The sequence below is a fragment of the Cetorhinus maximus genome, chromosome 3 (genome assembly GCF_964194155.1).
Source record: "Cetorhinus maximus chromosome 3, sCetMax3.hap1.1, whole genome shotgun sequence".
NCBI classification, from domain to species: domain Eukaryota; kingdom Metazoa; phylum Chordata; class Chondrichthyes; order Lamniformes; family Cetorhinidae; genus Cetorhinus; species Cetorhinus maximus.
Window position 1 is genome coordinate 65,553,398 of NC_135881.1, and position 51,117 is coordinate 65,604,514.

The 51,117-nt window shown below is 41.8% G+C and overlaps 1 protein-coding gene across 1 annotated transcript; it reads left to right on the forward strand.

Annotated features, from left to right (window-relative positions):
* The first annotated feature begins 2,726 nt into the window (after positions 1–2,726).
* gpd1c (glycerol-3-phosphate dehydrogenase 1c) lies at positions 2,727–41,602 on the forward strand. The gene is made up of 8 exons (XM_078538493.1): positions 2,727–2,866; positions 15,788–15,965; positions 16,639–16,779; positions 22,448–22,586; positions 28,400–28,512; positions 32,484–32,717; positions 34,810–34,916; positions 39,289–41,602. Exons 1-8 carry the CDS (start codon positions 2,823–2,825, stop codon positions 39,383–39,385), a joined length of 1,053 nt encoding a protein of 350 aa, XP_078394619.1. The 5' UTR covers positions 2,727–2,822; the 3' UTR covers positions 39,386–41,602.
* Positions 41,603–51,117: the final 9,515 nt, after the last annotated feature.

Consider the following 51,117-nt stretch of genomic DNA (forward strand, 5'->3'; position numbering starts at 1 on the left):
TCAAACATTCAAAACTGGCATGAAGAAATTAACAGAAGTCTCCATAGCGACCAGACTAGCACATTTTCATTTCCATTACAGGACCACATCCTCATTCGACAGCAGGTATCACACCTGCGGAATTGTTGATGAAATGCCATCTTAGAATGAGATTAAGCTTAATAATGCCAAATTTAGGGGTGAAGGTAGAAAGGAGTCAGGGAAATCAGAAAGTTGGACATGACTGGCATAGTTGTGACAAAAAATTTATGGTAGGAGAGATGGTATGGATGTGAAAAATTTTGGAGAAGGACACAAATGGTTATCAGGTGAAGTAAGTGCAGTAACTGGACCTCTTTCTTACCACGTGAAAGTGGAAGACCGAGTCATGCAGAGACATATAGATCATATAAGGAGGAGAGAAACAAAGTATCAGGAAATCACAGCTGCGTCAACATCTCCTGTTGAAAGAACTCAATTGAGTTCAGATGTGAACCAGAAAAGGAGGTTCCTGGCAAAACATCTGAACCTGTAGAGCTGAGACATTCTACACGCATAAGGAAACCCCCAGAAAGACTAAATTTGTAAATTACTTATCTGTGTGAATAATTTGATATTTTGAAAAAAATTGTAATTGTAACTGTAAAAAGTATTTCTGAGCAAGGGGGAGGAACGGGGAAATCTGATGTGTAATATACGTTTAAGAGGAATGTATAATGAAAGATCACATGATCTTATTATCCAATAGTAGAGTAGCGTGGGCTACCTTAGTTGTCAGTAGTCAATAGTGAGTAGGAGAAGTCTAGGGTTAGAGTCTGTCATGTAGAGACAGAGTTTGAGTTGTAAGCGCACAAGTGTAACTGCTGAGTTCCTTTGTAAGTAAATAGAATGTGTTCTACATAAGAACCATCTACTGATCTACTCTGTCTATGGTACCAACTCAGTCATCCCAAAACAAGCATGCAATCTGGATCCATTAGTCCAACTAAACTAATGACCAGGATCCAACAGTACCAAACCTATTTTTTTGTGTAAAAAGTCAGCACTGAAAATGCAAAGCTGATGAAATATCACATTCTGTAAATTAACATAATGGAGTAATTCACTCCAGTCAGTGGTTTCTCTCCAGACTGTGATCCTCTTTTCAGTACAACAACTGCAGTGGCAGCAACAACAGCTAATATAAAGTTCCAAAGCATTCCATAGAAGCATATTCTAAAAGATGAGCTTGAGTCATAGAATAAGGGGAGGCAGTCACCAAAACTTTTTTTAAAGAGATGGTGTTTGAAGGAATGACAAGAGGTGGAGAAGTATAATTTTTTAAATTAATTCATGGGATGTGGGCGTCACTAGACAGGCAAATTGACGGATAGAATTCCAGGGTTTACTAGGTAGGTAGCTGAAGGCAGCTCGATTGTGGGGTGAAGGGAGGGGGATGCACAAGAGGGTAGAGGTTGTGGAAAGAGGGTTGTAGTGCTGTTCCAACCCACAGTGCCATGACCTCCATCATGGATAAGGCAAAGAGGCAAGACCCAATTTTAGCCCAGCTGGAATGGGGGTCGAATCCTGTGTTGTTGCCATGTTGCTGTCCAGTCAACTGGCCCCCCAGGGAATCCGGGTTGCTGTGACAACATGCACTTTTACATGCATGTTGTTGTCTGGACCTATGAATAGTGATGGTAAAAGCTCCAACTTTTTTTCCATTTCATGGCTGACCGTTCTCACCCCCTGACATTGGTGTATGTTGAAAGGATTTTCAGGTTGATACTCAAACTGTTTGGCCATGTTATGATGCTCTGAAGAAGGTCATACAGACTCGAAATGTTAACTCTGTTTCTCTCTCCACAGTCGCTGCCACACCTGCTGAGTTTATCCAGCATTTCCTGTTTTTATTTCAGATTTCCAGCATCCGCAGTATTTTCCTTTTATATTATGATGCATCTTCCTTGGCCCGGAGTTCTGGCTCTCGGACAGCGACACTACTCAATGCACAAGATACTCCTTGAAGAAGGCTAGAAGTAGTAAGAGGTGTGACCATGAAGGAATTTAAATGCCAGCATGAGAATTTTAAATTTGAAGCTTTAGGCGCCCTAGAGCCAATGTAGATGAGCAGAGACAAGGATGATGGGTGAGCGGAAAGGCATGCGATAGAATACAGGTAGCAGAGATTTCAATGAGCTGATGGCCAGGAAAGCATTAGTATAGTTGCGCTGGAGGTTAACAAAGATACGAATGGGGTGTCACGCAGCAGATGTACTGGGATAATGATGGGAGATGGAATTAGATAATGGGGAAAATATGGTGTCAGGGTCAAATGAGAGGCTGAGGTCACCAGTGGGCTGCTCCACCAGGATATGATGCAGATGTTGTTAACAGCTTCATTATTCAGGTGGATACAATGCTTGTATTTTAACATTTTACCAATACCTCTGTGCTGGAGATACCCCTCTAGCTCCATCCCCCGCCCCAGCTCCATTCCCATATCCCATTCCTAACTCCATCTCCATTCCCAGCTGCAACTCCAGCTCCAGCCCTAGCCCAACAGACCTTTGCAGCCCAGCTCAATCCCCATTCCTAGCTCCAGTCCCATTCCTTACTCTGTCCTCAATCCCAGCCCTATTTCCAGCCCAGCTTCAACTCCATTCCCAGCCCAACTTAATCCTCAGCTCCATTCCCAGCCCAGTTCCAGCCTTCACTCTGCAGAGGAGGAGCATGTCCACGTGACATGAAGGAATTAGCGCATGCTCAGTGCCGGCTGCCGGTGCCTCTAGATTGACGCTCTGCCGAGCTTCCCCACAGCTGCTGTCAAGCAAAGTCAATAGCAAATCCAGCGCTGTTCACAAATGGCCGCACCCTTGAAAGTGTGCATTATTGGCTCTGGAAATTGGTGAGTACGGTGAGGAGTTGTTGTTGTGAGCTGCTATTTACCTGTGACTGGGCGCCGGGGACTGTCAGCAGACGGTAACACTTCTAGGCAACCCAGGGCGAAGGTTACAATTGTTGCATCGTTTGAATTCAGTTTATTTGGGAATGTATCGACTTTTTCCAGTATAGACTGCTGGTGTTTTTTTAAAACACACATTATGTGGAATAATCTGTGATCTTTGTCTTGTCACTTAACTGCATTAAGTCCTATTTTTGCGAGTTTCCCTGTTGCATGCCATATATAGGGATAAGATATTTTAATGTACTTGCCAACTTTGTCCTGACATTTTGACATTTCAAGTGCAGGATCGCCCTTTCACTCAGGGTAATATTAGCAGAGGTTGATATTTAAATGAAGTCCTAATTCACCACGTCAGGGTTATCTGAGAAGATCTTCTCAATCAGTATGTAACATTTAAATTACATGGTGTAAGGATGGATTTATTTTCTCTAAGCCCATTTACAGTTATACATTCTATTATTACTATTATATCTTCATCAGTTCTTCCAGAATTTAACGTTCTGTGGCTTAGGTGGCATTAGAGAGTCTGGGTTAATTTCCCCATTTAGTTGGGGCGGGCCTGGTCTTGCAGTGATTGGGTTCTCCACACTATGAATTATGAGTGTGAACCTGTATTTCATCCTGTTCCTGTTAGCTAATCAAATCATTCTGACAAGGCAATACTAAATTGTCAAAGTTCTTGATAATCCAGCAGTTAAAAAAACAATTTGCATAATTTATATTGCAGAGTAATTTATCTAGTTTGAAACCTATTGATGGTTAAAATCCACATTTCTATTGGTGGGATCTGTGATATGTAGGTAGAAGAGCTGGATTTAACAGTGCAAATGTTGGAGCTCACTCATGGCTACTAGCTTTCTGGAATTGATCTAAAATGGTGCCAATATAAAAACAACCTAACGTTAATATAGTATTTGTATTAACAGAATACGTTACATTTCCACAATTCTGCTAGCCACAAATACAATCATTTGGTCTGTCTGACACTGGTTAATATGAATGCCTGGGAATTCAGATTTTTAAAAAATTGCCAAAGACATTATGAATGTACTTGATAATATGGTATTGGATTCCAAACTACCAGATGCTCAATCATTAAATCTGCATTTCACTATTTTTTGTTATTCCTCCTGCTTTTTAAACTAGCTGTCCCAGTGAATATGTATTTTACAGCTCAGCAGACTGGCACAATACCCAATAGAATCATAAATCTATCATTGAAGCAAGTGCGCCAGACAGATTTAGCAGTACAGTGTGAAGCTTGAGAGCTGGTCAGAAATGCTGGACTTCCAGAAACTGAACTAAAGTAAAGGTGATTTAAAAGCAGCTTTATTTCCAGCCATTCCTGATACAGTTTTCCATCAATTCAGACTGTCTAATTTTTTGGCTTTTTTTCCCCAGTATTGTTTTTGTTATTCATTGGAATTAAATAATTTTAATCAATAAATCATTGAAATCAGAAGCGTTGGCAGCATTACTAAAGAGGGAAAATGCCAATGCACATTGGTTAAGCCCAATAACATATTTAGTACTGTAATTTCCATATAATATTTTGTTCTGAAAGTAATGCAACAATATTATTTACCATGTGAAATGTTCATGGAATAAACAAACTGCTTAGATGTCTGTTTGTCACATCAATGAAAAATGTTTGATAGACACAGTGTTACATTATAACCCTTACTATGCTTACCAGCATGTTAAACCAGTTCAGTGAATTCTGTTCCAGGGTTCAAATCAAGTTAACAGATGTCATGAAAGGTCTGGAGTCAACCAAGTTAATTCAAACATTGCTCACCACACTATTGACATACAAAGTGCAAGTTTTTAAGGGTAATGCTAGCCAGTCAATAATAGACTCAGTTCACCCTGCATATTAGGCATAGTACTGGAATAACGGTTTTATTGCCTTTTAATAGTTTCTCTTAACAAATAGTGATGCATTTGAGAACTGAGAATTACATAAAGTTTCAATTTATTTCAGACATGTTGCAATGAATTTGCACTATGACATATATTGCCAATTTGAATAAACCAGGCCTGACAATTATAAAGCTTTAAACGTTCTGCCAAATACCTCAATCTAATTGTCTGTTCATTTGACAATGTGCTTAACAAAGTGTGGCAAAGCAGGACAAAGTGGTTTATATTTTTAGGTTCTCTAGATAAGGATTCCGATGTTATCCAAGTCTGATTCCAAAAATCCTTAGTTATATCCCTTTCCACAACCTCAACAGAAAGCTAGTGTCTACGCTGTGTTTGAATCAGGTAGAGCAAAAGAGATAGCTGTGTGTATATTTAAAAAAAAATGTATGTCCCAGTGTTGACTTCATAGTGCTGTCTTAGCAAAAGGAGTCACTTGGCAAGTGGTTGGAATTGCCAATCTGCAGTTCTGGCATTCTGTTTGGATTTTTTTGTGCGGGGTATAAATAAGTAACTTAATAACAATTCAAATATCAAAGTCCTGGTTAAGGTGAAGTTTTTTTTTTAAGATATTTGATTACATTGGCCTCCATATTGAGGCAGTGGCGAGAAAGCTGCCCACAAAGATCTAGCAACCTCTGTGATGTGGTTTTCCCCTTTTCCAAAGGCAGTTTAAATCTAACACCAAGTCAAGGGGTTGCCTCAGCGTACTGCAGAGACGTTGTCAGTAAGCGACCAATCACACTGAAGTATTCACATACAGGAGAACAGGAAGTTAAAAACGCTATGGCCAGAATTTTTCCCTCATCGGGCGGGCTTGGCAGGAGCAGTCGGGAAGTCACCCAACACCCACGATCGGTTCCGCTCTGCAATTTCATGCAGGCAGGCCAATTAAGGCCTGCCCTGCGTGGATCGCGAGTGGCAGTGCTCAGCCCTACCAGTGTGGGAGGGGGGAGAGTGGGCCTGGCGTGCAAGTCGCGCATGCACGCAAAAGAATGCTTCAATCTCTCTGAGGCACAAAGCTGCCTTGGGGAGATTGAAGTGCTTTTTTAAAGAAATTAATAAAGATAATAAAAATTTTTTAAAAACATGTCCCCTCACGTGACTCTCACATGAGCTGGGACATGTTTTTAATTCAAAAATAAAGTTTTCTTAGCTGATGTTTATTTGCTTTAGGAAACCTCATCCTGCTCGTGGATGAGATTTCCTAAAAAATGTAAAGGCTGCATGGCCTTTTCACCTGCCCACCAACCATAAGGTTGGATGGGCAGCGTTAATTTGATTTCAACTAGCTTGTTGATAGCCTTAATGGTGGTTAAGGCGTTAGTGGTGATCTTTCAGGAAGCTGAGAGTCAGGGAGGGTCCCAGAGGACTGGAAAATCGCTAATGTAACCCCCCTGTTTAAGAAGGGAGTGAGGCAAAAGACGGGAAATTACAGGCCGATTAGCCGGACCTCGGTCGTTGGTAAGATTTTAGAGTCCATTATTAAGGATGAGATTTCAGAATACTTGGAAGTGCATAGTAAAATAGGGCAAAGTCAGCATGGTTTCATCAAGGGGAGGTCATGCCTGACAAATCTGTCAGAATTCCTTTGAGGAGGTAATGAGTAGGTTAGACAAAGGAGAGTCAATGGATGTTATCTACTTGGACTTCCAGAAGGCCTTTGACAAGGTGCCGCACAGGACGTTGCTCAGTAAGATAAGAGCCCATGGTGTTAGAGGTAAGGTACTAGCATGGATAGAAGATTGACTGTCTGGCAGGAGGCAGAGAGTGGGGATAAGGGGGTCCTTCTCAGGATGGTGGCCGGTGACTAGTGGAGTTCCGCAGGGGTCAGTGTTGGGACCACAACTTTTCACTTTATACATTAATGATCTAGATGAAGGAACTGAGGGCATCCTGGCTAAGTTTGCAGATGATACAAAGATAGGTGGAGGGATGGGTAGTATTGAGGAGGCGGGGAGGCTGCAGAAGGATTTGGCCAGGTTAGGAGAATGGGCAAAGAAGTGGCAGATGGAATACAACGTGGGGAAGTGTGAGGTCATGCACTTTGGTAGGAAGAATAGAGGCATAGACTATTTTCTAAATGTGGAGAGAATTCAGAAATCTGGAGTGCAAAGGGAGTTGGGACTCCTAGTCCAGGATTCTCTTAAGGTTAACTTGCAGGTTGTGTCGGCAGTTAGGAAGGCAAATGCAATGTTGGCATTTATTTCGAGAGGACTAGAATATAAAAGCAGGGATGTGCTGCTGAGGCTTTATAAGGCTCTGGTCAGACCATATTTAGAATATTGTGAGCAATTTTGGGCCCCGTATCTCAGGAAGGATGTTCTGGCCCTGGAGAGGGTCCAGAGGAGGTTCACGAGAATGATCCCAGGAATGAAAGGCTTAACATATGAGGAATGTTTGAGGACTCTGGGTCTATACTCGATGGAGTTTAGAAGGATGAGGGGGGGATCTGATTGAAACTTACAGAATACTGAAAGGCCTGGATAGAGTGGACGTGGGGAAGATGTTTCCATTAGTAGGAGAGACTTGGACCCGAAGGCACAGCCTCAGAGTAAAGGGAAGACCTTTTGGAACAGAGATGAGGAGAAAATTCTGGTCTATATTTTTACCTTTAATTTAAAATTTCAGGTGGTGAAATGAATTAAATGTTTGGATTAAGATAAATTATAAGGAAAGACTTTTTAAAACTGGAATTTTTTTACCATTTATGGCATTATACACATATAAAATTAGCAGTGAGGGTTTTTAGCAATAACTATGAAGTTAGTAAAAACAAACAAAGGATTTTTACACTGAGGCTAACGGTTGAAGATGTTACAATCCTGGTAGAAACTGGTAACTTTTAAAAAGAGATTTGAATTCCCAGTAATGGACTTAAAGGAACCATAAGACAAAATTTCAAATTTTAAGATTTTTACTGTAACAATCTAAAATCAACATTGCCTAAGCATTACTTAGTAGGCAACTAATATATTAAACTACAGAAAAGACACCCCTTAATAGTTTCTTAGCATGACTGATAATGCCATGTTTATACAATATACTGCACTGTCAGCAGACGTGTAATCTTGTTTTTAAAGTACCGATTCCCTCCTGGTGTTTACACAGGCTCTCTTCTCCCTGTTGCACTGGTGCAAGTCGTCCAGAGTTGTTTTTAAAAGGCCCTTCACTCGATCCTCCTTGAGCACAATTGAATTAACTTCCAGCAGCAAAGCACCATCTGGCAGCTTCTCGGTTTCTAAATTTCCACAAGATCCATAACTTCAAATGGGGAGTCTGTTCTCGCTAGCATTCTGATCTCACAGCTATAGCTCCACCTTTTTTCTCACACAGCAGCTACTTGCGTGCTCGCTTGCACCTCAGGGTCTCTGAATCTGAATGCCTGATAGTCTGTAAGTCAACCCATGGCAAAGCCAGCTCATGTTCAGGTGTTAAACTGGCACCTCATTTCAATAAGGACTCCCCCCTGCCATTGTCCTCATAGCAACCAGGCCCCACACACTTCTCATTAGACAGAACAAGTAACAGCTCCTATGCTCCACTTCATCTTGAATTAAAAGCGACAGTTTAAAACATAACCATCTTATATGACCTCACACTCATAGCAAAGCGTGGAAGTTTCTGTCAATTCAATCAATTTTCATTGATTGCAGTCTTTGAGAACCTCTACAGTGCACTCTGAGAAGGAGCATAGACTTACTGATAACTTCTGGATTCCCATGCTATTCTGTATATGTGGGGCCTCGGGAAGTTGCTGTCAATTTCAGTGGAGTAATGAGGGCAAACGCTGACAGTTTCATCATTATTACCATGATAAAATCCTGGCCAATCTTCCCCAAATCTAGATTTTGCTTGCACCTTCTTAGTCCATGGACTGGATTTTACAGTTTCTGGCAGGTTTTTTGATTCATTCATGGGATGTGGACGTCGCTGGCTAGGCCAGCATTTATTGCCCATCCTTAATTGCCCTTGAGAAGGTCGTGGTGAGCTGCTGCCTTGAACCACTGCAGTCCATGTGGTGTAGGTACACCCACAGTGCTGTTAGGGAGGGAGTTCCAGAATTTCGACCCAGCAACAGGGAAGGAATGGCAATATATTTCCAAGTTAGGATGGTGTGTGGCTTGGAGGGGAACTTCCAGATGGTAGTGTTCCCATATGTCTGCTGCCCTTGTCCTTCCAGGTGGTAATGGTCATGGGTTTGGAAGGTGCTGCTTAAGGAGCCTCGGTGAGTTCCTGCAGTGCATCTTGTAGATGGTACACACTGCTGCCACTGTGTGTTGGTGGTGGAGGGAGTGAATGTTTGTGGATGAGGTGCCAATTAAGAAGGCTGCTTTGTCCTGAATGGTGTCAAGCTTCTTGTGTTATTGGAGTTGCACTCATCCAGGCAAGTAGAGAGTATTGCATCACACTCCTGATTTGTGCCTTGTAGTAGGCTTTGGGGAGTCAGGAGGTGAGTTACTTGCTGCCTGATTCCTAGCCCCTGACCTGCTCTTGTAGCCACAGTATTCATATAGCTAGTCTAGTTCACTTTCTGGTCAATGGTAAACCACCCCCCCTGCCCCCCGCCAGGATGTTGATAGTGGGGGATTCAGTGATGGTAATCCCATTGAATGTCAAGGAGCAATGGTTATCTTCTCTGTTGTTGGAGATGGTCATTGCCTGGCCCTTGTGTGGCACGAATGTTACTTGCCATTTGTCAACCCAAGCCTGAATATTGTCCAAGTTTTGCTGTATTTGAACATGGACTGCTTCAGTATCTGGGGAGTTGTGAATGGTGCTGAACATTGTGCAATCATCAGCTAACATCCCAGTTCTGACCTTATGATGGAAGGAAGGTCATTGATGAAGCAGCTGAAGATGGTTGGGCCTAGGATACTACATTGAAGAACTCCTGAGTAATGTCCTGGAACTGAGATGATTGACCTCCAACAATCACAACCATCTTTTGTGCTCGGTCTGACTCCAACCAACAGTGTTTTCCCCTGATTCCTGTTGACTCCAGTTTTTCTAGGGTTCCATGATGCCACACTTGGTCAACTGCTGCACTGATGTCAAGGGCAGTCACTCTCGCCTCACCTCTGGAGTTCAACTGTTTTGTCCATGTTTGAACCAAGTCTATGATGTCAGGAGCTGAGTGACCCTGACGGAACCCAATCTGGGTGTCAGTGAGCAGGTTATTGCTAAGTAAGTCTCGCTCGATAACACTACATATGGCCCCTACCATTACTTTACTGAAGTTGGAGAGTAGACTGATGGGGTGGTAATTGGCCAAGTTGGATTTGTCCTGCTTTTTGTGTACAGGCCATACCTGGGCAATTTTCCACATTGCTGGGTAGATGCTAATGTCATAGCTGTACTGGAACAACTTGGCTAGAGGCGCAACCATTTCTGGAGCACAAGTCTTCAGCAGTATTGCCAGAATGTTGTCAGGGCCCATAGCCTTTTCAGTATCCAGTACCTGTAGCCGTTTCTTAATATCACAGTGTATTGAATTGGCAAATTAAGTGTTGAGCAGCCAATTAGCGGCTGCCTAGTGTGATGGTGGACAATTAGCATTGGATGCGGAGCCCCATCCTTCCCAATCAGCTGTCTAGTGTGGGACATTAGGCAGGTGAGGGGTTAGGTCGTGAACAGGAATTCAGTCACAGCCACCAATTTAAAGGCCCCCTGTCCTCTCATTTTCTCTTTATGTCAGCTCCAAAAAAGTGAAGAAATGAAATCTTCTGACGTCCAAATGTTGGTACCTTCAGCAGACTCTGCTACTACATGCAGCTATGGTCGCTTTGCAGGTCTTTTTATCTGCCCCTGCATCGTAAATCTGGTGTAAATCACTCCCAATGTTCTTCCAGTGCAACTCTAGAAAAATGGACTGGGCAATGAAAAATTCCAGTCATTCGATTCTAGGCTTGTTAATTGTTTATTTCAAAATGGTGGGCAGGATTCCAATTTGACACCAGCTCACCTTCTGTAAAGTCAGAGACTGACATGATGACATTGCGTGATGACATTGGGTTAGCAATCCAATGTTTTGCATAAGCATGGGATCTGATTTGCAGTCGTAAATTTCAGCCCCAAGTCACAGGTTTTCAGAAGGAAAATGCAGTATGTGACATAGACTTTATTTTGCAAAAGATTGTCACCACTGTTGTATGTATGATTTTTGTTTAAATTAGGGCTTTTAACTCTTTTTTTTAAAATACAGGAAATTCACAACACATAAATGAACATACAAGTTAGGAGCAGGAGTAAGTCACTCGGTCCTTCGAGCCTGCTCCACCATTCAATGCGATCGTGGCTGATCTGGCTGTAACCTCCCGCCTAACCACCAACCCCCCCCCACCCTCCGATAACCTTTCACCCTCTTGTTTATCAAGAATCTATCCACCTCTGCCTTGAAAATATTCAAAGACTCTGCTTCCACTGCTCTTTGAAAGAAAAAAATTCTTCTCATCTGTCTTAAATGGGCGACCCTTATTTTTAAACAGTGACCCCCTCGTTCTAGATTTTCCCACAAGAGGAAATATCCTTTCTGGATCGTATGTTTCAAACAAGTTTCCTCTTATTCTTCTAAATTCCAGGGGATACAAGCCTAGCCTGTCCAATTTTCCTCCATAAGACAACCCTCCCATTCCTGGTATTAGTTTAATAAAACTTCAATCTATTAGCATCCGAAAAGTGGTAAATATCTCAAGTACGGAATCATCATTGGAACATATAAAGATTCTATAGTTGAAACCTGACTTCTTTTTGCAGATGGATCTGCTATTTTATTTCCAGCATACAGGAAGTTCTCGCTTAATGCTGTTAGTTGGTTCCAGGGAAGCAAGACGTTATGCGAAAGGATGTTATTGCAAAACAAGGTTATGCAAAACGGTCTGTCTGAGGCTCATAACCCCCTCTAAGATCCAAGCAAGCTTGTCTGCTTCCCACCTTACCCGAGATCCAGCGCTCTCAGGTTCAACATGGGACTTGCATGGGAACGCCCAGGCGACATTATATTGCTACTGTTTCATGATAATGTAAATGCAGGGTTCTAACTGGAGAGCGATGTTAACACAAATCGACATGGTACCAGATGACATTAAGTGAGGACTTCCTGTTTTGGTTCATTTTTTCAGATTTCTACCATTTCCAGTTCCTTTTAATCTTTTAACTGAGTTTTTTTTTAACGGATTTGGAGAATTCTTTTTATCCCAGCCATTCCAATGATCATTGCAAACTGGGAGCTCTGTGATGAGAGATAATGTTAAAGGGATGAGATTTGTTGAACTGAATGGTTTTTCTTATGTTTAGCTGCAAGTTTATAGTCACTTAGTACATGTTGGCCAGCCAATATGGAAAACCATGGTGTAATTAGTCTAAATATTCTCTATTTATCTACTTGCACAGTTATAAAACCACGTTTTAACTATTTTTAACTAAATCATCCCACAACATTGTATCTCCCACTTCTTTGAAACATTTCTGGCACCTTGGGCTCAACACACCATTCCCTAATTTGAGACATGTAATTGTAGGAAAACAAAAACAAAGGCCAAGTATTTTGAACGGAGAAAAGGCAGGAAAAATCAGTTAGGAGCAACCCAAGCTACCTTTATGAGATCCAGGGTACTTTTAGAAGGGTTTACAAATATGTTTTCAATGTCTGGATCCAGAAACCTAAATTAATTACAAGAACAAAGGTAATGGTGTTCGTCTGAGAGCAGCTTTCTTTAAAAGGCATTTGTGGTTAAGTATTTTGGATATGAATTTTTCTCTTGATGTGAATGAATTAAATGATTGCAAAAGTTATGATGTGCTGACTCAATCATTCTGCATTTGCCATTCAGCACAGATAGCCACGTATATGAGTGGAATCAAGGGTAACTTGCCCTCCTGTTGACTGCAATGCCACCCTAAAAAAATTAGCATGAATTGACCACCAGTGTAATTTGGAATTTACCATAATTCCACCTTTAAACCAAAAATAGTTTCTCCTGGGAGAGTTCTCGATACTTAAAATATGAAATTAGAAATAGTTATAGGAGGTGCAATCGAATTTTATTGGGTAAAATGAATAGGTTAACATCTTTAGTTAAAATAAAAAATAGAAGAATGTAAAATGAAGAATGTTAATATGTTAAGTGTTTTTATGTTATCACTGACAGTAATTTCCAGCTCATGGTGTTCTTGATCCTGCTGAAATATGTTTTCTATTGAAAAAGAAATGTAATTATGCTACAAAATCAGTAGTTGCTTTTTCTAAAAGAAATCGTTGATTACATAACAAAAATGTAGTTTGCAGGAGCTGGTAACGAGAGCAGAATTTTGTGCTCTCAGCTGGACTTGATCCATATCTAATCTGGTGTTTGTGTCTTATTAACTTATTGCTGTCACTCCTCATGTTTCCTGATAGCTGTTGGCTGCTACAGTAGGGACAGTGTGGAGCTCGTCCCCAGTAACGAAAGGTCACCTGTGCATTAGCAACTGAAAACTGATCAGTTGCAGAACCTAATTTGGCACTGACTCACTCACAAATGAGCTACAAGTTTGCAATACACTATAAATGAACACCCCCCCCCCCCCCCCAACTCCCCTGCCTTATAAGTTTTATTTAATTTACAAAAATTATCACCATTTATACTGCACTCTTTATTTTCAATTCTACAAATGCTTGGATAAAATTGTTCACTAAAACAGTGAACAATTTCACGCTAGGGAACAACATCCTTACCTCAAAAGGAGCTACAGCTAATCTCGCAGAAACTTAAAAATTCACCAAAACAACAGCTCTTCATGCTCCAGAAAGTTCCTTTTGAGGAAAATAAAAAAAGTTTATAAATCTATATTTTATTACACTATTTGTTCCATCGAATTTTACAATACAGAAATAGGCTGTTTGGCCTGACAGCGCGATTTTTGGCGTTTATGGCCCATATGATATACAACTTCCTTGGGTACCAACACTAAATAAAAGCTCTTGTAACTGTAAGTCCTTAATACCATCTTCAACCTTTTCTGCACAACGAATTATGGAAAAAATTAGTTCTAATAATCCTCAGTTTTGGCTACAGTTAATGTGATCCAATTGGTTTCTCGCGGTGCTTTCTAACTGACCTGATTGGTTCATTATAACAAACTTCAATTGCAGTGAAAAAGCAGATTTTTTTGTGAAATGCTGAAAAACTTGCAGCTAGCTTGCATGTAATTTGATACCTTCCAAGTAGCAAAGATCCTCGTCTCAAAGCAGCACAGCTAAAATAAGCTGGTACAGGGAGGGTGGGATTTTAAGCCCAAAAAACAGGTGGGTTAGGGTTGGGTGATGGGGTGGGAATTAGTGTTTTAAGTCTAAATCCCGATACCAACCTGCCTTCAAGTTTCCTACTTTCAATTTTAATGAAGGCTGGACTGGGGACAAGTGACCAACCTACTCCAAGGAGGTGGGTTGGCACTTTAGAATATTCTAATGAGGCTTTATACCTCATGTTTATTCATCATTTGAAATTTAACCCTGCCCTGAGTCTTGGGAAACTCGCCAATTAAACCAAGGCAGGATCTGCTGGATTAGGAGCTAATTGCCATTCCATCTACATGCTGAGATTCAGCGTGTCTGGCCAACCTACTGTGATTGGACAACCCCCAACCATTCCAATTTCGTCCATGATGCCTCTTGTTTCCACTTCTGGCCCTCAGGAAACCAATCTCCCCCCCCCCCCCGCCCCCCCCCCCATCACATTTGGGGTGCAAACGTACTTGTGGAGTTAGGATACATCCAACAGTGGGCAGGGGAACCCCAACTTCAGGTTATCCATAATCTACTGGTCCCTTTGCTCCCACTCCCGTTGGGTCAGGTAAACAGAGGATCGAGCACCTCAGTCCATTCTAGAAATATATCTGAGGCAACTTCTGATTTTGGATTTTGATAGTTTTATAGTTGACAGTAAATATAGTGACATGAGTAGCTAGTACATGGTAGAAGATAGTGTACACATATTTAGGGTCAGTTAATCTTCGTTAGTATTCCATTCTATAATTGTTACATGATGCCATGTTTAATATCCTCTCTTTTCTATACACATCTTCAATCCCTCAGTCTCAAAAATGCATTAACAAGTAAATATGATTGAAGTATGATGAAAAGAGAAGGCTGTTTGCAATGTGTGTACTGTGGAAATATAGGGAATAGATATTGGTTACTATGTTCCTGCTAGACTCAGTTAAAAAGTTCTATGAGCTTAACTGTTCCATGACTTTCTTTTTTCCCTTTTCCACTTTTCCTGTTGGTTTTTCTCCCTTTACCCCATTTCTCTTGAAGGCAATGAATCATTCTGCAGTACAGTTCTACATATGGCAGCAGCTCTTCTTGCCGAAATGGCAATTCATCGTGCGAGACTGGACAGTGAGTATTGCCGGACCATTTGACTGTGAGGATCATGGCAGTCAGGCTCCTTCTCGCCCAACGTCCACACAATAGCAGTCAGGAGTAAGAACCTGAGCTAGTTCTGTTTTCTCTTTTTTTTTGTCTCCCACTCTCCCTGCACTCCTAGCATTTTTGGACACTAAAGCCAGTTGTAGCTCCTCACTGTCAACCTAACCTATCAGTGCCACAGTAAACTGGAACCTTTCTAGTGTGTATCACTCAGTACTGCAACATGATACATTACTATATTGAGCTAGGTGGGTATTTGGATGGGGGAGTGGAGAACTTTTGTACATCACTAAAAATAATTAATTAAAATCCAGAATATAAATTGTTCAGTGTATTTACATTACTGTGCTCACATGCCCTCTCATTTATTTTTTTGCACTATTTTTCATGTACATTTGTATAACCTGTAACATTGTTCAAATGTCTCTAATTTCATTGAAGATATATTTAAAAAAAGTGTACTACCGCATCAAGTTGAAAAATGGGTCATGAGCATTTCCCTTTACACACTTTAAATGTTTCCTCAGGGGCTCTGCAATTGCAAAAATAATTGGAAAAAATGTACAGAAGATTCAGAAATTTGCCACCACGGTCAATATGTGGGTCTTTGAGGAGCTGGTTAATGGCAGGAAGCTAACTGAAATTATAAACCAAGAACATGAGAATGTTAAATATCTGCCTGGATACAAGCTGCCTGAAAATGTGGTAAGGTGGTAGTCAGAAAAAATGTAGTTGAACTAATTGTCTTTTGAAGTAGAAATTACTTTTTTTTACTGACTAAGCTTGCAATATTTTTGTTAATTTTTAAGATTAAAATATTAGGTTGTGACAGTGCTTGAGGCTTTAGTTTTTCCTTCATTTAAGGTAGAATTTTTTTGCCATTGCTGCCATGTGATCTACTGTGTCTCAAGGAGTGAAAGCTTGGGAGGAGGGAGGAAAAAAGAATGACATTGGATTATGATTTAATTGTTGTTATAAATCTATTGCTAATATGAGAGAGATGTTAGTTTTTGCATAGAATAAGTATATGATATTTAAATATATCTGTTCGCTTGCTGTAAAACACTTTGGGACATCCAGAGGTCACAAAAAGTACTATATAAATGCAAGTCTTTCCTTCAGTTTATTGACATCTCAGGGGAACCATTATTTTTACCCTACTAACTCCATGACCTGTAACAGTTCTTTTAGACATTGGAGTAATGGGTCTAATTGTCTCTGTGAGCTGCCGAAAGCAAATGTATACTACTGATAGGCAGATGCAGTTAGGATGTGATGAACACATCTTCAAAAGATTGAATGTAAAAGTCCTACTTGCAAATGAACACCATCTGCTTCCTGTATGATTGCTTTCTAAATCTATTGTGATTTATTATAGGTTGCAATTCCAGATGTGAAGGATGCTGTACGTGGTGCAGATCTGTTAGTGTTTGTTGTACCACATCAATTTATCCGTAAACTTTGCGATGAGATAGTCGATCATGTGCCACAGAAAGCTCTTGCCATAAGCCTTATAAAGGTACTTGTACATTCATGAATGACTCTCTTGCCTCTGGTTGCCATAACAATGGGGAGGAACAAGTAGGATCCTTACTAGGTTAGAATCTTAGATTGGGTTCAGTCAGCCTGCAGTGTTTATAAAACCCCAGCTGATGACTTCTGTTGTTGGTCAAGTGTTCAGTTCCTGACTCATTCTCCTCCAAGCTTCCAACATAATAGATGTATGCTAACTCTTAGAACCTATAATTTGAGGTAAAATTAGTGAGCATTTAGAAATGCGTGGACTAATCGAGGGCAGCCAGTGTTGATTTGTTAATCTTTTAAGGGAAAATTGGAAAATTATTTATGTAAGAGGCGCACAGTCACAGAGGGGAGACTTCAGCCTGAGTGAGACAGACTGAATGAGAATATTTGGGAATTTGGTTCAAAGTGGGCATTTGATGCATGGGGGAAAGAGGTGCTTTAGCTAAGGTTTACTGCAAGAAGTAAAGTGTGCTGAATTGGGAGTTTGGTGAAGGGTGGGGAGGAGGTAATTTTTTTTACACTCTTTCAGGTTCCAGTACTTGATTTCCACTTTGCAACAGAGGGAGCAGGTAAGTCAGTAACTGGTTTTATCAGTATTGTAAGTACTGTATTGTTTTATCAGTATTGTAAAGTTTACTGGCAGTGCCAAAACCTATTGGGAAGTGTAAGCTTAATTAATTAATTAATTGCTAATTAATTATAATTAACACATATTGGAGATAGCAGGGCAGGTTATGTGCTGCAATTGCAGGATGTGAGAGCTTCTGGAAACTGGTGTGATCCGGGGCAAACACATTTGCAATAAGTGTTTGCGGCTGCAGGAACTTCGGCTCTGAATGTTATTGAGCTGGAGGCTGAGCTGCAAACACTACGGCATATCAGGGAGGAGGAAAGTTACCTGGATACTTTATTCCAGGAGGCAGTCAAACTCCATAGGATGGAGTCTTCTGATTTGGTCAGGGGCTGGGGGGTGTGACTGGAAGTGAGGCAGGTAAGGGGACCTACAGGACAGGAGTGCAGGAGCCTCGGCACTTGCAATTGTCCAACAGGTTTGTGGTTTTTCTTTTTCAGCTTGTTTGGATGAGAGTCGGGCTTCAGGGTGGATGGGCTAACTGGCCATGGCACCGTGGTACAGGAAGCCATTCAAGTGGTGGGAGGGGGGAGTTAATAAGAATGCAGTGGTAGTAGGGAACAGTATAGTCAAAGGGATTGACACTGTTCTGTGCAGCAAAGAGTATGAATCCAGACGGCAGTGTTGCCTTCCCGGTGCCAGGGTCCAGGACAGCTGCTCAGGGCTGGAGGGGGAGGACCCAGTTGTCATGGTCCATATTGGTACAAATGATGTAGGCAGGACAAAGAATGAGATTTTGCATAGTCAGTATGAGGAGCTTGGCACCAAATTAAGAAGCAGAACTTCAAAGGTTATAATCTCTGGATTATTACCTGAGCCACATGCAAATTATCATGGGACAAATCAGATTAGAGAGATGAATACATGGCTCAAAGCCTGGTGTGGGAGAGGTGGGTTCCGGTTTGTGGGACATTGGCACCAGTACTGGGGAAAGTGGGTTCTGGGACAGTATATACCTGGACCATGCTGGGACCAATGTTCTTGTGAGCCGCATAACTAAGGAAGTAGAGAGGGTTTTAAACTAAGAAGTGGGGGCAAGGGTACAAATTTGGGAAGATGATGTGGTAAATTGAAGAGTGGAGGCAAGGCAAAAGATAGAAGTATTATTACAGGAAATGAAAAACAGACCGTGACAGGAAGGGATAGAGAGTACAAATGTAACAGTAAATGAAAAGATAGTGATTATAAAGAGAATAAAAGGATAAAACTAAAGGCCCTGCATCTGAATGCACAAAGCATTCGAAACAAAACAGATGAACTGAGAGCGTACATAGAAATAAATAAGTACGATTTGATAGCCATTACAGAGACATGGCTGCAAGAGGACATGGATTGGGACCTGAATATTAAAGGGTACAGGACATTTAGGAAGGACAGGAAGCAAGGAAAAGATGGAGGAGTGGCTCTGTTAGTTAATGATGGTATTAGCACAGTAGAGAGGGATGACCTAAGTTCAGGAAACCAGGATGTGGAAACAGTTTGGGTACAGATGAGAAATGGTAAAGGCAAGAAGTCACTTGTGGGAGTCAAGTACGGGCCCCCTAACAGTAACTACATGGTAGAATGGAGCATAAAGGAAGAAAAAAAGTGTCAGAAAGGCACAATGATAATCTTGGGAGATTTCAATCTACATAATAGGACAGGATATTTCAGTCGGTGTGCGGGGGTGGGTCTGACACGCCAACGCGTAAAATGACACGCGATGACATTGGGCGTGCGTCCTGACGTCATTGCGCTGTCTCGTGATGTTTTGTTCAGCGGGTGTGCACCTGCCAATATGTAAACGGTCTATTAAGAACATTAAGGAAGTGATTAAGGTAATTGCTAACGTGCCCGTCCAACCTTAAGGTTGGCAAGCAGGCGAAAAGGCCAATTAAGAAACCTCATCCATGAGCAGGATGCAGTTTCCTAAAGTTTTTTTATTAATTAAATAAAATTTTCCTAAATATAAAAACATGTTCCATCTCATGTGACACATGAGGGTACATGTTTAAATAAGTTTGTAAACCATTTATTCATTAATTACAATAGCGATTCAATCTTCCTGAGGCAGCTCTGTCTGAAATGCATTTGTTTCAATGCAAGAAGTATAACAGGCAAGGCAGATGAGCTTAGAGCTTGGATTAGTACTTGGGACTATGATATTGCTATTACAGAGACTTGGTTGAAAGATGGACAGGATTGGCAGATAAACGTTCCAGGATTTAGATGTTTCAGGCAGGATAGAGAGGGATGTAGAAGAGGTGGGGGAGTTGCACTGCTGGTTAAGGGGAATATCACAGCTGTACGACAGGAGGACACCTCATGCAGCGAGGCAATATGGGTAGAGCTCCGGAATAGGAAGGGTGCAGTCACAATGTTGGGGGTTTACTATAGGCCTCTCCATTGCCGGCGGGAGATTGAGGAACAGTAATGTAGGCAGATTTTGGAAAGATGTAAAAGCAATAGGGTTGTTGTGGTGGGTGATTTTAACTTTCCCTACATTGACTGGGAAACACTTAGTGCTAGGGGTTTGGATGGTGCAGAATTTGTAAGGTGCATCCAGGAGGGCTTCCTGAGACAATATGTGGATAGTCCAACTAGGGAAGGGGCAATACTGGACCTGGTATTAGGGAATTAACCCGGTCAGGTGGTCGAAGTTTCAGTAGGGGAGCATTTCCGGAAATGTGACCATAATTCAGTAAGTTTCAAGGTACTGGTGGATAAGGATAACAGGAGTCCTCGGGTTAAGGTGCTTAATTGGGGGAAGGCTAATTATAACAATATTAGGCAGGAACTGAGGAATCTAGACTGCAGGCGGATGTTTGAGGGCAAATCAACAACTGACATGTGGGGGGGCTTTCAAACGTCAGTTGATAAGAATTCAGGACCGGCATGTTCCTGCTAGGATGAAGGATAAGCATGGCAAGTTTCAGGAACCTTGGATAACGAAGGATATTGTGAGATTAGTCAAAAAGAAAAGGGAAGCATTCGTAAGGGCCAGAAGGCTGGGAACAGATGAAGCCCATGGAGAATATAAAGAAAGTAGGAAGAAACTTAAGCAAGGAGTCAGGAGGGCTAAAAGGGGTCATGAAAAGTCACTGGCAACCAGGATTAAGGAAAATCCCAAGGCCTTTTATACATATGTAAAAAGCAAGAGGGTAGCCAGGGAAAGGGTAGGCCCACTCAGGGACAGAGGTGGGAATCTGTGTGTGGAGCCAGAAGAAATGGGAAAGATACTAAATGAATACTTCTCATCAGTATTCACCAAAGAGAAGGACTTAGCGGTCGATCTCTCTAGGGAAGAGTGTGTAGATAGCCTGGATCATGTTGAGATCAAAAAAGAGGAAGTGTTGGGCGTCTTGAAGAATATTAAGGTGGATAAGTCCCCAGGGCCAGATGGGATCTACCCCAGAGTGCTGAGGGAGGCAAGGAAAGAGATTGCTGGGGCCTTGACAGAAATCTTTCTATCCTCACTGGCTACGGGTGAGGTCCCAGAGGACTGGAGAATGGCCAATGTTGTTCCATTGTTTAAGAAGAGTAGCAGGGATAATCCAGAAAATTACAGGTCGGTGAGCCTTACATCAGTGGTGGGGAAATTATTGGAGAAGATTCTTCATGACAGGATTTACTACCATTTGGAAGCAAATGGGCGTATTAGTGAGAGGCAGCATGGTTTTGTGAAGGGGAGGTCTTGTCTCACTAACTTGATCGAGTTTTTCGAGGAAGTGAAAAAGATGATCGACAATGGAAGGGCAGTGGATGTTATATACATGGATTTCAGTAAGGCCTTTGACAAGGTCCCTCATGGCAGACTGGTACAGGAGGTAAAGTCGCACGGGATCAGAGGTGAGCTGGCAAGATAGATACAGAATTGGCTTGGTCATAGAAGACAGAGGGTAGCAGTGGAAGGGTGCTCTTCTGGATGGAGAGCTGTGACTAGTGGAGTTCCGCAGGGATCAGTGCTGGGACCCTTGCTGTTTGTAGTATACATAAATGATTTGGAGGAAAATGTAACTGGGCTAATTAGTAAGTTTGCAGACAACACTAAGGTTGGATGAGTTGCAGATAGTGAAGAGGATTGTCAAAGGATACAACGGGATATAGATCAGTTGGAGACTTGGGCAGAGAAATGGCAGATGGAGTTTAATCTGGACAAATGCGAGGTAATGCATTTTGGAAGGTCTAATACAGGCAGGAATTACACAGTAAATGGCAGAACCCTTAAGTGCATTGACGGGCAGAGGGATCTGGCTGTACAGGTCCACAGGTCACTGAAAGTGGCAACGCAGGTGGATAAGGTAGTCAGGAAGGCATATGGCATGCTTGCCTTCATTGGCAGGGGTATTGAGTATAAAAGCTGGGAAGTCATGCTGCAGCTGTATAGAACCTTGGTTAGGCCACACTTGGAATATTGCATGCAATTCTGGTCGCCACATTACCAGAAGGATATGGAGGCGTTGGAGAGGATGCTGCCTGGTCTGGAGGTTATTAGCTATGAGGAGAGGTTGGAGAAACTCGGGTTGTTCTGACTAGAGCGACAGAGATTGAGGGGCGACTTGATAGAAGTTTACAAAATTATGAGTGGCATGGACAGAGTAGATAGTCAGAAGCTTTTTCCCAGGGTGGAAGAGTCAATTACTAGGGGACATAGATTTAAGGTGAGAGGAGAAAACTATAGAGGAGATGTGCGGGGCAAGTTTTTTACGCAGAGGGTAGTGAGTGTCTGGAATTTGCTGCCAGAGGATGTGGTGGAAGCAGGTACGATAGTGGTGTTTAAGAGGCAGCTTGACAAATACATGAATAGGATGGGAATAGAGGCATATGGACCCCGGAAGTGCAAAATGTTTTAGTTGACGGGCAATATGATCGGCGCAGGCTTGGAGGGCTGAAGGGCCTGTTCCTTTGCTGTACTTTTCTTTGTTCTTTGTTCTTTGTTCATAGAAATGGCAAATACTGCAATTCTGTTGTCAAATGTTTAAATGAATTGTTTTCAATCACTGTATATTTTTCCCTTAATTTCTCTATTTTCTTCATTTATGTTTGATTCCAGGGAATTGATGAAGGGCCCGAAGGATTAAAATTTATTTCTGATATAATCAGGGAGAAAATGAAAATTGACGTTAGTGTATTAATGGGGGCCAATATAGCCAATGAAGTTGCAGCGGATAAATTCTGTGAAACTACAATAGGTAAATCTGTTTGCTATTCAACAGCTATTTTTTAAAAATTTTTTAATGCAAACTTAAATCCCAACTCTGTATGCTATGAATTGTGGTACAGTGTGTTAACCCTCCAGTTGAGGATTTGACATGAGCTATGTGACAATGCAATAATTCTTCAGTTAAGGATGTGCTATGAATTGTGCTGCAATGTATTAAATCTCCACTTAATAATGTTGTTTAAAATTTACATGTTTTGCTTGTAACAGTGTTCTAGTCTCTTAATGATATTCATTCTCCTCCAGGCAGTTAAGGGTCTAAGTAATGTATAGTTTTGTGGAGGAGTTGTAATCACCCCTTAATCTTTTTATTTGAAAGGCTAGTTGAAGGAGGACTGGCAGAACCTTTTTGTAAAAAGTAAATCATCTGCATAGCACAAACCATGCAGATTAAAAGGTTAATGGTTTGTGCTGAGTTAGCTGATCTGAGCTGGTGTGATTGTAGTAGTGCTTTATTTGGCTTTATCCCTCTGAACTAGAGAGGGGAAAAAATAATCAGGGTTTTCACTCATGATCATTATTCAGTGACCCCTGCAGGAAAATTGTACACATGTAGCTGCTGAATCAAAATAACTGGCTAATGCTTTCAGTCAAAGCTCAGACACAAGAGATGATTAGGGCCTATTGAACCTTGCCCCATCAGGAGTCATTGCCTTCATAAGAAATGGACTGTCACTTGAAAGAGAAAGCAATAAGTAAACAAGAAAGAGAATTGTGAATGTTGCTCAATGTTATACTAGAAATATAAAATCACCTCTAACATATAAGGGAATGTCAATATTCTAAAAATACAAGGAAACAAATAAGGACATGTTATTCTGTACACTATTGTGAGCACCACAGTAACAAAAAATTTTTTTTGACTGAAAAATTCTTAAACATAAATTGTGAGCAAACAGGCATTGAAGTAATGCATGAAATTCATAAATATCTGGTTCATGATTTACTGGTATGTGCAATAGTGCTGGTTGACTTATGGAAAGACATAAAACTTTCAACATGGAGGCTATTTGGCATTACAAGTCCATATCTGTGTTTACCCACCCCACCCCCAATATGAGCAAATAGTTCTAATGACAATTATTCACCAGGTGCAGTTCAGTATGATTTGTATTGCTCCGATTTGATGTTAGGCTTTTGCCACTTTTTACCTGAAGCCTAGTTACAGTTTTGTGATGGAATTGTTCTCTTAATGATTCTAGTTACTAGCACAGAAGCATATCTTTCCCATGGCAACAGCTCCAACAATTTGCAGAAAAGCCAAATCAGTTGCTGTTTTTGTTTCCCTACCTTGTTGAAAGTGTTATCTCCTTCCTGTTTATGATTCTACAGACCAGACTACATTTTCTGTCAGAATTAGCACTTACAGACACTCTTGTATGCAGACTTTAGGTTTCCTGCAACCTGTGGCCCATAAAGCCCAATATTCAGTTACACAATTGCAGAATCTGGGAGCTGTAACAATAAGACCCCTCTTTGTGTGCACTGGCTACTGAGATTTCATTTGTGTTTCTCATATTATTTGGAAAAGGTACAAGTCAGCACTGCAGTGAAGACAATTGTAAACTTGAATGAATAGAATGACACATGCACAGAGTTTTTTTTGTTATATTCTTATTGCAACTAGTAATGCAACAAATTGCAGAAACACCGCCTTTGATAATGGCTTACCTTACTTTGCAAGTCCGTATTGCTGGCTGGCACTGTATTTTGCTAATAAAGTTTACATCTATTCATGCCCCAACCTAGAATGTTTCACAACTTTCCTCTGGCTAGAGATCATCCTGCCTCTCTCATTGTTCCAAACTCATTGACTGTAAACAAAGGAAAAGCCAAAAGTTTAACTTGCCCTTTCTCCCTGTAGAGTGGCTTGTCAAAATGTTTTTTTTAAAAACTATAATTTTGTTCCTCTACCTATTCCTCTTGATATCAGAGTTACCTAGGTTGCCTGTCTTCCTTGGACTCCTAAACAAAAACAAAAATACCTGGAAAAACTCAGCAGGTCTGGCAGCATCTGCGGAGAGGAGCACAGTTAACGTTTCGAGTCCGAGTGAAACGTTCGGACTCGAAACGTTAACTGTGCTCCTCTCCGCAGATGCTGCCAGACCTGCTGAGTTTTTCCAGGTATTTTTGTTTTTGTTTTGGATTTCCAGCATCCGCAGTTTTTTGCTTTTATTTTTGCTTGGACTCCTGCTGTGCTCAGTGAATAGAAGCCATTCTAAAATTGTGCAAATATCTCTAGCAGATGGTAGGCAGCTCCCACTTATAAAGAAATAAAGATTTGTGTTTATAAAAAAAAACCTTTCACAACCACCATAAATCCCAAAGCACTTTATAGCCAATTAAATACCTTTTGAAGTGTATCACTGTCAGACTGTAGGAAAAGCAGCTGCCAGTTTGCACACAGGAAGTTCCCACAAACAACAAAGTGATGATGACCAGATAATCACCTGTGATGTTGGTTTGAGGGAAAAGTATTGGCTAGGATACCAGGGATAACTTCCTACTCTTCAAAATAGTGCCATAGGCTCTTTTACATCTACCTGAGGGCAGGTGGGGCTTCTGTTTAATGGCTCATCTGAAAGACAGCACCTCTAGCAGTGCAGCATTTGATCTGCTGCACTGGAGTCTCAACCTTGATTTTTGTGCTCCAAGTCCTGTGTTGTGAGAGAAACTATTCTGTTAACTATTTTGTATGCTACCCTAGTACAGGACCTAATCTACATAATGAAGATCATGTGTGATCCTGGGACATAAACCCACATAACCTAGTTTTAGTCTTGCAGCAACATCATGGGCCGAATCTTCTGAGCAGATTGGATTGTCGCTGCAATCATAAATTCCCCTGCCTCGCGCTGCTGCGCATTTCTTCCTGGGTCTTCTGATCCCAGCTTTCACAGAAATGCGCAGCGCAGCATCCTTCTGGGAACTGTGCAAGAGTGGAGTAGTGTCAGGGGGAAAAAAGCATATGGCACTAGCTGCCATATGGTAAGTTTTTAAAGGGCCAGTCTTTGAGTGTTAATGTGAGTGAGGTGTAGTAAGGAGGCTACAAAGGGATATAGAGAGGTTAAGTGAATGGGCAAAGATCTGGCAAATGGAGTATAATGTGGGAAAATGTGAAATTGTCCATTTTGGCAGGAAGAATGAAAAAGAAGCATATTATCTAAATAGTGAGAAATTACAGAGCTCTGAGCTGCAGAGGGATCTGGGTGTCCTAGTGAATGAATTACAAAAGGTTACTATGCAGGTACAGAAAGTAATTAGGAAAGCTATGAGAATGTGAGAATGTTATCGTTTTATTGGGAACGGAATTGAATACAAAGGTCGGAGGGTTATGCTTCAGTTATACAGAACATTGAGACCACATCTGGAGTACTGTACACCTTATTTAAGGAAGGATGTAAATGCGTTAGAAGCAGTTCAGAGATGGTTTACTAAACTAATACCTGGAATAGGTGGGTTGTCATATGAGGAAAGGTTGGAGAGGTGAGGCTTGTATCCACTGGAGTTTAGAAGAGTAAGAGGCGACTTTTGAAACATATAAGGTCCTAAGGGATCTTGATAAGGTGGATGTGAATTCTTGATGAGCAAGGGACTGAAAAGTTATTGAACGTAGGCAGGAATGTGGAGTTGAGGTTACAATCAGATCAGCCCATTGACTTACTGCTGCTCCTAATTCATATGTTCGTATGTTTGTGAGTGGATGAATGGGTGAGTAGGCAGGTTGGTAAATGGGTAAGGTGGGTAGGTGGGCAAGTGGTTAGCTGGGTGAGTCGGATAAGTGGGTAGTTGGGTTAGGGGGATGGTCGGGTTGGGGGTTTGGGTAGTCGGGTGGTTGGGGGTGTCAGTTGTGTAGTTATCCAGGTGTTAGACTAGGTTTTTATCTGTCTAACATTTCTTGAGTAACTATTCTGGTAAGTTCCACGGCACTATCCAAAGTCTCTGACTCTTAACTCAGAGTTAGAGACATCTGGGGAGGGTCCAGGACAGCAAGGGAATTGCCCATCGAAAGTTTAACCTTCCCAAGCAATTCCCAGGTTGATCTGCTTGTGGGACTTCCGCGGGATCCCGACACGCATCTTCGTTGTACATCCGGACTCCGACGATCCAGCAACTGGAAAAACTTATAAAATAACTCCAAGATCTCTTCTAGACCAACTGGATGTTAATGTCAAAATATGAGAACAGGAAATCGATCCTTATCAGTCTATGTACTCAGCTCTTTGCTGGATTAACTAACTGAAGCATTAGGGAATGCGTTTTTTATTTGTTTGGAACATGAGACTCTGAGTAGACCGTTAAGCACTTTGAGCATGTTATGCCATTCAGTTAGATCATGGCTGATCATTATCTTAACTCAATTTTCCCACCTTGGTTCCATATGGCTTAATACTGTAACCTAAGAGGAAGCTATCAATCTCAGTTTTTAAATTTTCAATAGACCTAGCTGGCCACAAACATTTTAGGGAGGGGAAAACCTATAAGCGATTTTTATTTGAAAAGTAAAGTGATAATTTCTCATGGATCCTGGTTTTAGTATCAAAAACCTACAAATATGAGCTCTGTAGTGATGTATGGGATTTTTATACAAGAAATAATGCAATACATTCTCTTCGGCCTGGTTTTGGTGTCAAAACTCTATGGGTTCTGTGGTGACTTTTTTATTCGTTCATGGGATGTGGCCAGCATTTATTGCCCACCCTTAATTGTCCTTGAGATGGCGGTGGTGAACTGCCTTCTTGAACTGCTGCAGTCCATGTGGTGTAGGTACACCCATAGTGCTGTTAAGGAGGGAGTTCCAGGATATTGACCCAGCGACAGTGAAGGAACGCAATATATTTCCAAGTCAGAATGGTGAGTGGCTTGGAGGGGATCTTCCAGGTGGTGTTGTTCCCATGTGTCTGCTGCCCTTGTCCTTCTAGATGGGGGGGGGGGGAGAGAGAGGGTGGGGAGAGGGGAAGGAGGGGGGTGGGGAGAGGGGGAGGAAGTGCAGGAGCGGGCGCAGGCATGTGTGCCTCCGATCAGCGCCCCCGATTGGGGGTGCACTGCCATTTTACGTGGGCGGGACAGTTAAGGCCCGCTCAGCTCAGCATGCACGCGAAAGAGCACACTGATCTCCCTGAAGCTAAGTGCTGCCTCAGGGAGATCAGCTCCAAATTTAATACTGTTTTTAAAAAAAAAAATGATAGCAAGATTTGCCTGACATGTCCCCTCATGTGACACTATTACGAGTTGGGACATGTCCATCACTTTTATTGAAACCTTTAATTAAATATTTTAAAACCCTCTTCAAACCTCATCCCGCCCATGGATGAGGTTTCATGCTTTTTCTTAAGCCCGCTAGGGCTTCCGGCCTGCCCGCCAACCCTAAGATTGGATGGGCAGATCCATTAATGATGACTGCTTTCTAAACGGCCTCAGTTGGCCGTTGACAGGTCGGTGGGCACACAGCTGATTCGGCTGCACCCCTGCCGACCTAAAAATGGAAATGACGCAGGGTGACATTGGGTGGAACTCCTGACATCATCCCGCGTCATTTTACACATGAGCGGGCCCTGCCCCTGCTTGCCAACCAGATGATCTTACCCTAGGTCACGCATTGTTGCGAAAAACTGGAAAGTAGCATTGAATTTGTTTATTGCAAGAGAATTCTGTGAGCTGATTAAATGTTCAGTACTTACAGTGGTGTTTTTGCTTTTCATGGTCAGTTGTGTGACTTTTACAGTGGCAGTAAATTTTAAATTCAGTTAATTAGATTAACTAAATAAGTCATTTTTTAACCAGGCAGCAAAAATGTGCAAAATGGAAACATTTTCAAAGAGCTCTTGCAGACATCCAATTTTCGGATAAGTGTAGTGAAGGATGTGAATACTGTGGAACTATGTGGAGCACTAAAGGTAAGAAAATATATTGAAGTTTGGAACCTTTAGGAAGAATTTTAATCCTCCTCCTAGCATTGGCCCATTTATGTGTGGGTGGCCAAATGTTCTGGCCTTGGGTCTCACCAGTGCTACTCATTATCAAACCACTAAGAGGTACATGATAGTGACATAGCTATTTTTCATTTCTGTACAAATTACAATGGGCAACTTGGTGATATGGAGATCAAATCTATGCCATCCTTCCCTGCCACCATTTTGCAGTGTTCCACCATAAGCCTTCAGTGATTAGCCATCTCTGAGGGGCGAAGGAGATAAACTGGGTCTCGCATTTGAACTGACTTCCAGTATACAGGCCTGGTGCTGGATGTTTGGAACTAAGTCCACCCTCAGTGGCACACTCAATAATCTAATATTTAAACCAGGCAAGTCTGAAATATCCCAGGGCACTGTTGTTGATTAAGGAAATAGATTTCTGGATTCTAAAGGTATCAAGGGTATGGGGAGAGAGACAGGTGTATGGGGAGGATAGACAGGTATGATGTTGAGATAAAGGATCAGCCATGATCATGTCATATATCATATATCTGCTTAGTGGTGGAGCAGGCTTGAAGGGCCGACTGGTCTACTCCTCCTATTTTCTATGCTTCTATGAGTTAGTTTGTGGTATTAATGGAATCTGGAGGAAGAGGTTTTTCTCACTTGGCTCCAGATAACCCTGCAAAACAATATCCTAATGAGTTGAGTGGTGTTAGTTGGATGTACAATGGGAAGCTTACTATGTTTTGTATCTAAGCTTCCTACACTTGCATAAGCTGGATGTAAATGCACTCTTTTATAGGGGAAACAGAAACTATAAAAATGTAGATAGGAGCAGGAGTGGACTTTTTAGCCCTTTGAGCCTGTTCTGCCATTCAGTGAAATCATGGCTGATCTGCATCCTACCTCAAAAATATCCTGTCTTTGCTCTACATCTCTTAATACCTTTGGATAACAAAAATACATCAATCTCAGATTTAAATTTAACAATTGATTTAGCATCAATTGCTATTTGTGGAAGAGAGTTCCAAACGTCTACCGCCCTTTACGTGTGGAAGTGTTCCCTAATTGCACACCTGAAAGGTCTGGTTCTAATTTTTAGACTATGCCACCTAGTCCTTGACTCCCCAACTGGTCAAAATTGAGTAGATAGAGAGAAAATAACTGTTTCTCTTAGTATCTTAAACTTGGATTAAGTCACCCCTTAACCTTCTAAATTCCAGGGAATACAACCCTAGTTTGTATAATCTCTCCAAGCAGCTTAACCCTTGGAGTCCACGTACCTTTCTGGTGAACCTATACTGCACTCCCTTCAAGGCCAATCTATCTCTCCTAAGGTCTGGCACCTACAATTGTACACAGTATTCCAGGCGTGGTCTAGTGCTTTGTATAGCTGAAACTTGACTTGTACCCCCGTGTACTCTCTTCCCCTAGATATAAAGGGCAGCATTCCATTAACCCTTTTGATTATTTTTGTAGCTACTCATGACTGGGTCTCCAAGTCTCTTTGGACTCCCAGTCTTTGTAGCTTTTCATCATTTAGAAAAGGATAAACTTTTCTATCCTTTTTTAAAATCCAAGTGCATGACCTCACATTACCTACATTTAAATCAATTTGCCTCAGTTTTGCCCATTCATTTAACCTATCAATATCTTTTTGTAATGTTACATCTCCCTCAATATTGCTCATAACACTACCTAATTTTGTGCCATCAGCAAATTTGGATATTGGCTTTCTATCCCATCATTTAAGCTGTTAAACCCCAACAGAGATCCTTTTAAGGACACCATTAGGCACGTCCTGTCAATTACAGTACCAGAGTATTATTCCTGCATTCTGTTTCCTACTGCTCAGCTAATTTCCTAATCACACTTCAACTTCAGCTAACAGTCTGTTATGAGACACTTTATCAAATGCCTTCTGGAAGTCCATATAAATGACACCCCTTCTTTAGTCATCTCCTATGGCTTGGTTTTGAGACTCTTGAACGTGGCAATGGGTTTGCAAACATGCCACATGCCTGACTGGTCAAACATAGGACTTGGGGTAAAACAGTTTTTTAAAATTAAATTACTATATTGAAAAATAATTTGCACTGCAATGCAAATTGCAATACTTACAGCAATAGTCCTGACTATCTCTGCTTTTACAAAAATTAGATCCAAAATCTGATGTTGTACAGATATTTTTAAAAGTTTGATTGCAGGAGATGCTCCATCAGCATCCAAAAAGCCATTGAGTATATTTTGCATGTAGACATTGACCTCTACCCAAAATATTAACTTAGTGAGTCTAACAGCGTCTTAAAGATAAATTAAAGTTGTGATTAAATGCTTTCTAGAATTGGATATACTTGTGAAACATAACCTGTCTTTTCTCCTTTCAGATGGAGACTGATCTGCTGTGTATTTCGAGCATTTTCTGTTGCCTGGTGTTTGATTTTGATATAAATACAAAAAATGCTGCAAATACTCAACAGGCCTGACAGCATCTGTGGAGAGAGAAACAAGAGTTAATGCTTCAGGGTGGTGAACTATCTTCAGAACAGGGAATGGACCAGCATGATGCCACCACCAAACACATCTTCCCTTCACCCCCACCCGGCGGCATTCCGTAGGGATCGTTCCCTCCAGGACATCCTGGTCCACTCCTCTATCACCCCCTACAACTCAACCCCCTCCCACGGCACCTTCCCATGCAACCGCAGAAGGTGCAACACCTGCCCCTTTACTTCCCCTCTCCTCACTGTCCAAGGGCCCAAACACTCATTTCAAGTGAAGCAGCATTTCACTTGCGCTTTCCTCAATTTAGTCTACTGCATTCATTGCTCCCAATGCAGTTTCCTCTACATTGGAGAGACCAAACGCAGACTGGGTGACCGCTTTGCAGAACACCTTCGGTCTGTCCGCAAGCATTACCCAGACCTCCCTGTCGCTTGCCATTTCAACACTCCACCTTGCTCTCATGCCCACATGTCCGTCCTTGGCCTGCTGCATTGTTCCAGTGAAGCTCAACGCAAACTGGAGGAGCAGCACCTCATCTTCCAACTGGGCACTTTACAGCCTTCCAGACTGAATATTGAGTTCAACAATTTTAGATCATGAACTCTCTCGTCCATCCCCACCCCCTTTCCGATTCCCCCCCCGCCTCACTTTTTTTCCCAATAATTTAAATGAATTTTTCTTTTCCCACCTATTTCCATTATTTTTAAGTGTATTTCCATCCATCGTTTTATCTCTACCTTTTAGCCTTTTTCGATTCCTTCACCCTGCTCCACCCCCACTAGGGCTATCTGTACCTTGCTTGTCCTGCTTTCTACCCTTAATTAGCACATTCCTTAGATAATATCACCACAATCAACGCCTCTTTGTCCTTTTGTCTGTGACATCTTTTGGTTATCTCCACCTATCACTGGCCCTCTATCCAGCTCTACTTGTCCCACCCCTCCTTAAACCAGTTTATATTTCACCTCTCTTCTATTTTTACTTCGTTCTGTTAAGGGTCTTTCGGACTCGAAACGTTAACTGTGTTCCTCTCCGCAGATGCTGCCAGACCTGCTGAGTTTTTCCAGGGATTTTTGTTTTTGTTCCACAGGGTGTCACCTGCTCTGCTGACCTACACCAAATCATGTTAATCCACCTTTCATGCCCTTGCTGATCCACATTGGCTCCCCATGTCCCAAAATCTCACATAAAATTGTCGCCTTTATGTTTGAACTTCTCATTGGCCTTACTCCTCCCTATCTTTGTAACCTTCAACTGACCCCTGATGAGAGCAGTTTTTCTTTGAATTGTGATTGTTCTTTGAAGGAATCAACATTGGGTGTGAGACTATTTGCTATGCATAAATGTGCCACCTTAATAATAGTTAATAAAAACTTGTATAACATTGTTATCTTGAATGTGAAGCTGCATCATCTTCATAGAATGACACTGACACTCTTTGACAGAATATTGTTGCTGTTGGTGCCGGCTTCTGTGATGGCCTGCTCTGTGGAGATAACACTAAAGCTGCAGTGATTCGCCTGGGTTTGATGGAAATGATTGCATTTGCAAAACTCTTTTGCAAAGGAACAGTGTCTGAGACAACCTTCCTGGAAAGCTGCGGCGTTGCAGATGTTATTACAACTTGCTACGGTGGACGAAATCGCAAAATTGCAGAAGCTTTCGTAAAAACAGGAAAGGTTATTAATTTATTGTGTACTCTATTAAAACATTTTTTTTTAAAAGAAATACATGCAGATTCCAGATAACTAAATGCAGCATGTAAATGGACCATATAGAACAGAAGATTCCCAATCTTTGAGCTGGCTGCTCTCTGTTGGAGTGGCAGTAAGGGTGTGGTATTAGCCCTTAGGCTAAGGAGGGGAATTACATTTTGATCAGGATTCCTTCCAGTTGTTATACACTGACTCCTGTGTGAAGTGTGTGCATGTGGATGTTTGAATGTGGATAGGGGCTTGCCAATAGAGTTCCTTCCCATAGTCAAATAGCCTGTCAGTGTTCAACCATCTAGGCAAATGTAAAGAATGGCTAATTAAGCAAGATACCAGTGCCAGTAGAATGGCATGCCAGTCAAAATTGACACCTTCAGAAGGAAAGGCTTGTGAAAGAAAACATGAGAGACAGCTTTAAACATTTGCAGCTTAATTTATATACAAGTACTGCTTTTATAGTATATTTCACAACCACCAGATGTCCCAAAGCTCTTGCAACCAGTAAAGTACTCTTGAAGTGGAGCCACTATTATAACATAGGAACGCAGCATACAACTTATGTACAGAAAACTCCCACAAATAGCAATGTGATAATGATCAGATAATCTGTTTTTCTAATGTTGGTTGAGGAACAAATATTCACCAGGATACCAGGGATAACTTGAAATAGCTCCATCAGATCTGAGAAGGCATCAGTTTCATGTCTCATCCGAAATATGTTACCTCTTGGCAATGCAGCACTCTCACAGTATTGCACTGGATTGATTACCTTGATTTTTGTTCTCAAGTCCAGGAGTAGAATTTGGTTCTACAGAGTAGAAACGTTCATGGGACAGTAAAATAATTTGTATTCCATATATATTATATAAAGTATATCTTTTTAATGAAAAAGAGGTGTGTCGGTGAAGATACATCAGTCTGCAATAATATTCATTTAAATAAAAGCAAAATACTGCAGATGCTGGAAATCTGAAACAAAAACAAAAATTGCTGGAAAAACTCAGCAGGTCTGACAGCATCTGTGGAGAGAAAGACAGAGTTAACGTTTCGAGTCCGTATGACTCTTCAGAACTAAAGAGAAGTAAAAATGTGGTGAAATATATACTTCTGTTCTGTTGAAGAGTCATACGGACTCGAAACATTAACTGTGTTCCTCTCCGCAGATGCTGTCAGACCTGCTGAGTTTTTCCAGGTATTTTTATTTTTGTTGTGAAATATATACTATTTAAAGGGGGCTGGGACAGGTGAAGCTGGATAGAAGGCCAGTAGTAAGTGGAGGCAAAGGGGAGATTGTGAAAGATGTCATAAACAAAAGGTCAAAGGGGTGTTGATGGCGGTGATACTGGCTAAAGGAGCTGCTAATGGTGACATTAAGAATAGAAAGCAGGATGAACAAGTGACAGATGGCCCTAGTAGGGGTGGGGCGGGGGGATGGGACGGTGTGGGAGAAAAGATCGAAATAGGCTAAAAGGTGGGGACAGAACAATGAATGGAAATAAATTTTAATAATAATAGAAATAGGTGGGAAAAAATATATAAAAATTAAAAAATAAATATTTGAAAAAAGAGGTGAGGATGGAGGAGAGAGTTCATGATCTGAAGTTGTTGAACTTGATGTTAAGTCCGAAAGGCTGTAAAGTGCCTAATCAGAAGACGAGGTGCTGTTCCTCCAGTTTGCGTTGAGCTTCACTGGAACATTGCAGCAGGCCAAGGACGGCCATGTAGGCATGAGAGCAGGGTGGTGTGTTGAAATGGCAAAAGACCGGAAGGTCTGGGTCATGCTTGCAGACGGACCGAAGGTGTTCCGCAAGGTGGTCACCCAGTCTGTGTTTGGTCTCTCCAGTGTAGAGGAGACCGCATTGGGAGCAGCGAATGCAGTAGTCCAAATTGAGGGAAGTGCAAGTGAAGCACTGCTTCACTTAAAAGGAGTGTTTGGGCTCTTGGACAGTGAGTTGGGGCGGGGGGGGCGGAGTAAGGGACAGGTGTTGCATCTTCTGCATATTCATTTGTCGTATAAGGAATGACATAACAGCAATGTGTGGGTTTATTTGTTCTGCAGACCATTGGGCAACTAGAACAGGAGATGCTGAATGGCCAGAAGCTCCAAGGTCCTCAGACCGCAGTACAAGTGCACCATATTCTCAAACAGAAGAAACTGGTGGATAAGTAAGTTGAGTTTACTTGTTTCTTACTTGTGTATTAGACTTGTAACTCTTATTTTTCTCTCCTCCCTGTTGGATGCTCCAGTCCTACCTCTGGCCACATTCGCTATCACTGGCTACTTTATCAAAGGTGTTGTGATTGACTTATTTGGCCATCTCTAAAACATATTGACACTGCCAGTTTTTCTTATTCCTCAAGGGAATACTGTACTGCTGCTCTGTACTCCAGCTTCTGATGTAGTCAAGAATGGGCAGGTCAGTTCAACTGATCTTGCTGCTCATGAGTGCTAGTAAAATATTATTGTGCATAGGTCATTAAAGAATCATAAAATGGTTATAGCACAGGAGGAATCCATTTGGTCTGTTGTGTTCATGGCTTTCTGCAAGAACAACTCACCCAATCGCACTCCCCCACCGATTTCCCCATACGGCTGCAAGTTTTTCTCTCCATACAATTATCCAATTCCCTTTTGAAAGCCATGATTGAAACTGCCTCCACCACACTCTCAGGCAGTACAGTTCAGATCCTAATCACTCACTGCATTTTTTTTTTTAAAAAGTTTTTCCAAATGTCACCATTGCTTCTTTTCCAAATCACCCTAAATCGCTATCCTTTGGTTCTCGATCCTTCCATCAGTGGGAACAGTTTCTCTTCTTCCTCTCTGCCTAGATCCCTCACAATTTTGAAAACGTTTTATCAAATCTCCTCTAATCATCTCCTCTTGAAGGAGAAAAGCCCCGGCTTCTTCTGTCTTTCCACGTTACTGAATTTCCTCATCCCTGGAACAATTCTCATGAATCTTTTCTGCACCCTGTCTACTGCTTTCATATCCTTCTTAAAGAACTTGACAAAATACTCCAATTGAGACTGAACTAGTATTTTATAGAGGTTTATCATAATGTTCTTGTTTTTGAATGCAATGGCCCTATTTATAAAGCCCAGGATCCCATATGCTTTATTAACTCCTTTCTCAGTCTGCCCTGCCAGAGTCAGTGATTTGTGCTTATATACCCCCAGGTCTCTCTGCTCCTGCAACCCTATTAGAATTGTATCCTTTGTATTATATGCCCCTCCTTGTATTTCCTATCAAATAGAGCAACTGTTTTAGGCAGTGACTTTACACCGCAGAAGAAATATTTTCATAGTCTCGGTTACAGCCAGTTGTTAATTTTAGTCAGGAGGTATGAACCTTAGTATACAGCTTGAAACTGATCTCGGCTTAATTCCCATGTCTGCTCCGTTATAAGACTGCCTTTTTCCACTTTCACCCTTTAAGTGTTAAACCCTTAATCCATGTCTTTGTCAACTTGAGTGTCAACTCTCAGGTTTGCCACCATGCCTTAACACTTCACTGCTTAGATCCTCTTACGGTAAAGGTTCTGCACACCATCATCCCAGATTGTCCATTGGCTTCCCATGCTGTTACAAGTTGATGGCTTTCAAATCCCTTCATGACCTCACCCACTCTTCCTTGGGAATCTTCTAACTTAAGTTCTTGATGAACCGTTCACTCTTCCAACACTGAGTTGTTGCTTGCCCTTAACTTCAGCATTTTTGGGCGCTCATTCAGCTACTATGCTTCTACCTTGAAATTGCCTGCACAACTGCTTCTACTTTGCTATCATTTTACCTGCTTTCAAAAACCTCAAAATATTGGACTCAAAACATTAGACCTCCAATCATAACTGTCTCCTTTTTCCCTTTTCTGCTTAGCATCCACATTAATACACCTTAATGTAAAATGTTTGGAAATGTCTCCTTACAGTCGACGAACACTACAGCAATGCACATTGCTTTAATGGGTTGAATCATGTTGGAATGGGGAATCCTGCGGTTTGCCATGTTAAACTCTCTTCTGCACCCTTCACCCCAAAATGTTTTGTGGCATAACTTGCAAGAAGGACAAACTGATATTGTATTGATGTGGCTAGGGCATAAAGGCATCTGGGACCTTAGTGAAAGGCAGGGCGATAGCCCATAGCCAATGTGAATTAATACTTGAGGAATCAACCTGAGGAAGGCAATTGGGTACAAAAAGGGAAAGAAAGATTGGATAAGAGAGAATAAAGAGACAAAGAAAAAGTAAGAAAAAATGTAAAAATCTAATATTTGACATTTTAAAATATCAAGAACACTTTATCACCTGAAAAAATGTGACTCCAGAATTTAAATTGTTCAATTTCAGGGAGAGAAATGTTGATTGGCATTCTATTAACAATTATTGCACTGAGTAAACCCTGATTTTAAAAAAAAAAATAAATGGGATGGGGCACTGAAATATTGGGATGCTATTTGCACAAAGCAAACAGCAGAAATCAAGCAGCAAGTTCACAATTTGCAGCGTATCTCAATCCTCTAAAATTACAGGGCAATTTGCACATTAATAATGACATGCATTGCTAACATGCTGTTATTTTTGCAGCAAGATCCAGCCATTGAATCAGAATTCAAATTTCTGATTATCTTTGACAATGATCTTTTTTCATAAATTTAGAATAATATTGTAGATCTTTTTGTCAAATCTTAGATGTCACTCTTTTAGCTGATACATTAATAAATAGTTAGAAAGGAAGGATTTTAGCTCAAAATTCCACTCTGAAACATCTCCGCTAGTTAAGGCAATGAGAAGCTGCTGCCTGCAGGTCAGAAAAAATCCACTAGATACCCAGTCTGTGCAATTAGCCTCGGTGTCTTGGGATAAGGAGGAGCAAATCAGCCAGAGTTCCCTCTTTTGATCGCTCTGCTGGGCAGTGATCTATGCTAGAAACAAACACCTGCAAAGGACAGCCTGAGCTCAGCCATGATCGCCACACCATTCACGTCCATATCACCACTTGCTGTTGTCAAATCACCTGATGACAGTTGCTCTCTAGCCTTAAAAATGTAGAATAGCCTCTTGGACAAGTTTACACAGGGCACATTTCCAGGTGACTTTGGACTCATCAGGTGGTATTTTTACATACTTGACCTGGGAACAAGTGGGTCAGAAAGCCACAAAGAACCCAGAACTCGGAACTCCCCTGCACACTCTGCAGCTTTAACTCCACAGTGTGCATGGGCACCACTGATTCCCTGCCCAGTAGCCAGCCTGAATTACAGGTTGAACTTTCAGTCAGGCGGGGGCCAGCCATTGAAGGCAGTAGGGTGAGTGTCGATCAAAGTGAGCTGCCGATCCCAGGGTCGGGAGGGAATGGTGGTTGAAGGCCTTGGATGAGGAGAGGCCTGGGGTAGGGGGGCAAGGGTGAGGTAGGCCTGGGGGTTTCACAGGGGATGGGGATCAGAGGTTTGAATAGGATAATGTAGTGGGACCTTTGGTGAAAAAGGAGACCTTGGGTCAGGGGAGGGGTAAGGAAGGTGCAGTTGACCCCAGAAACTCCTCAGACAGGCACCAGGGTCCAGGAGGTATGTGTAAAAGCATTCACTTCCTGAATCTGCTAAATGCTTGCCTCAGTGAAGTTGCACAGGTTTCCTAATGCTTTAAAACTTGGTAGTTTCGTCAAGGTGAAGAGTTGGCAGATTCAGGTAGTGGGTGCCTTCCCGCTGCATGCAAACCTGGCCAGTTAGAGTTAAAATTGAAAAGTGGAATGTCAAATCAGACTCATAGCATCATTAACATATTTAAAGTCCCAACACAGGTTTGCATAGGGAATCACATTTAAGACTCTAAACCCCAACCCAAGCCAACTACACCTGCCCCCCACCTGTGTTTTTGGGTTAAAATTCCCCACAGTGTTCCCGAAGCTCTTCACCCTTGGGGCTTTCTTCGGCTCAAGTTTGGCTCGGTTTATAGATTAATTGATTGAGATAAATTGCTGCGATTGGTCAACAACTCCATTATTAGTGTAACGTGTAACTACTAGGATGGTTGATGGTAAGCTAAATCAGGCTTGATCATCTAACAATTCCGAGATTCTGCAGTTGCTGCCTGACTTGAGTATTTCCAACTTTATTTCTGCAAAAGAATGTCTTCTGCACCAGTAAATAACCTCTCGATATCAAGATCAAATTCCATATTTTTTTCTAAGAAGACTACTAAAGGGTAGCTTTATTGTAAAGAACAGTCAACTGTTGTTCTTTTGCAATACTCTCCAAAACCAAATGGAGCTTCTGGATAAAGGGCTATACTTTCTGCACTTTGGCTTTGAATGGACAAACATATAAATCAAGGTTTTTTTTCCCTGAGTTATTTATGTTAGATTGGATTCAATTTGGAGAAAAAGGTTAGAGTATTTTGTCTTGGCACACATAGAATATGTTCATCTGTACATTTATGTATTTTGTTACGTGTGCTCCTACTAAAGCAACAGATTGTTTCCCTGCCCCCAATTTCCTTGACCTAGCACAAACCCTTTTGTTTTTTACTTTCTTGTTATAGGTTCCCTTTGTTCACTGCAGTGCATCAGATTTGCTATGAAGGCAAGCCAGTGAAAGAATTGATAGTCTGCCTGCAGAGTCACCCAGAACACATGTAAAATGATGGATTATATACAGTGTTCCTCTTGCATGGGGCTAATACTTAATAACCACGTGTGGATCACCAACTAGAAGAGATCATGCTTGACTAGCTATGAAGTAGATTGTGTGACATCAATCGGTCATATCAGTAAGTGAGCCTGACCTTCAATGGAGGTTCCATTGTATTGTCAGTTAATGTTTGCAATATTGAGACGGACAGCAACAAATTTACAGTTAAAAATACCTTAGTGGCAAGGGCTTAAAGTACTTAATGAGTGCCTATTCACGATGGAAATACTATAGAAGATGGTTTGCATGCATATTGGCATGAAGTTTGGGCAAACGTTTATGCATAAACTAATTTAGTTATTCAGTGTTGATCTAGATGCTCATGGAAGGTCTGGCATCACTAATTGTATTGCTTGAGTACAACCCAAATCTTTTCAATATCTTTTTTTAAAAAATGCCAATTTTAATCATTTTTAACACGGTCTGTGAAAATCCACAATTTTAAGACATCGTTGTCTATTATTACAAGCATGTTTACTGTAATTAATTGCACACCTTGCTTATTCTAGGTTTTAACAGAGAAGTAAAAACCATTTCTTCAGGTGAGGATCAATTAGACTTTCTCAGTTGAGAGCAGTTTTTTGTTACTTTGTTCTTGATTTGTTAGGTGGTAATGGAGTGTCTGTTCTTAATGGTAGGACTCGCACTTCTGAACCAGAAAGTCATGGGTTCAAGCCCCAGCCTAGAGATTTGAGCACATTATCTGGACTGACACTTCATTGCAGTACCAGGAAAACTTTTAACAGATGAGACTACATTTCAAAAAAAGCATTTAATTGGCTAGATAGCACAGTCCCAAAGTCATGAAGGACATTATATAAATGCATGTTATTTCTTTGATTTCCTCTTGGCTGTTCTGAAAGTATTGCTGCATGTTCTTTCTTTTCAACCTGTACCATTGGCAGACTTACTGCTGATCGAGCATGCTCTGTTCCTTTGAATCAATGGGTAACCAGTGGGATATGATTGTGGGTGCCCACATGTCAGTATTATGCATCTGTATGACTCGAGGGGTATTGACTAGACACATGCCCCTTGCATCTTCCAATCATTTGATTTTAGTTCAATATGGGGAGCGGTGGGGGTCATGGCTCTTGCAAACTTAAGCCTGGGTATGCTTTTTTCAGACTGTACAGGAAAGGGACAAAGGGCACTTTGCACTTTCTCATCTTTATTAACAAGGAGCCCAAATATGAGGTTACTTACTTTTGTGGCCTATAAACGTTCTAACAACAGATCCCCTTTACAATTCGGAGCTCCTAAGAATGTGACAGAAGACTGACTCCTGTCTATTTGGAAAATCCAGAACCAAGCTGCGAGGTGAATTTCTGGCAATCACTGTTGGAAAGGGAGGGTTCTGTCCTGTTGCTGGGAATTTTGAAAGGTCTGCTGATCCCGCAAGGTGCATGTCTCTTGTGTTAACTTCATGTTTGCACCTTGATTTGGCAGTAGAGCTGGCAGGTGCTGTGTAGGTTCCAGTTCCTTCATTCAGATGCCCATTGTATAGATGATGTGGAAACTGCAACTTGCTGCTGGTATGGTGTTATCTGGCGGCTGGGTACAAAGGTGAAATCTCTCACATCCAGGGTCTACCATAACTGGCTTTTAGGGAGGCAAATGGGTAGCTGTAAGATGACATACCTGTTGCTGGAAGTTCAGAACCAGGTCAACCTTATGTGGTGTAATTGACAATTTGATACTTGAGTCCAGGCAGGCTCCAGGCAGTACTCCAAGACGTCATCGATTGGATCAGTCAGCCTGAATCACTAATAGAACCTTGACTTGTTGCTGACGGCTGTGATAACCTTGCAAGCCAGTTCCCTAATTCTGACCCTGGCTGGACAAGCAATGGGAAGCTTGCGTGAGGTGTGACGATAGAGTGCAAATTCTAGCTAGTTAAACTCCAGCAGCACCCTACACACTTTTTGGGGAACTCTAAGCCTTGATTCTGCCATCCTACAGTTAAGCTCTATTTGACATGATTTCTGTTTTATCCTTTTGCCGTTTCCCGTCATTGCTATCTCCTTCTCTCCTTGTATTTTTTCATATACGGTTGAGACTTGCTTCACAACCACATCTCTGGCATTGCTCCATCTTGTATTCTCCACTCAAGCATTTTACAGGTCATTCTCTTTATTTTCCTGTGTGTTTTTTTTACCATTTTTAAAAAAAAATCCTATTCATCTGTAATATTTGCCAGCCCTGAGGAAGAAACTTTAGACCTGAAAGATAAATGGAGTGACTTCTGTTTCCCCACAGCTGCTGTCTGATTTGACCACTTGAGTATTTCCAACCTTTTTTTTTCTGTTTTAATTTTCAGATTTCCAACGTCAGTTTTTCTTTCTGCACCTAAGCACTCTTGATTTGGGTAAACCGGGTGTGCTGTCAATACCAGACAAGCAGAAACTCTACTTGCTTAGATTTCTCATTGGCTTGAATTCAAGACTCAAAAATGGTGGTAGTTTTTTTTTTTCAAAAGCCTGAAACCTCAGCTGAACGATGATGGGTTTCTGTATGGGTCAGACGCCCAGCTGACCAAACAAAAAAATTACATTCACTCTCCTTTATTCTCCATTTATACTGTATTCTGAGTTGAAATGGTTTGGAAATGAATTAAGTCTCTATCGTTACAGGTATACCATGAGAATTTTAACACTCAAAAAAGGGATGAGTTTGGCTTGGGGGATGTCAAGTGTTGAACATCTGAAGCTCGACTCCAATTCGAAAACTTCTGGCTTTAACAGAGGCAGAATGGGAGGGGGTGGGGAGCGCGGTGGTGATCAATCCGCTCTCTGGGAGTCGGTTGGCCATTTAAATGTTATAATGAGGCCGAGTGCCTCAGATTTAGTTTTAATTTTAAATTTCACACAGGCCAGCCAGGTTTTCTAGAAAGCACAGCAGCTAAAAGGAGGCAAGGACTGATTGATCCAGTAAGTGCCTTTTCAAAAATCTTCCCACTTATGGTCCTGCTTATCTGCACCAAAACCACCTACCACTCTGCTCCCCACACACCCATCCACCTACCCGTGATCAAACAATGCCTCCATAATAATCTGATCTCTCACCAACCAGAGTGTTCCAAATCCTTCCTCAGTCACACTCAATATGTCACTGGCTGTGATCGATCTCTCTCCCTCTCTCTCTCTCTCCCTTCTCTCCGTTCCCAGGCTGCAGCCCAGTGCCACAAAGTGAGCCAGCCAGCCTTCCTGCATCTTAACCTGACTCTTCTCCAGCTGCAGCCAGAGACAAAAATGTGGGCCTGAGGCAAAACCATTTTTCCATCTTTCCTGCAAAAAGCAGCTCCTTCCTACTTTCAAGTTAATATCAGGCTACTGTGTTTGAATTGATAACTGAAATAATGCTAATGGAGTCTGAAAGCTATTTTAACCCAGTTAACCCAACAGGTGGTTGGACTTTTAAAATCACTCAGGTTACCTACCCACTTGGAACGGCCATGAACTGACTTAGCATATTTATCCTCCTGTGCTGAATAGGTAGCATGGAGACCTACCCAAAACTGTTGGGTTCCTCTGTTTAATGGCCCGTAACTTCCAAGCTCCCCAAAGATGTTCTGGGGAATTCCTCTGGGAATTTCCAAGGTTAAGGGTTTGCACGGCAATTGCTCAGAAGTGCACACTTCCTCTGGACAATTGCATTGTGCTGGGAGCCATTTGTATATGTGGTTTGAATTACAAACTTCAGATGGTTCTGCCAGTGTTATACCAGTACTTACTCAGAAAAAGTTAGACTAACTTCTGAGTAACTATTGTAAAGACCCAGACCAACCTCACGGAACTGATCCCACTGGACTCACCCCGCCCCCGACCTGCGACATCTGACACCGACCTCCGATCCAACCCTGGACCTTGGACCCCCCCCCGGCCAAATCCTATCCACTTACCTTAGACACTTGCCTTCCCCCAGCCTGGCAATTTCCCTGGCCCTTTAAACTTACCTGCTTTATGTCATTAAGTGGCATAAAAATGGGGGCACGGCCTATTTGAATCTGCTGCCGCTACACTTCGTTGGGCCTGCGAGGAGTCTTTCGATGCAGGCCCAAGCTGCTCCGGCGAACGGAAGTGTCAATGTAATTTTCAAGACCAGGTAAGCAGGTATTTATTTCTCCTAATTCCTGCGGCCCAGCACTTCCCGATGCTAGTCAAAAGTTATGGCCCAATATGTATGTTTGGTCCTGAGGGCACCTTCGGGTCATGAGCAGGAAGCCACAGGTGAAGACGGGGGAAGAAAACCCAGGGTTAGATGAGACTTTTTTTAACCTGCCTCACACAGGAGTGTGCCTCCAGGCACCACAGGATATCTTGGACCTCCCCTGCTATAGATTTGTTCTGACCACCCTCCCCCAACCCCCACCCCCCATGTTCAAACGACTACCCATCTACCCAAAACTGGTCCACAGATAAAATCTGTCCTCTTTTGTCCCTCAGCTTTACACACTGACTTCAGACGTCTGCGTTGGCACTTCAGATTACAACAGCAGGTGTCTTGTTTGCATAGGGACATCAGATCACAAAACACTAGCAGCTTTGAGTCAAAGCATGTCTGCAACAGTCTGCTGGTGCTGTGGAATTTGCAAGGTTTATAGTGTGGCTCAGGTTCCAGAGTACATAACAGACCCAGAGTTCATGAATTGTGATGGAAAATAGAAATGCTGAAAGTGCACAGCAAACATGACAGCATTCAAAGAAACAAAAACAAACGGAGGGAACATCTTGTTCAACTGATTATAGGTGGGCATTAGAGGAAGAAAGGGCGAGAATAAAAAGAGTAGAGATATGCTAAATACTATCATAAAAACAAAAAGCTAAAAGCTACTGCGGATGCTGGAAATCCAAAACAAAATAAAAACAGAATTACCTGGAAAAACTCAGCAAGTCTGGCAGCATCGGCGGAGAAGAAATCAGTCAACATTTCGAGCCCTCATGGCCCTTCCCCCAGCCTGGCAATTTCCCTGGCCCTTTAAACTTACCTGCTTTATGTCATTAAGTGGCATAAAAATGGGGGCACGGCCTATTTGAATCTGCTGCCGCTACACTTCGTTGGGCCTGCGAGGAGTCTTTCGATGCAGGCCCAAGCTGCTCCCTGCTGAAGGGCCATGAGGGCTCGAAACGTTGACTGATTTCTTCTCCGCCGATGCTGCCAGACTTGCTGAGTTTTTCCAGGTAATTCTGTTTTTATTTTGTTTTGTGCTAAATACTATCATTGTGAGCTTGGAGACAAAATTTGAACTGGACAGAAGTGAAAAGTGATTTTATATACTTAGTTATTAGGAAATTGTGCGTGATCTCTCCTGGTGGTCTGTACAGGCCAATGAAAAAATCTTGTTACAACTGCCTCCTGAGACACTGGGGAAACCCTCACTGGATCACTTCTTTACAATTGAACCTTTCATTTTGATTTGATGTGAAAACCCTTGTTTCTGAGACTAATGTATTATCCTATTTGTTCAAAATAAATTATCTGAAGAGGAAGAGGCCCCATTTTCTTGAAAACAAATATGCTGTATTGTTAATGACTTGCTGCACCAGGGTGTGGAAAGATGCAGATATTTAAGCATCTTTCTACACTTGTCTCAGAAATGACCATATTGAGAAGCAGAGCCTAATGTAAGTGAGGCAGCTAGAAAATTAGTTATCAAAAGCAACACTCGCAATTTAACCAGGCTGAAAAGGCGTTCAAATCTCTTTCTCGAAAGGCATTGTATGATTTGAGATAGAAAAATAATTGTGTAAATGGTAGAGAAGAAGAAAATATTGCACTAAATTTTTAAAACTTATTTCGACTACCTCTCCTGCAGGGAGTTATTCTTTGCACCTCCTGGATTATGGCTTTGATGAAGCCCAGAGACCCACTGATATCTTGCCCATGTGGCCACTATTCAAGTTGAGTGTCAATAGATATGACTACAGAGACAGTTGTTGTTGAACCTGATATTGTCTCTACACAGTATGTGTGCACACACCCAGTTTCAGCACTGGTGGTGCCATTTTTCTGCCCCATTGACCCAATAGTTCTGAGACTAATTTGTAGTGCTGACATTGCCAGCCTGGCACAAGACAATACAAATGGGGAATCAAACTTGAGACTTGCATATAAACAGAAATTGCTGGAAATGCTCAGCAGGTCTTGCAGCATCTGTGGAGAGAGAAAGAGTTAATGATTCAAGTCCAACATATTCTTTGGAACTTCTTCGGGGCTTTTTGCATGTTCTGTATGATCAGCTGCTCAGTAGGTAAACTTGGCAGATGGTAAAAAGTTAATGAAGGTGGTAGACTCCAAAGCTGACAGGATAAGCTTCAGCAGGATTTGAATATACTTTCTTTAGGAGGACTGAGTAACTCAACAGTTTTTGTTTGTAGAACCATAGATAAAATCTTGCCCAGACTGATGGGATTATTGTCATTGAAAGTCTCCAGTCTAACTGAGATTAGTTTATCGAGTCCAGTCCCTCATGGGCATGAGTTATAAACATCGACATTCTCATAATGCTAAAATTTAACCAAAAGAAAAGGTTTGACAAAAGAGAGCGAAAAACAAGTCTACTTTTAAATTCGGTTCCTTCAAAACAAAGCCATATTGCCTAGAATCGATTGAGGTTGTCTAATAACTTAGTGATGGTAAATGCAGTGATGATGTGCTACTAAATCATTTGGATCAGAAAGATCCTAAGATGCTCTTGTTGAGTTTTGAGACAACAACAACAACTCCCCCTCCTAATTGAGAGGTTATAGGGGGGTGGGGGGGAGACAACAATTTGCCTTGGTATCCTTATGGCATTGACTCAACAATAACCTGCTCATCGAGGTTCAGTTTGGGTCCCACCATGGTCACTTGGCTCCAAACCTCATTACAGTCTTGGTCCAAACATGGACAAAAGAACTGAATTCCAAAAGAGGCACGAGAGTGACTGCCCTTGACACCATGGCAGCAGTTGACCAAGTATGGCATCAAGTAGCCCAAGCAGAATTGAAATCAATGGGAAATGGGGAAAAGTCTCTGCTGTTTTGCGTCACGCCTAGCACAAAAGAAGATGGTTGTGGTTATTGGAGGTCAATCATCTCAGCCCCAGGACATCACTGCAGTGTTTCTGCAGGGTAGTGTCCTCTGGCTGAACCAGCTTCAGCTGCTTTTCACTAACATAGAAGTGAGGATGCATACTGATGACTTCAGTGTGCTCAGTTTTGTTCACAACTCCTCATATGCTGAAGTAATCTGTGTCCACATGCAGCAAGACCTGGACAACATTTAGGCTTGGGCTGGTAAAGGATAAGTAACATTTGCACCATTCAAATGCCAGGCAATGACCATCTCCAAGATAAGACCATCTCTCCTTGATATTCAATGCATTTCCATCACTGGATGTTGATGGCAGGAAATTCATTGACCAGAAAGTTAATTGAACCAGCCATATAAATACTCCTGAATACAAGAGCAGATCTGAGGCTGCGATTGGAATAACTCGCCTCCTGACTCCCCAACGCCTGTCCACCATCTACAAGGCACAAGTTAGGAGTGTGATGGAATTCTCCCCACTTGCCTGGAGGAGTGTAGCTTCAACAACACTCAAGAAGGACAAAGCAGGTTGCTTGATCAGCACTCCATCCACCATCTTAAGCATTCGCTCCCTCCATCACTGGTATAATGTGGCAGTGCAAAGATACACTGCAATTACCTAAGGATCCTTGGACAGCACCTTCTAAACCTGCAACTTCTACCATCTAGAAGGACAAGGGCAGCAAATAAATGGGAACACTATCACCTGCAAGTTCCCCTCCAAGTTGCACACCATCCTGACTTGGAACTATATTGCCATTCCTTCACTATCCCTGGGTCAAAATCCTGGAACTCTCTCCTTACCAGCACTGGGGGTGTACCTACACCACATGGACTGCAGCAGTTCAAGAAGGTGGCATCATCGCATCCTTTAAACAAAAAAAAAATGGTAGAGAGGGGAAATAAAATTAATCATGGCTCTTGCTTCCAGTCAGGATCCATTTAACCCCTGATAGAATGACTGTGTGTGCAGACAATAAATAAGGACAGGCTTCAGCTCGACCTATTTTGCCTTGCTTATGACAAGTGAACATTAGGTTGAGTTAATGGAGAACTGCCCTTCAGCTCCCAGAAGAACAGAAATTTGTGGGAGGGGAAGGACATGATAGTTTTACTGGAAAAAAGTAATTCTAACCACAACCCTTTTGAAAAGAGCAAAAGCAAGATAGTGTAGGTACTGGAAATTCGCAATTGAAACAATGCTGGAAACAGTCATCTAGTTTAGTTGTTGAGGAAGAAACTATGTTGACATTCAGGGTTAGATGAGATAAACGGCAGCTGAAAAGGGGATGAAAGGCTATCTATGGAAGGAAATAGGGTGGTTTACAGGCAGTGTATAGGTGCAGAAAGAAATGATTAACATTTTATGACCTATCACAACTTCCTTTTACACAAAGCTTGTGTTATATTTTTAAAACAGTATGATTTATCTTTTAAACACCTTTTGAGTTGTTAATTGACACAAGACTGCTTCAGTACAGTATTTGAGAATTGTTATAATCAGAATGTTGATACACTTGTTTATGTAAAAACAATGCTCTGAAAAAGTGACAAATGTGTATAGATGAATGTGAGACCAAATGCCCCCATTGGAGAAAATGAAACACTGCCAAGTAAGTAAGGTGTGCAATTAATTCTTGATACTACTAATAAGTATATAGATGTGAAATTGTGAAAAAATTGAATTATGAATGTAAATGTAATTTATTAACTTTTTGACACTGCAAGTGGATGACTATGTAATTGTGTACCATTTCGCCAAATATGACCAATGGAATATCAAACTTTGTACACTAACATTCAAAAATAAAGATTAAAAATGTGCTGAAATGGTGACAGGAAAACTTTTTCAAAATCTCTCAAAATATACCTAATAACCCTTCATAACCAGGTACTTGTCAAGACATGGAAAGGCACAATTGATCAACCACTGCGTATTCCCTGTTTAATAAGGTGTGATTTTCAATATACTTAGTGTTTTCATAAACTTTAAAAGAATGAAAATAATGAAGGAATGAAAATAAAGTGTCTTCTGTGCTTTAAGAAAAAATGCATTTGGAGCTTTTAATGATGAAACACTGTCGCTCGCTAATTTGGTAATGTCAACTTGTTTTCTGCTGAAAGCTGTACGTGTTGGACGTGGACAAGATTATAATTGGCAGTAATGCCACCTGCAGTCCAGGGGCTTGTTAATATTTGAGGCTGGAATTTTCTCTCTATACTGTCTGAATTTCAAATGGGAAATGATTCTACAACCCATCATGTTGAATCCCTGCCCATTTTTATGTCTGTCAGACTTTCTGGGGTCACATTCTGTTGATGCTGCCCAAACAAGAATATTTAAATGAGGCAGTAATAAGATCATATGCCCAATTTCCATTGGATATGGAAATACATAGTTACAACAGGGAAATGGGTCACGTGGGCCAACTAGCCCATGTTAGTGTATACCCTGTGGAAAAATAGTTCAACTTAATCCACCTTGCCCCTTTATCCCTTCACCAACTTTCACCTATCTACCACATCTGAACTTGAATGTAAAAATAGATTCTGGGCAGAATTTTTCACTGAGCGGGTGGGCCCGCACCCATCCCACTCGAGTGTAAAATAGCATGTGATGATATCAGGCAGGTGTCCCAACGTCACCCCGCGCTTGTGCAATATTTCGATTGGCAGGCATGCGCAGGTGCCGGAGCCATGCCCGCCATTCATTAAGAGGCCAGTTAATGCCATTAAAAAAGCAGTTGACATCAATTTTACATTGTGCAATTTTGTGCTCGTTGCATGGGCAATACAGGCAGGCAGCTAGGTGACAATTTGCAAAACCTCATCCACGGGTGGGATAAAAAGGTTCAGCAGCATTGCGAGTGTGATTAGTGAGGAGTTTGGTAGATAGTTTGTTGCTGGTGACTTATTGGTACTTGGCAGCTTCATCTCTGTTCAGGGCTTAATTCTTATCATTTCCAGGCTTCATTTCAGGTCTCCTTGGTTTCTCCAAGGACCCCGGAGGATTCCGACTGTATGGACCCTTCCAGGTATCAGACAGCCTTCTCTTACTCTGGTAATGGTGATTGTGGTCTCCTCTGAGGAGGAAGAGGGGCAGAGGGGAGAGGAGGCAAGGTGTCCCATTACAGCTTGCAGGGGAGCAACCTGTGGGAGGAGAAGCACAAGGGGCACAGGGTCAGCAGGTAGTCCAAGGCATTAGGGTCTGCAGAAGACATCACTATCCTGCTGCCAGGGTTTACAGGCAGCAATGCAGCTATCTCAATATGTCAGAGGTGCTATGCCAGAGTGACTGTGAACAAATGGTTTTGTCATTTATCACCATTCACAGCATTGGTTCACTGGGCAAAGAAGCAACCTCTATTGCTGCTCTTTCACAATATAGTGGATAAATAAGGCTGGCCTGTCCAGTGTGCTGCTTGGCTATGTAGACAATGACCATCCATGCTTTGTGCTGTAAGCTGATCTTTGCTGGAACAGTCCCAACTGGGCTGGACTCATTGTTGAAGTGTGATAGCCTGCTAATGTGCTCTATTGGCCTTGGCAAGTGCAACTGGCACTGTTATCTGGGAAAAATGTGTACTTATTATGTTTCCAGAAGGCATTTGATAAGGTGCCACATCAAAGGTTACTACTCAAAATAAGAGCTCATAGGGTAAGATGTAACATATTAGCATTGATAGAGGATGGTTAGCTAACAGGAAGCCGATAACAGGGATAGATGAGGTGTGGATTAGACCACATCTAGAATACTGTGAACAGTTTTGGTTCCCTTATCTAAGGAAATATATACCGGCATTGGAGGCAGTCCAGGTTCACTAGGTTGACCCTGGGTATGGAAGGATTTTCTTATGAGGAGAGGTTGAGTAGGTTGGGCCTATACTCATTGGAGTTTAGAAGAATGAGAGGTGACCTTATTGAAACATGTAAAATTTTTAGGGGGCTTGCCAGGGTAGATGCTGAGAGGTTGTTTCTCCTTGTGGGATTACCTAGGACCAGAGAGCATAATTTCAGAGTAAGCAGGTCGCCCATTTAAGACAGAGATGAGGAATTTCTTCTCTGAGGGTGGTGAATCTGTGGGATTCTTTACCACAGAGGACTGTAGAGGCTGAGTTGTTAAGTATATTCAAGGCTGAGATAGACATTTTTAATCAATAAGGAAATCCAGCGTTAGGGGAAAAGGCAGGAAAGTGAAGTTGAGGATTATCAGACCAGCCATGATGTCATTGAATGGCGGGGCAGACTCAATGGGCTGAGTGGCCTACTTCTGCTCCTACGTCTTATGATTTTATGGCCCATTTGTCGGATGATTGGGCCTGAGATCACCTCCAACTGTGTGGGTGGAAACCCCATACCAGTGGCTCTGAAGGTCACAGTGGCCCTCAACTTCTATGCATCTGGCTCTTTCCAGGGATCAGTGGGGTATCTGTGTGGAGTCTCCCAATCAGCTGTCCACAGTTGCATCGCGCTGGTGACAGAAGATCTGTTCAGGTGCATATTGACTTCCTTTCATTTGCGTACGGACGAGGCCAGCCAGGCTGTGCGAGCCAGAGGCTTTACAGCGATTGCTGGGTTCCCCTGCATCCAGGATGCAATTGACTGCACA

Excerpts from the sequence above, each read along its gene's own strand:
- gpd1c (XM_078538493.1), top strand. The coding sequence starts at position 2,823 with ATGGCCGCACCCTTGAAAGTGTGCATTATTGGCTCTGGAAATTG. Across the intron at positions 28,513-32,483 it reads AACTATGTGGAGCACTAAAG|AATATTGTTGCTGTTGGTGC; the intron begins GTAAGAAAATAT and ends ACTCTTTGACAG. Across the intron at positions 32,718-34,809 it reads CTTTCGTAAAAACAGGAAAG|ACCATTGGGCAACTAGAACA; the intron begins GTTATTAATTTA and ends TTTGTTCTGCAG.